We start from the raw sequence: 70,665 nt of genomic DNA, 5'->3' as shown, positions 1-70,665 counted from the left end.
GGGACTCTGTTTCTGTTATCAGTGAAGAAGAGTCCTGGCTCTCCTTCTGCCCGGGTTCCTGTCACTCTCCCCTGTCACACCCACCGGGCTGTTGGCCACCCTTCTGGAAGGCTCCCCCCCTCCTTTTCTAACCTGAGACCATCGAGCACTCTCACCCAGCTCTAAAACAAATTCTCTTTCTCTACCAAAAGTAGCAATTTGTTAGTGGTCCCTTTGTGTTTAGGCCCCGGAAGTGTCACTCTTAGGCGACAGTGAATTAACACATTCCCAAGGAACCAGAGTGACTCAACATCACACAGGGGTAACCCCAAGCAGTAATGTGACTCTCACAGGCCCCTCCATTCCAGGAGATGATTGGTCTGTAATCTGGGGACAGGATCACCGGAGGCCTTGGCGGGTGTTGTGTTACTCCGGGTGAGCTTGACCGGCATCGGCATCCAGGCCTCGTTTAATGAATGGGCCTTAGTACATCAGAGAGGCGTTGATTCATAAATGCAGAGCATGACAGGCCTTAAAAAGTCTCTTCTAATTTTTAAAAATTCTGATGAAAGAAGGAAAAAAGAAAGAAAAGAAAGAAAGAAAAAGAAAAAGAAAGAAAGAAAGAAGAAAGAAAGAAAGAAAGAAAGAAAGAAGAAAGAAAGAAAGAAAGAAAAAGAAAAGAAAGCCAATCCTGTTAAAAAGGAAAGCTTCCAGTTTGCTAGATAAGGCTTGGTTTTCATCCTTTTTGGCGAGCTCTGCCACTGGAAGGCATTCTTAACATTCTTCAGTGTTCTCCCCGTTGGAAGGGGGCTAGGGCTCTTTTGGGGCGTCTGCCCAAGTCCTCTGTTCTGCATCAAAGGCCATCGTTCATTCTGGGCCTTTGAAGTAAGGCAGTATTTTGGTGTTGGTGGGATTTAGCATTCACTCATAAAAAGCACTGAAAACCTCATCCCCGTGCGGATGTGACTCACCAAAATCAAACTCTCCGATGTCAGGGTCAGACTCAGTGTTCTTTTTGTTTAGCAAAAGAAAACAAAGCTTTTCTTGGCTTTAGATTTAAACTGTTGTATTCGGATTCCAGTGAACGGGTGAAGGGCATTCTAAACATTGCTTAGTCACCACTTAAATTTTCCCTCCTCTGTTAGTTCCTTGTGGGTTCAGATACGAGGCGGGGCAGGATTCTGTGAGCATCTGGAACCCGGTTTCTGCTTCACACCTTTTATTATCTTGAGTGTTCCCATCATCACTGATTAAAGAACAGTGCCAAGGTTTATCAGCACGGGAGCTGACAGAGCTGACGGTATCTTGAGATCTTGAAGCTTTCCTCACGGCTGCTTCTCTGTTTGGTGTAGAAAGGCATGGGAATTCACACGTTATAGAAAAAGGCAGAATTTATATTTGGAAATTATTTTCTTTCGTGTTTTACATTTGGGGCTCAAGCATCAGTGATTCCAGGATATGGAAATGCCATGGCCACCGTTGCCCTAGTGTCTACCACTCACGTCTTCCTGGAAGGCTTCAGTGGGGGGCTTTCAAATTGGTTTGATTACAACGCAGAGCAAGGAAAACATTTTACATTTTGGCCCAGCATGACACACACACAACTGAAAAGATTTTTTTTTAATTATAAAATAATGTTAATCCTTTTTTGCGTGATGCGCTTTAATGCTTTCTAGACTCTTCTTTGTTTTTTGAAATTGCAGGTCACAAATGACTAAACTGATTTCATGAATAGAGTAGAATAGGCCTCAAATCACAGTCTGAAAAAGTTTAGCTCGAGATGTATGAGGGATCTGGGTGGGAGTGGCCTGCACCTTCAATCCAAAAATAGTGAGTCAGAGAAGTGAAAGTGGGGGTTGGGGAGTGGTTGTGGGGATGGTCATAGGCGATGGTCATGGGAGGTGGTCATGGGGGCTGGTCATAGTAAGAGTGGTCATGGGAGGGGTGATCATGGGGAATGGTCATGGGGAGTGGTCATGGGCAGTGGTCATGGGGATGATCATAGGGAATGGTCATGGGGGATGGTCATAGGAGGGGTGGTCATGGGAGGGGTAATCTTGGGGAGTGGTTATTGGGGAAGGGCTAATTTTCCTTCTTGACACATTCTTCCTCCCCATCCCAGGCAGTCCATGATAGCCTGAATAGCTCCTGTAATTTAGCTCCTGTTGGCTTTTTTGGCTGAAAAATGTTCCCATTTGCTCTGCAGTTGCCATTTCAAAGTAGAAAAACCCTGTACAGGTGTGATAAGTGATTTTTTTTTTCCTCTATAAAATGCTGGGGAGGTGGGGAGAAGAGAACTACACATGCAAATAAATGACCATAGTCTCCTTTGTTTTGCTTTGCTTTGCTTTTGCAAAGTTTAAGATAAGTGGCAGCCTGAGATAAGTGGCAGAAAAAGATGTTTGTAACACATAATAGATGAAAGTTAGCATCCAGAATATATGAATCACTGCTACAGTGTCTAAAAATCCAAAACACAACATGCCAAGGATATGAAGAGGAGGTTCCCAAGAGGGCTGTTTTGAGGATTAAATTCATTGATACATTTAAAGATCTTAGAACAGGGCTTAATCCAGAGGACAAGCTCAATAAATATTAGCTTTTATTATTTTTGAAATATCTTTATTGAAATGTAATTTACATGTCATAAATTTCACCCATTGTCAGTGTGCCATTCACTGATGTTCAGTAGATGTGCTGAGTCATGCCACCATCACCACCGTCCAGCTATAGAACATTTCCATCTTCTCAAAAATGTCCTGTGTCCATTTCTTGTCATTTCCCTTTGTTCCCAAACCTCAGCCCCAACGGAACGGCTCACCTACATTCTGTCTGTATGGGTTTGCCTCTCCTGCAGATCCCAACAAAACAGAATCATATGGTATGTGGTTCTTTGTGTCTGGAGTGTTAATGATTATTACTTTTAAAAATCAAATCATTACGAAACATCTTTATTAATTGAATGCTTTTCCAGTACGTTCTTTAAAAAAAAAAATCAACTATATTTTCATCAGCAGTGCATTTACAACGTCAATGCTGTGTGACGTTGCAAAGGGAAATGTTACTATAGTAGGCGGATTAAACAGACACACAAACCTTCCCCTAAATTCTTTGGGAACAAACCGTGACGTGGTGCGTGTTGTCGTAAGGTAGCACACCCCAGCAGCCGAGCGTCAGATGTTCCCGAATCACCAGACTGGGGGCAGGCTCTTCCTACTTCTCTAATGAGGGATTCTTCACAAGACATATGCCCTGTTTTCTCCCTTTCCTAGCCAGGGAAATAACTTACTTTTACCGCATCTCTCTTTTTAAATATGTAAATGGGGACGCTAGAACGTTAGGAAGTCTGGTGGTGAGGTTTAACCCGGCTCTCTCCAGAAGTTTAATAGGCAGTCAGGTAATTCCTGGTCTTGACCTATGTGGGTCCAAGCCAACGTTTGAGGCAAGGCTCCCTTGAATTAAGGAATGTGTGACCTCAAGTGGAGAGAGAGAGAAACATCCGTTATGGCCAGGCCCATGCCCAGACCCAGCCCAGGGAGCCCCGTCTTCAGACATACCTGGTCCCTGTCTCCTCCGCCTGCCCTCTCTCATTCNACTCTCATTCCCACGTCTTCCTGCAAAGGGCTTCTTTTTTTTTTATTATTATATTATGTTAATCACCATACAATACATCCCCAGATTCCGATGTAAAGTTTGATGCTTCATTAGTTGCGTATAACACCCAGTGCACCATGCAATACGTGCCCTCCTTACTACCCATCACCAGTCTATCCCATTCCCCCACCCCCTCCCCTCTGAAGTCTTCAGTTTGTTTCTCATAGTCCATAGTCTCTCATGTTTCATTCCCCCTTCTGATTACCCCCCTTTTCTTTATCCCTTTCTTCCCCTACCGATCATCCTAGTTCTTATGTTCCATAGATGAGAGAAATCATATGATAATTGTCTTTCTCTGCTTGACTTATTTCACTTAGCATTATCTCCTCCAGTGCCGTCCATGTTGCAGCAAATGTTGAGAATTCGTTCTTTCTGATAGCTGAGTAATATTCCATTGTATATATGGACCACAGCTTCTTAATCCAGTCATCTGTTGAAGGGCATCTCGGCTCCTTCCATGATTTGGCTATTGTGGACAATGCAGCTATGAACATTGGGGTGCATATGGCCCTTCTCTTTACTACGTCTGTATCTTTGGGGTAAACACCCAGTAGTGCAATGGCTGGGTCATAGGGTAGTTCAATTTTTAACTTTTTAAGGGACCTCCACACTGTTTTCCAGAGTGGCTGTACCAACTTGCATTCCCACCAACAATGTAGGAGGGATCCCCTTTCTCCACATCCTCTCCAACAATTGTTGTTTCTTGCCTTGTCTATCTTTGCCATTCTAACTGGCGTAAGGTGGTATCTCAGTGTGGTTTTGATTTGAATTTCCCTGATGGCTAATGATTTTGAACATTTTTTCATGTGTCTGTTAGCCATTTGTATGTCTTCATTGGAAAAGTGTCTGTTCATATCTTCTGCCCATTTTATGATTTGTTTATTTGTTTCTCGTGTATTGAGTTTGAGAAGTTCTTTGTAGATCTTGGATACCAGTCCTTTATCTGTGGTGTCCTTTGCAAATATATTCTCCCATTCCGTGGGCTGTCTCTTAGTTTTTTTGACTGTTTCCTTGGCTGTGCAGAAGCTCTTTATCCTGATAAAGTCCCATAAGTTCATTTTATCTTTTATTTCTCTTGCCTTTGGAGATGTGTCGTGAAAAAGGTTGCTCTGGCCGATGTCATAGAAGTTGTTGCCTATGTTCTCCTCTAGAATTTTGATGGATTCCTGTCTCACATTGAGGTCTTTCATCCATTTGGAGTTTATTTTTGTGTATGGTGTGAGAGAGTGGTCAAGTTTCATTCTTTTGCATGTAGCTGTCCAATTTTCCCAGCACCATTTATTGAAGAGACTGTCTTTTTTCCACCGGATGTTTTTTCCTGCTTTATCAAAGATTAGTTGCCCAAAGAGCCGAGGGTCCATTTCTGGGTTCTCTATTCTGTTCCATTGGTCGATGTGTCTGTTTTTGTGCCAGTACCATGCTGTCTTTGTGATCACAGCTTTGTAGTACAGCTCGAAATCCGGCATTNCCTCCCAGCAATGCACAAGATGTAGTGAGAGAACAAACGAGGAGCTCAGGCATTGAATTTCAGGTGCACACTCGTGCCAAGGGGAAAAGCACAGCACGGGAGGGAGACAGGGGAGGCTGGGGTGTGCTGCAGAGAGCCACGGCCTTATGGGGTCACGGGCATGCCGAGCAGAGACTTGAAGGAGGAGACCTGTGGATACCTGGGGATGGTGTCCAGGTAGAGAGAAGAGTCTGGACCATAACCAGTTGTTTAGGGTCGCGGGGAGCTCCCGGAGTCATTCTTCTTAGGGGTCTGTGGTTGGATCTGAAAGACGCATCATGGCCAGGGTATGGGGCTGAAAGCTCCGCCCATCGAAGTCGCCCAATGTTATGATTAGTCAGGGCTCTCCAGAGAAACAGGACCCATAGGAGATACGTACATATCTTTGGAGAGATTGGTGTTAAGGAACTGGCTAACACAGTGGTGGTGCCTGTCTGATCTGTGGTCTGGGAACTCAGGTAAGAGTTGGTGTTCAATCTTGGGTCCAAATTCTGTGGAATAGCAGGCTGGAAACAGGCAGATTTTCTATGCTACAGCCTGGAGGAAAATTCCTTTTTCAGGAAACATGTCTTTGTCCTTCAGGCCTTCAACTGATTGGTTGAGGCCCACCCCCTTCCGGCAGGGTAATCTGCTTTACTCAGAGTCTGCTTTAAATGTTCAGTGTTAGTCCTATCTTTAAAATATCTTCACGGGTGCCCGGGTGACTCAGTTGGTTAAGCGACTGCCTTCGGCTCAGGTCATGATCCTGGAGTTCCAGGATCAAGTCCTGCATTGGGCTCCCCGCTCAGCGGGGAGTCTGCTTCTCCCTTTGACTCTCCCCCGTCTTGTGCTCTCTCTCTCTCATTCTCTGTCTCTCAAATAAATAAATAAAATCTTTACAAAAAATAAAATTTCTTCACAACCCCCTCCTAGATGGGTGTTTGACCCAACAATGGCGCACCATATCCTAGCCGAGACGAAACATAAAAATGACCATCATCCACCCCGGTCTGGAGTGGGGCAGTGGCCTGATCTCTGTCCTCCATGTTACCAGAGAGAACAGGCCCCACGGGGAGACAGCCCAGAGAGTTGCACTTGATTCATCAGAATCTGAAATGAGCTCCAAGGCGGGCACATGATGTGATGAGCACTGGGTGTTATACGCAACTAATGAACCATTGAACAGTGCACCAAAAGCTAACGATGTACGGTATGTTGGCTAACTGAATTTAAATTAAAAAATAATTATAATGAATAAAAATAAAAGGAGCTCCACAATGTATTAAGTTGCTACAATCACGTGTGAAATTAAACATTAATTTAAAAAAGAAATGCGTACAAAACCAATATCTTGGATCTAAAAAAAGAACGAAAAATGACGACTGCCCAGGCAAGCTCTCAGACGATACTAGAGAGAGAACAAAAAGCAGTTCATGAGGAACTCGGGCCCCCAAGGCCCCCAGCTGGGTGTTCTGGGAAGGAAGGCCCTTTGGTGGCCAATGGCAGAGGGTCATTTAAGGTCAAAGACAGGCTGAAATGGGCTTCTAGCTGTCCCCGATTAGCTCTGGGCCAGAAGACTCCCATTTAATGGGCTTGGCTGCCAAATGGGGCAGCGAGGTCCTTGTGGGCGTGGCTTCCCATCGTATGTGTTGCCACCACCCCCTGCCCCACGCCCCCGTGAGTGACCTGGGAGTTCCTGACACTCCAGTCTCCCTCTCACGTAACCTCTGCATCTGTTCAGAGCATCTCCACTCCCTCCTGCCTTGGTCCCGCCACTGCATCAGCTCCAAGGACCGTGGCCTGGTCATTGGAGTCTCCCTACTCCCTGACTTGCCTTTCTCCTGGGGCAGCCGGTGGCATCCTGCTAAAAGGCCAGTGTGATCCCTGTTCTTCCGAACATCCTGCAGGGACTCCCCATACGATCTGATCTCCTTGGCTGGATAAGAGGCCCTTGCTGATCTGACCTATTTCTGCAAAAAGGGACTCTCCTTCTTGATATTGGGGTGGGACACCCCATTTCTCAGGCTTGCTAAATCTGACTTAGCCATGTGTGTTTGGGGAGGCAGCACTAAGTCACATCTGTTTCAGCCGTTGTTTTGAGCAGGAGAAGTCGGTCAGCCAAGCAGGCCGCGTGGTTTACGTGCCCTGGGTCGCACTGCCTTAGGTTCCTGGGAAGCTGGATGGGAGTTGGGTTGAAAGGGAAATGTAATCAGCCAAAGCAAATGTTAGTAGACGTCATGGCTAAAGGACAGGTTTCCATAGAGACTTCGAGGAATCCTTCGGTCAGCCAGCTGTGCTCTTGCCATGAATGACCCTTGTGGACGCGGGAAAGGTCTCTGAACGGAAGACCGTGCCCCTTGCTTAATGGTTCAGTTTGAAAAGTTTGAGTCCCGGCACAGTCACAGCGCAGAAACAACCTGCTCGTCCTGCCCCCGTCCCCTGGCACCCCCACGGTCAAGGGCTTCTGTCCCTTGCCCGTCGACTAGACACGTAAGGTTGAAGAGCATTCAGGAACCGCCACCAGATGCCGTAGATCACCCAGTCTGTGCTCTGCAGGGGCGAGAGGCTCGCAGGGAAGAGAGGCCCTTGGGAGGGCTCCTCATCCTCAGCAGCCCCAGCCTCATGTGGAGGCCTGGACTGTGCCCCCTTCCAGGCCAGCATCAAGGGCAGACCCTGGCACGTGTGCGTACAGACCGCTGGCCACCCGTGCGGACACACTTTCCCCATCTCGCCGAATCCTCGGAAACTGTTCCCTCTTCAGCCCTGGGAAATTACGCGTGAGATTTTAAACTGCATTGGGCATGTTCTCCCCAGCAAACCATCCGTTTATCCCTTTTGTACAAACACACTTTAATATTACCCTCTTTAGAAGGCATACCTTTTGACCACCGGCCTCCCCCTGACTCGGTCTGAGTATCTCTATCTCTCATCGGCAGCTCTGCTCCCCGCTTCTGGGCATCTCTCATCTGGACCTTCCGGACCACCTCCTAACTGGACTCTCAGCCTCCCTTCTCCCTGATTCCCTCCCTTAGTCCCTTCTTCTCTCAGCAGCCGGAGAGATATTATTAAAATAAATCAGATCACAATACCCACCCTCCACCCCTTAAAGCCCTGCCCTGTGTTGCTGTAATTAGAATCAATCCGTTCTCCCAGCCGTGGGTCTGCCCTCCCTTCCCTTACAAACTGTGGGGCACTGCGCACTCATTCATAGCCTGGGGCCTTCCCACAAGCTCTTCCTTTGGCCTGGAATGTTCTCACCCCATCATTCAGGAATCAAGTCAGATGTCCTTCTTGGACAAGTTTCCTGGGGCTCCCTGCCAGCATGGGACCTGGTCTCTGTGGTCTCAAGTGGCCCCCCTGTTTGAGTGTCTTCATATCATGGAAACCATCACTTACCCGTCTAGGGTCTGTTTCCCCAGGGGAAGGTAAGCACTGTCGAGACGGTGTCTGTCTGCTTCCTGCAGAATTCCCAGCAAACTCGAGGAATGCTGGACACAGAGGTGGTGTCCACGTGAATCTTGACGTGTGTGAATGAATCAGAGCCCCTCCTAAGTGAGGTGCCCACACAGGGCTCCTGCAGGTGGACGGCTGCCAGCCCTGAATGCGGGCCTGGTGTCATCATGGCTTCTAACCCCTCATGAGATGCTGGAAATCCGGATTTTTTTTTTTTTAAATGTGAAATGTTCCAACTTTTAAAACAATGTGAGAGCCAAACAAAACATGCCTACAGGCCACATCCGGTCCCCAGGCTGCCAGTGCGCTCTCTGCTCTAAGTTACTACAGCTCAGCGACACGGCTTTGACGAAGGGAGAGAGGCCATTTATCTCAACCCTGGGATCTGACATGAGCTTGGCAGGATGACTGTCTAGGGCCGGGGGGTCAGGCCTCACTGCGGCCTCTGGAAGGTGATGTGCATATCTTTCCTCTTGGGGATAAGCTGCCGTCTGTTGGAACCGCCTATGCTCCAGCCTCGGCGCCTCCCTGGGAACACGGGTGCTGAGGGCCAGCTGGGCCTCAGTGAGGTCAGGAAGCACCACTGAGCGTGGCGTTAGCGCTCAAATCCTGACGGAGGGCAATTTCCAGTTCTTTCCCAAAGATCACTAGAAGGATCTCTGTTAGTGTCCTGCACCAGCAGCCCAGGTACCTTTAAGGGAAATAAGAAAACAGTTCAGTCATAAATGTTACCCATCAAATAAGAAACTTCTTCCTTTTCAGGGTCTCTTCCAAGTCCTGGGGTCTGAGCATAGAACAGTTTTTACGTAATGCTAATTCTAACACAGATACATTTGATTTTGCTTTGAAATGTAACTTTACATCCTGGGTGTTCTTCCACGTGGCCAACAAAATCCTAACAATGCCAGTCGTTTCTTCATAACGTGTTGAAGGGCTACAGTATATCATTTAATTAGCCATGCCCTAGTGGCGGGGGCATTTTACCACTTCTGATTTTCACATATTCTAAGGGATGTATGATGAGCTTGGGCCTGTCTTTCCTTTGGTTGTTTCCTTGGGATAAAGTCCCAGAAGTTTTATACTGAAAGAGGGCGTGGGCGTGTTTACGATTCTTTATATGTATTCCCAGAGTTCTTTCCAAAAACTTCTTGTACCAATTTATATGCGTAAACAGCGACGTGCGCCTCTGGGTTTCCTCGCAACTCTGGCAGAGGTCTGTGTGATTTTTCTTCATGATTCCAATTTAATAGGTATAAAATGATCCTCTTATTTGCCTTTCTGTGAATATTCATGACTTTGAACATTTCCCATGTTTTTGTGGTCCTTGTATTTACATTCGCACCCACTGTCTCTCTAGCCTTTGTCCTTTTTTTTTCCCCCTGGTGGGACCCTTATTTTTTTTTCGTAAATTTTTACATGACAGAGTAGAGATGTTAATCCTTGACATGCCTTTTCTGCCCCCAGTCTCCCACCCCACGGTGTATGTTTGTCTGGACTTAACAGTTTGGGTTTGTTACAGGCAGCTGGCTGCTTTTTTGATTCTGTGTACTTTATATGTCGGTAGGATCAAGAGGAAGGGACTTAGTGGCAGTGGGGAGGAGGAAACCCCTGGGGTCAGGGCATCTGCACGTAACCTCCCGCCCCCTGTCATATGTGACGTCATCACGCTCTCGTGAGCATCCTCAGAGCTGCCCACGACCTGGCTGATGGTACCTACCCCAGTGGGACCTGAGCTCATACTGGGTATTCCCAAAGACATAAGGGTGCTCATGCCTGTCCTCAGCAAAGCCTCTGAGCTCCCGCCTGAAGGAGGGCGAGCAAAGCCTCCATTCTGTGCACAGTGCCCTAAGCTGGTCCCATCTGGAATGTACCAGGCAGGCGAGGCCATGGTGAGGCATTGGTCACACAGCACACGCTGGCCTTGAACTGTGCTTCCCAGCCTTTTCTCCAGAAAATTCTATGTGTATGGCATGGTGGGGTGAAAGGAGGCACTGCCCAATGCCAAAACTAATAACTGGGGGCCTGAAAGAAATATCCAGCATCCCTGTGCCCATTCACTTTTGAAGTTGCAAAGTTCTACTCTGAGATGCACTTGGCCTCCGGGTGCAAAGGTTACTGATGCTGGCTTCTCTTCAAGGCCTTAGATTTTCTTTCACTAACACTTTTCTCAAGGTCCTCCCAACTTATGCCCAAAGTTCAGTTCCAAAGCCACACCCACATTTGAGGAATTCTTTGTATCCCAGAAACTCACTCTTAAGTTTCGATATATGCATTTGTTTTCTGTTGCTATGTAGCAAAATACCCAGAAATTTAATAGCTTAAAACAAAACAAATGTTTATTACTGTGCAGTTTCTGTGAGGCAGGAATTCTGGGGTAGTTTGGGTGGTGGTCATTGCTTAAGGTCTCATGCGTTCTGGTGAGGTCGCAGACGGGACGCTGGCAGGGCGGCAGTCACCTGACGGCCGAGCTTCCCAGGTGGGCCGCTTGTGCAGTTGTTGGCGGACATAGGGGTCGCATGGACCAGCTCTGATTCAGTGTGGAAGGAGGGTACACAAGAGGTGTGAATTCTAGAAGCTGAAGACAATTAGGGGCCGTCTCGAAGGCTGTTACGGGCTGAACTGTGTGCCCTAAAATTTGTAGGCTGAAGTCCTAACCCTAGTACCCCAGAATGCGACTGTATTTGAAGACACGGTCTTTAACGAGGTGCTTAAGTTACATTGAGGTCATATGGGTCCTAATCCACTATAACTTGTGTCCTTATAAGAAGAGGAAGTTAGGACCCAGACACACACACAGGAAGACCATGTGAGGACACAGGGGGAGGACGGCCTCCACAGGCCAAGGAGAGAGGCCTCAGAAGGAACAACTCTGCCGACACCTTGGACTCCCAGCCTCCAGGACGGAGTGGACATACATTTCTGCTGTTTAAGCTCCCAGCAGGTGGTGCTTGTTGCAGCAGCCCTAGCAAACTAATACTCTGAAACTTAACCTTCAACTATGATAAAATGGAATTCGCACCAGACCCATGACTAAGCCAGCTGTGAGACCGTCTTCAAAAATGATGTCTTTCTGTTGCACAAGTTCAAACAAAGCTGCATCTGGTGCCTTATCTTGAGGTCACTGACCCTTCAAAGACATGCCTGAAAGATCTTGCAGCAAGTCGGATCTGTCAGAACCTATGTCTGGTTGAGCGGAAGAGAAGGGAAAGCGTGAAAGTGATTGATCACGGTTGGCCCCACGTGAACACCAGTGAAACTGCATCTTAACACGGAAGGGAGTGAGCCTTCCCGCAGACCTGGGCATGAACTTCGGGAAGGTCTGCTGGCTGGGCGTCCACTGTAACGTGTCATTTCCTGCTGCAGTTACATTTTCTGGGTGGGCTCCAGGGATCCTGCTGTTGCCTTAATAAGAGAACGAGAAAACCACCCAGTGGGCCTCAAGGTCTGGGCTAAGGCCATCCCAAGGCCAAGTGTGGGTGGGCCTTGACTTCCCAGCCAAGGATTAGGGTGCCAGGGGCCCCCACTGCCAAGAGTGGCCTAATTATTAAAATAAACACACGTTGTGAGGATTAATTACCTTCAGTTTCAGTGTTAAACAATAGCTAAAAAAAATTAAAATTAAATGGTTGACTATCGTGTTATCAGATGGATTGGGGGTGGAGGATGGTCTGCCAGGAACAAAATCAGCCTGAGAGGGAGATAATCACTTGAAAAAAAAATCCTGCAAACAGTTCAGAGCTCAGTGTCAACAAGGATATGGTCAGACCTGAGTCAGACCTGAATTACCTTGGGCCTCTTCCTGAAAACACACTGTGGGTTTCACTTGGACCGAGATAAACTCTTTTGCTCCCAGGTTCATTTCAGAGCGCAGAAGCTTGCCTCTCTAAATCTCGCTCCTCACAAGACCTCCTGGGTCCAAGAGGGTTGTGGTCTTATAAATGAGAGAGGTTTCTTTTTCCTTCCTCTGTTAGCCTTAAAGAATATGGTCAGGCCCACAGCCTAAGAAAATATAAGGTTTCTAGGGCACTCATACAATTCTGCCTGGAGTGTGAATCAGAACTTTTCTGGATAACCATTTGGCGGTGTGAATCAAAAGCCTTAATGTTTTGAGTAGCCTTTGACAAAGCCATCTACTTCCAAGAATTCCTGTGGAAACTATTAAGCTTGTGTGCAAAAATTTAGCTCTAAGGATGTTCCACATAGAATTGCTTCTATTTATTCATTTGAGAGAAAGAGGGTGTGAGCATGGGGGGTCAGGGGGAGAGGGAGAGAGAGAATCTCCAGTAGACCCCCTGCTGAGCATGGGGTTCGATCCCAGGACAGGAGCCGAAATCAAGAGTCGGACGCCTAACTGATTGAGCCACCCAGGCGTCCCCACATAGAACTGCTTTTAATGTTCAAAACCAAAATCATCTGAAGGATGACTGCGTTGGGTATAGTAAATAAGGCTGGCGCATCCACACAATGAAAACCTATGCAATTCTTTAAAATGATGTTTGCGTTAAAATTTGCGCATCTATATTAAATGGGAAGAAGTATACAAAGTGATATGCGTATGACGCCGCTGAGGGAGGACAGTCATACACAGAAAAGTGGCTAGAAGGAGGTTCCTTAAAGGTTAATAGTTTTGTTGTAGTTTTGTTTTTTTTTTTTCCGGATTTACCAGGAATTTTTATTTTCCTAGTTCTGGCTTATCTTATCTGTATTTTTTTAGTTTTCAACTACAAACACGTATTTCCTTTGTAACAGAATAACCAAGAATTGCATCAGACTTCTAAGAATAATTTTATAATTCAGATGGCTACTTCTTCCCAGTGCAGAAATCGTACATCCCACTCTCAGATCTCTTGACTGTGAATTCTCAAGGGTTTAGAGAAAGGCTAAGTGAGCCTATAGATTCTTGGAAATGAAAGTGCTGAGGATGTGAAATGTGCCAATCTAAAAGATGCCGGTCTATGCTCTAGAGTAGGTTTACCCTCCCACCAGCCATGCTCAACGGTTGCCGTTCTTCAACAGTTGGGATTGTCAGTCTTCTTCAGTTTGGCTGATCTAGAAGGTGCAAAATATTATTTTCATCATGGTCTTACTTTGTCCCTGATTTATATATTATATAAACAAACTATTCTCTATAACTTATTATAACATATATGTTACATATATGACGGACAACCTATGTCACAGAGCACTGGAAGCACGTGAGTTGAGGAGCAAGTGCTGAGAACAGCCTGTCATGTTAGCGGTTGTTATAAGTGAACTGAACTTTGTAAGGTCTCTAAAATTCTCTCTTCTGTTCTCTGCTCTCCAAGCGCTTAATTCCTCCCAGTGTGTAGTATTTTTTTGAAGATTTTATTTACTTATTTAGAAAGAGGGTGAGGGAAGGGCAGAGGGAAAGGGAGAGAGAATCTCCAGCAGACTCCCCACTGAGCAAGGAGCCCCATGCCGGGCTCACCTGTATGACCCTGAGATCATGACCTGAGCCAAAAACCAAGAGTCGGACACTCCACCAACTGAGCCCCCAGGCGCCCCGCCCCATGTGTATTATTAAAATTGTTTCCAAGCCGAGTGTGGTTCCCTTTCTCTCCCAGAGCCTCCTGCACACTGTCCCTAAAGGACAATAGCATCAGTCCATTTCTTTAGGCTCCACGTTGCTTGCAGAATAAATTCCGTCTTTGGCTAAGCATTCACAGGCAAGCTCAGCCTCTCTCCAGGTTCATTCTCTGTGGCTTCCCTGTCCACACCCGCTGTTCCAGCTCACGGTCAGCCCCCTGGACTCCCCGTAAGCGACACTAGCCCCCTTACTTTGGTGTTCATGCCTTTCTGCCTTGCTTGCTTCTACCCAATTCATGCACTTTCTCCCATGACCAAGTCCCTCTGCCCCAGAAAGCCTGCTGTGACCACGCTGGCCCACACGGATCTCTCCCGACTCTGACCGCAGCACCTCTTGCCCTGGCCACACACTGCTGATGCTCACCCCGTTTCACATTGTAGGACACCAGGTCCCACGTGTGGGTTTTGTCTCCAGCTCCAGTGCATCCTGTGAATGCAAGATAGACTCCTTCTGACTTGTTTTTCCTTACAGCACAGAGCATCGCTGCACCTCACCTCTGCACACGTGAAATTCACATTTACTAATTGGGATGGCATTGTGCCAGGGGCTGAAAAACACATCCTCGTGTGTATTAGTTCATTTCATTTCATGCATTCAGCAGTCACTTACTGGGGTTCTACGCTGGGCCAGGATGTGGGTGTGGATGACAAACAAGGCAGAAAGGGTCCCTGTCCTTTTGGAGCTTATGTTCACGCAGGGCAGATGGATTCTCAAAGTAGACAAATAGGGGTGCCTGGGTGGCTCTGTCGGTTAAGCATCCGACTCTTGATTTCAGGTCATGATCTCAGGGTCATGAGATCAAGCCCCACATCCAGCTGCACGCTCAGCTTAAGATTCTCTCTCTTCCTTGGGCGCCTGGGTGGCTCAGTTGGTTAAGCATCTGCCTTCGACTCAGGTCATAATCCCAGGGTTCTGGGATTGAGCCTGGCGTCAGGCTTTCGGCTCAGCGGGAAACCTGTTTCTCCCTCTGCTCCTCCTCTTTGCTCATGCTCTGTCTTGCTCTCTCTCAAATAAATAAGTAAAATCTTAGAAAAAAATAAAAAGATTCTCTCTCCTTCTCCCTCTGTACCTCCCCCCACCCGCTCGCACACACTCTCTCTCCAAAAAAAAAAAAAAAAAGACAAAATATTTTAAGGAGTGGCAAGGGGCATAAAAGAAATAAAGAAATAATCTTGATTCAGCTTTCTACATATTTTGCCTGTTCCATGTACAAGGCCAGTTACATAATTTGCAGGGCTTGATGCAAAATGAAAATGTAGGACCCCTTGCTCAAAAATATGGAAGAATTTCAAGATGGGGATAGCAGAACATCATGGTAAGCTCAGGGCCCTTCCAGCACATGTCATGAAGCCCGCTCTGCCTATAAGGTCTTAGCCCATATGATTTACCTGGTAAAGCATCTTGGGTACTTTAACGAGACAGAAAATTATCTGAGAAACTATCTCCATGAGACTGGAAATCCAGCTCCATGTATTTGCTTACAGAAAATAGCATCAGCTCTGTGGTTAGCCGGCTGCGGATGTAACCTAAAATCCTTGTTGACGTTCCCTGCCTTTCAGACTGCCTGTCTTACTCGGCTTTGCAAGTATTATCCAGGAGGTGCTATGGGAAGCAGAGATGCAAAATCACGGTCAACAATCACCATTTCGGGAGCCCCTGTCTGCCAGGAGTGAAAAAATACCTCACTGTCAGCTATGCCTGTGGTAAGAATATACCCTCCACGAACTGCTCCAAGACCCTGCCTCTTTGGGAGCTGGTGAGCCTGGGAACAAAAGGCATTTTCGTGCAATAAACCAAATGATGTTACTCTGGAAACCGTGCTGTCATCCCAGATATTCCAGAGTACCTTTTTTTAATCCTTCGTTCCTGTCTATGACGTTCACATTAGATAAACAATACAAGTTCTTTGGTCAAAATTAGTTTTGAAAGCACTTTCAGCGATCAGATGGGCAGGAAAAGAACAAGCAAATGGGAGAGGAGTGATTTTAATCTGGGTGCTTGGAGGCTCTGAAATTTATGGGAATATTACGCAAGCTCTCAGAGGTATTGTTTGGCTCCTGCTTAACCTTGCAGTCTTGGTTTTAGGCTCTAAGTGACTAACTCTGTATGCCAATAGCCATTTTATCTGCATACCCACAGCGGTGAGTCAATAGATCAAATGCTTACCCGAAAACAATTAAAAATGTTACACGACAGCATGACTTGGTTTTCCCAGCGTCTTCAAACAAGAAAACGAAATGCCTGGTTCGTTAGAGTCCAATTTTATAGAGCTGCCTAAAAGTGAATGGGCACTAATGACTCTCAGAGCATACGTTTGTAATCCTGACACGGGGACTGTTCATTTTGAAATGATCATAGGAGCCAAGGGAGAACAAAGAGAACCGTATCTGAAAAACTCAATTATCTGTGCTCATGGAAACCCCTTGTGCTGCCAGATAGCCCCACCTTTTTCTTTTTGTAACAGCTTTATTGAGATATAGCTCACAGATGATCCAGTTCACCTGCTGAAGAATGCAAATGAATGGTTTTAGAATTTTATTTTATTCTCAGAATTTAATTTTGCTCACAGCATTGGGCAGCTGTCACCCCAATTAAGTTAAGAACATTGTCATCATCCCCCAAAGAAACTCTGCACCCTTAAGCTGTCACCCCCAGTCCATCCCCACCGCCCCACCCCAGGCAACCACCAATCAACTTTCTGCGTTTAAGGGTTTGCCTCTTGTACATTTCATATAAATGGGATCATGCCGGATGTGGGGTTGTGTGTGTGTGTGTGTGTGTGTGTGTGTGTGTGTGACTGGCGCTTCTTTACCATGCCATAGCATGGATCAGTACTTCCTTCCTTTTTAAGGTCTAATAATATTCCGACGCACCCCAGCCTTTTGTATCCTGAGCTAAAAATGTGGTCTGTGGAATCAAAGCTGTAATCGGTGCGATAAGGTGACTGCGTGAGCGCGTTTCCAAAAGAACAGCAGCCGCATGTGCCCTGCGGGAGGTGCGGTTTGACTTCCGCTCTCAGGCTTTATTCCCGCGCTCATGCCTGAGCAGCTCTGGGGTCCCCCAAGAAGCCACGCAGATCACTCTGAAGTTCTGGTAGCTTCCGGCCTCTCCAGCTGAGAGTCGAAGAGGTGTAGCCTGCAAATGAGGTGAACTTCCTGCGGTGCCTTCAAGAATGAGGTGACAGCTCCTAGGGCGGGGGGGTGGGGGCTCTTCTAAGGGAGAGAAGGTGGCCTCTCAGGGCCTGGAGGCTCTGCTTCCGTTCAAGCTGCTTCTCCGTCGTCCATTCATTCAGCGCACTGTGGGCATGGGCTCTGTGGCAAAGTGGTGTCTGGTGTCAAGAACTGGGTGATTAAAAAAGGGGGGGGCATGGTCCTTGTCCTTGGAATTATCAGTTGAGGGTGACAGATGGCCATTGAACGAACAAGCAGGTAAATCCACCAAGTAAATCTGGGAAGCCCACGGGAGGCACAGAGCTGGTAAGGTCAAGGTGGCGTGAAATAGCCCTGGGGCAGCCACGACCCGGTCTTGCAGGGTCCTGGGTGGAGGTGCCAGGGGAGGGCTTGTGGTGGGGGAGTCAGACCATCGTGATGACTGAACTATTAAGAGACCAGTCTGTGGACTGTAGGGTGGGGAATGGGTTGGAGTGGGCTGGGGATAGGTAGGAAACAGGAGCGACTTCGACTGAACAGGGCTGGTCACCTTGGTAAAAACTGGGTGGATTTGAGAAGTGGGAAGATGCAAGAGATGCCGAGGACATCTGCCTGGTGGAAAGATCAGGGGCGCAGAGGAGGCAGAGGGCCGGGGTCGACCTCAGATGGGTGCGAAGGATGTTTCCCTTGTCTCAGCGGGGCAGGAGGCTCTGGGAGTGGACGGGGGCTTGCTGTTCTCTCTTGGGGCCTCTGTCTTCTCTGAGTATGAGACGAAGTCATCAGCTGTGGGAACCGGGGAGGGAAGAGGGTTTGAGAAGACGAGAGAAGGTGTAAAGTGCTGTGGGGAGTGGGAGGCCAGTGCCAGTGTTCTTGGGTATGCTGGTCTGCCCGCTGGTGTGGTTCCTTCCAGCGTGGCCAGCTATTCGAGACCAGACGGGAGAAGAGGGGTCCTCCAGGCTCACTGGTCAATGACAAAGAAGGAAGAGAGCTGGGGTGCCCCCAAGCGAGTGATCAGAGTGGTGGGTAGACAGGAGGGGCTTGAGGAAGAAGGGAGAGGCGGAGGGTCAGTGGAGGGGTCTGGGTGAGGTTGAGAATGGCAGAGGGAGGCACTCGAGGGAGTCCAGTTGAGGACAGAAGGCTGAGGTCAGAGAGGGGGCTTGCAACTTGGTTCTGGATGTGCGGCTGTGGAAGAAGTGGGGGCATTGACAGTGTCCTGCCATCTCCCTAGGACGGTGCCCCCTTGTCCAGCAGTGTGGTCCCCAGGACTTATTCCAAAGGGAGGGGGTGCCTGGTACTGTGAGGCAAGTTAGTGCCTGTCCCCCCAGCCCCAAGCAGATGCTTTCTCATCACCTTCTAAGTGGTTGGCATTTTAAAAATACGCTCTCCCCCGCCCTGGCCAGACGGCTCTTCACTGTGCAACCTGAGTCATTAAAAATGATTTGCAATGTCTCTGAATATTTTATAGGTCACCAAATGGGAATGCAAGGTTTTACATTTTTAAAAAATTTCTCCCAACCCATGTGGAAGTGGATACGAAGACTGAGGATGTCAATAATTAATTTCTAAGCGAATCTGTCTTGGTTAACACTCTTTGGATGTGAGCAAAGGAACCAGTTTGAGATGGTTTAAGCCAAAAGGGCGGTGGAGGCGGCAGGTATCAGGCCGTGGAAGCCAGAGCAGGGAAGCAAGGTCTCAGGGTAGGGCTAGCTTCCAAGGTCATGGCAACCCTCTGGCATCTCGTTTCTCATGGCACTTCCGCTCTCTTGTTCTCTCTCTCGCTCTCGATCTCTGTCTCCTTCTGCACCCAGGCTCCCTGTGAGCCTGAGCTGGACGGCATACGGCCACCCCCACAGCCTCAGTGATTTTTATGTCCCGTTTCTAACAATTATGGTGACCATCCTAATTACAAATTTCTAACAGAAGGAGATTGAATTGGCCAGGCTGGGGTCAGAGCCCCCCTCCCTTGATCAGCCCTGGCCAGAGACCATGTGACGTGATTATAAACATGGCTTCCTAGAGAAGGGCCCGGCCAACCCCCCACCCAAGTTGCTCTTACATAAGAGGGTCAGGGAAGACCCAGCCCATAGATGTCTATGCCAATACCCTGCTTCTAACTGCAGCGTCTGACCCAGATTTGCTGTTCCACCCAGCAATCTTGCTGTGCCTACACAGGGGACAGGACACACCCCACTCCATGGTGGGGAGGGGAGAGGTGCGTTAGGGACAAGTACTGAACATCAAGCTCTGGGCCCTCATGTCTATAGAAATACAGGCCACCCATCTCTAATATGACCCAGGCGATGGGTCAGGGATGCCTCACCCATAGGGACCCTGATCACACCCCTTGGTATGGGGTAGGGAAATTACAGTGAGCAGTATGATCTCTGCTCTGCACACTTGGGAAATCAAGAGGGCTTCCTGGGGGAGGTGGCATTAGAGGCAAGTGAGAGTAGGTGTGTAGGAGTCAGCTAAGTGAAGGTGGGAAGAGGGAAGGGCAGGCGGAAGGAACAGCACAGGCAAGGGTGGGGGGAAGGTGAACACCGGAGTAAGACTGGAGGGACCTGGTGGATGGGAGGTTAGGCTAGGCTTTTACTCAAGGGCGGGGAGCCCTTGATAAGTCCTCTCAGGGGACATAATCAATTTACATTTTAAAAAGAACACTCCTCCCTATTTTATAGAGCTTCATTTAATCCTGGCTCTCTCTTCCTCCGCAGTGCTTAGGCTGGGCAGAGAACTTCCACTCTCTGTGTAGCCCTGGGGCATGATTCAGGCTGCGGGCCTTTCGCTCTTCTAACTGTAGGCAGCACGTCTGTCTAACGTCAGACCACTCAGCACAGAGCACTCTGAGGGGGCTGGGATGCGTTCCTCCTGTTTTCTTCTTTAACTCATTGCGAAATGAGGTCCTCTCTCTGTGTGTTCCCTCTGAGTTTAAGCATTAGCCTCACTTCTTGGATGTGCTGGATTTCAGACTTTCGTTCTCATAGGATAAGCCAGACCTGGAAAACTCAGCCCGCTCCGCGCCTCACGTCTGCAGGGAGGACTCCTCTCTGTCCCCACAGCCGCTAATATTCGAGGGTCCCCAAGACAGAGGCACAGCCAGCATCCCCTCCCTGATAATGCCTGAGAGGCATGAGAAACGTGTGGACCTCAGCCTAGGGCCCCGCACAGCTCCTCCCAGGAGCTGGGGCAGGCAGGTGGGGGCCAGGATTTGGGGACAGGTGGGTTGGTGGCACCAAGATTTAGGGGCAAGGAGAGTAGGTTCCAGGATTTTGGGGTGTGGGGAAGGGGGGGTACTAGGATTGGGGGCAGGAGGGGAGGGGTTGCCAGGATTTGGGGACGGACGGCATAGGTGATGCTAGAATTGGGGACAGAAGGAACAGGTAGTGCAGGGTTTGGGGACAGGCAGGAGAGGGCTGTGCAGGGATCTGTAGGGGCTCCTGCAGTCCAGGCTCCTGCTGAGAAGGAGAAGTTAAGCAGAGATACCGTGTTCGCCTCTGGCGTGAAGAATCTTTTTGGGCTGTAAGTGCAAACTGTGCAGACTTTCTTTCTTTCTCTTTCTTTCTTTTTCTTTCTTTCTTTCTTTCTTTCTTTCTTTCTTTCTTTCTTTCTTTCTCTTTCTTTCTCTCTTTTTATGATTTCTTTTTTTTTTTTAAGATTTTATTTATTTATTTGACAGAGAGAGACAACACAAGCAAGGGGAGTGGGAGAGGGAGAAGCAGGCTTCCCGTGGAGCAGGGAGACCGATGCAGGGCTCGATTCCAGGACGCTGGGATCATGACCTGAGCTGAAGGCAGACGCTTAATGGCTGAGCCACCCAGACGCCCATGGAGACTTCTTTCTTAAAGTCTACACTGACCCAAGCTTGACACAGAATATTTGTTCAGGGAAGAAAAAAAAAAAAGAGGAAGAAGTCGAGGTGGGTGCCCTGCCCAAATTAAGCAAATCATCTTCTCTGGTTTTACCTAAACAGACTCACAGGGACTGTCCACGTGGAAATCACTTTGCCATCTTTACAATCCTTCATCCAGCTCCCAAAGGCTGGGCGTCCCATGGACAGCCCAGCATCGCGGAGAGATTGAGGGCATGTGCACACAAGACCAGGCGTTCGGGCACCACCTCTTCCTAGGTGAGCGGCACCTGGGAGCCTCAGTTGTCCCATCTGTAGGAATGGGGATGATACTCATCTTCATGGGGCACCATGAACACTGCACAAGGCGCACCGTTTAAACGTGAGCCCAGGGTCTGACGTATTAAGAACTCCACGAATAACGGTTTGCTGGTGGTTTTACAAATGTATCCAAAACGGAGAGAGGCAGGTGTGAGGGGTGGTTGTAAATCACAGCCCAGCGCCATCTTCATTCTTGAAACGAGGAGTTGCAAGAATCTGCCAGGTGCATTGACACCTGTTCAAGCTCCTGAAGATTGTCCCCCTGGCAGGGCCATTTTCACGCAAGCAATGGGCAAGTTGGCTGACATGAGCCATGTCGCACATGGCAATGTAATGTCTTATAAGGGCCTGGTTATTCGCAAATCTCATCTAGATGGTCCTTCCTCTCTGAGCTCTTCCTCTTTCCCAAACCGTAAAACCTCTGGCATTTGCAGCCCCCTCCCCCGGTTCAGGCTGTATCTTGAGAACAAGCCAACAAGTCCTGGCAGGGATGACTTACTCCTGCCAAGGAATCAGGGGTGCCCTTCTCAGGGTGCAGCATGACCACGAGGCTGTTTCATCAGAAAGCATTTTGTGGCAACATGGTTCAGCCCTCTGGGGCTCTGCTCTGCTCCCAGAATCAGCGGTGTGCCTGCCATCTGCCAAGGGGCTTTCCTTGGGGTCCCCGCACAGCTTGTACCACCTCCTGTCATTGTCACCTTACAGCCCTGGATGTGACTCTCACGGCCGATGGGCACAAAGGCACCAGGGTGTCCTGTGCACAGAAGATGCACGCAGTTGAGGAATGCTCTCTGGTTGTCAATCCTGGGACATCCCCTAGAATAATTCAGTGAAGCGCTTTGAGAAAGGCGATGAGGCTTTCTTGCTGCTGAAGATGTCTTAGCCGCTCTTTAAAAAAAAAAAAAAATCAGTGCAGTTGAACTTGCGCGGTTTATGTTGGCTCACTTCTGTCTCCTGTTGGCACTTCTCCCGGATACCAGCTGAGCTAAAGAACAAACAGAAATAAGCAATATTATGCAGCAAAAATATCTGGTTTCCTCTCCCTTCTCCTGGCCAGCTGGGGCGCACTTGGCCTTCAGAGCCCTTGCTTTGCCCTCCGCATGCCACGGTCTTGCTCGCTTTGTCCAGGGCGTCTTGAGATGGGGTGGCTTCTTCTTAGGGTCAGTTCGGAGGACCTCTACCCACCTTCCAACACAGCTCTCCTCTCGTTCTTCTCTTACCCTAAAATACGTAGAGCATCCTTCTTTCATTCTTGCATGCAGTCTTAGAAGTGTCTTCAGGCTCATTAAGGAAGTGAGGACTCAGAGCTGTGGGTGAAAAGCTGAGTTGGAGGCAGGAGAGGAGCTCTGTGGTGGATTCTAAATTGACTACAGTCATTTTGTTTCACTACATCTCAGGGAGTTCATGTTCAGAGTTACAGTGTTGGGTTTTTTTTGGGGGGGGTTGTTTTTTGTTTTTTGTTTTGTTTTTTAAGAGAGAGAGAGAAAGAGAGCACGAGTGGGGGTAGGAACAGAGAGGGAAAGAATCTCAAGCAGACTCCACGCTGAGCTCGGAGCCCAAGACGGGGCTCGATCTCATGACCCCGAGATCATGACCTGAGCCAAAACCAAGAGGCAGACGCTCAACCGACTGCGCCTCCCAGGCGCCCCCAGGGTTAACAGTGTTATTGAGGTGAGATTGACATGCTCTAAGATGCACCCATTTTAAGAAAAACGATTCAATGAATTCTAGTACGTTTACAGAGCTAGCTGCACGACGATCACCGTACTCCAATTTTAAAACATGTCCATGATCCCCAAAGTTCCCTGACACCCATGTGCAGTCAGTCCCCATTTCCACCCCTGATTCTTGGTAAGCACTGTAGAGCTTACCTTCTGTCTCTGTACATTCACCTGTTCTGCGAATTTCCTGTTAACGGAATCATACCATATGTGGTCTTTTGTGTCTGGCTCCCATCATTGAGCACCATGTTTTGGGGCTCACCCATGTTATAGCAGGTGCTCGTACTTTGTTTTTTGTTATTGTTAAATAGTCTGTTGGGTAAATATACCATATATTGTTTACTTCTTCTCCAAAATGTGACCTTTCTGGGACATTTGATGGTCACATAATTACCATTCGCATATGTGTGTGTGAGTGTGTCTGACAAGCAGAGTGAGTAATTTATGTACTGCTTTAAAAATGGATTTTTTGAATCTTATCCACATTGCAGTTAAAAAATTATATTAAACGTACAAAGTTTTTAAAATATTTCTTTTCTGGTTTTTAGTTCCCAAGAACATACTCTCAGCGATTGATCCAGCCGTTGCTAATCTAAAACCTTCTTTGAAGCAGAAAGATGATGAATATGGTAATTTTTATGGCTTACTACCAGCATTTCTCTTTAAGTAAAGGTAAACAGCCCCACGTGACCATAGTCGGGTGCACACTGGTTGGAATGAAAGGGGATGTCTGGAGGTGAGCTGGAGTTACCAGCTCTGATAATGGCAGTGTTGTCACGATCGGTGGCAAATGGTGGCCAACATTTTTTGTTTTAGAAATTATAAGTGGACTAAATCCTCCTTCCATTCCCCTCTTATTTCTTAAATGAAGTATCACTTGGAAAAAGAGATCTGCTCGGAAACAAATTTGGGGTTCCTGGCTTCTATGATGAGCTCGTTGGAAAGAGGACCCCACCAGGAACCTGGGTGGACCAGACCCAGATGGGACCTGAGGGTCTCCAAACACAGGCCACCTTTGCCCTTGGGTTTTCACTGGGCTCTTGTGAGTAGGAGGGGGATGAACATTTTGGTTTTCTTATCACATCTAGGATGGAATTCAGACCCTTGGGGCTCCTGATGGAAACTGCAAAGTTTCTGAAGAGCATCTAAGATATTACACTTCGTGTGTTGAAAGTTTGTTTTGTATTATTTTTATTACATTTGTGAGGTCTTTTGCCCCGAATTAAGTAAAGCATGCTTGACATGGAAAACAGGAAAGCAGCAGGAAATAGAACTCACCCTTAGTCTCAAAGCTCAGAGATAACTGTCGTTAATGTTCTGTTCTTCTGTTTTCCCCATACCTGCTCTCTGCTGGGCTCTGCATCTCCCAGCCCCACTGCTGTTTCTAACAGGGCTCCCCCCGGACGCCATGCATATCCTGGTCCCCCAGCAGTGGAGGCCCGAGAGCTCTGTGCCACCCTTCTTTGGACTTGTCTGACATCCCCTGGGGTCCCCAGAGCTCTCAGGCTGCCCATCAAGAGCTCCCTAAGCTCTCTCACAGCAGTGTAACCAAGCATCGGAAACCAGACCTGCCTTGCATTTTGCTGTCATTTCCAAAAAATCGCCCCACACAATCTCCCTGCATAATCTCCCTCCCTTCTTATCTATGGTCAACAGTGCAGACAGCAGCTCTGTGGTTAGGTAAGCCGATATTAAGCCTCCCAGTGACATGATATATGCCACTGCCTTTCAGATGGGAAAATCCATTTGTTCCCTTGTGTAGTGGGGTGGACGAGTACTACCTGAAGTTGGAGCCAGCACATGTTAGAATTTCTAAATCCCTCTTACCACTTAGTATTTTCAGACACTATTTGCTAAATGTTCTTCCTGGCTTAGTCTTCTGTAATTCAGTCAGAAGCCCACTTTTTTGATTTCTGTGACTTTTTATTTATTATGGCAGTCCTGGGCTGGGAGCAGAAGGCATACTGTGAACAGCTGTGATTAATCGATTTTGCCTTTTTTTATGAAACAGGTATAAACTTTGACCCAAGGGAACCGAGGGTTCTGAGGAAAGATGGAGTTATTGTTAGCAACTCTCTGGCAGCATTTGCTTACATTAGAGGTAGGTCAATGAATCGAAGCTTCCTAGAATGCTAACGGCTTTGCTGAGGTCTCACTAACGGGTTCCATGTTTAATTACAACACCGAGCTGCAGAGAAATGACTTTAAGTTTGCCTCAGCACCTGCAGTTTTGCTAAGATCTGAAAACACAGAGCCTTGGACTCAGGCACAGTTCCAGCCGGGCTACCCACAAGAGAACCACACGGGGAGGAGGCAAACAGACAAAGTCACGCGGTTCAGGAGTTGGGCTTCATGAGTATTTTCTGCTTTGAAAAGTAGGAACCCAAGGAATGCATGTTCCGCAGCTCTAAAATTTGGGAAGGGCAGAGGATTATTGAATCCCACCCTTGGCTGAAAGAAAATTGAACTAAAGGATCACCTAGTAAACAGAACGGGTCATGCCCTGTGAAGGTGGAGCCCCTTCCTGAGTCATCCATGTTACTTCTCACAGTTGCCAAGTTCTCCCTGATAATCTTTCCCTCAAGAATCTGTCAGACTCAGCCCTCCCCACCTGGCAGAGCCGAAACTCTCATCTGTGAGGGGTGGTGCCTGCCGTCTTTCCTCACCTTCTGTCTGCTCACCTTAGCATCGACTGTATTTTGAAATGTCGACTCTGTGAGATTTGGCCATGCCCGCCTGACTCTGTTCAGGGAGGCCACAGCCTCTAAGGCCTTCGGTAAAATTCATGTTAATATACTGCATTACGGTGTTACTGTTCGAGGCCTGCCGAGGATGGGGCTCTTTCCAGTAAGCCTTCCTCAGAGGAAATAAAGGAGGAAGGGAACAGCCCAAAGCAGGAGACAGAAGGACATTCTTGGGATGCCTCTTCTGTTCCATCGTCTTCCCACATCCATAGTCCTGAGTGTTTGTTGTATAGTCATTGGTTTCCTCTGAGAATCTTCTCTCTTCAAACCACCCTCCCACTTCCACTTTTTGCTCTTCCTAATAACATTTACGAGGTCTTTCCATCCCTTAGGCATAAAAGTAGAATGAGCTTGAAGTGGGGAACACAGGAAAGCACCAAGAAATAGAACCTGCCCCTAGTCTCAAAGCTTAAACACGACTATTGTTAATGTTCTGTTCTTCCGTTTCCCTGCTCTCTGCCAGGCTCTGCATCTCCCAGCACCACTGCTCTTTCTAACAGGGCCCCCCTCGGACCCCATGCATATCCTGGTCCCCCAGCAATGGAGGCCCGAGAGCTCTGTGCCACCCTTGTCAGAATTAAGAGATGTAAGGATTTTTATTGTCAAAAATATCCCCGTATTTTCAAAGTTCCTGGAGGAAAAGCATCATGACAATCCTTCAGGGAATAATGATTAACCGGAAGTAATGATGACTTTGCTCACTGATCTGTGGCCATGCTGGGCCCCGCCAGTTCCTCTCCACAACTGGGTTGGTCAGCTCCAGCCGCCATGACAAGACACTGTAGGCTGGCAGCTTCAACAGCAGAAATTCATTTTCTCACAGTTCTGGAGGCTGAAAGTCCAAGGTCAAGGTATTGGCAGAGTCAGTTTCTGGTGAGAGTTCTCTTCTTGGCTTGTAGATGGCTGCCTTCTTGCATGAGATGCAATGCAGGGGGAGGGAGAGAGAGAGAGAGAAAGAGAGAAATTGAAGGAGGAAGGGAGAGAGAGAAAGAGGGAGGGAGGAAAGGAGGGAGGGAGGAAAAGAGAGTAAGGGGGAGAGAGAAAGAGAATGCTCTCTGGCATCCCTTCTTATAAAGGCACTGATCCTGTTGGATCAGGGCCCCACACTTAATGACCTCATTTAACCTTAATTACCTCCTTATAGGACCTATCACCAAATATGTTGGGGGTTAAGCCTTCAACACATGAATTTGGGGAGAAAAAATTTACCATAGCAAAGACCCTGAGCGAGAGTTCTCTGATCCCCCATTCTGCATGCAGGGAAGCTAAGGTTCAGAGGAGTTGAGCCATTTGCCTGAGGCCACAGCATGGATGTCAGCTGGGCCATGATCAGACTCAACAGATATAAGACCTCTGCTCTGGTTTCTCCGAGCGAGAAGGATGCCCTCCAGGATCTTGAGGGATGGGTGTCATCTGAATGCCTCCCTTCCATCCCTGTCTATCCTTTTGCACACGCATCACTCCCAGAAATCATACGAGGGATTTACCCATTAGCACCCATCTCTCTGCTAGACATTAAGCGTCTTAAGGACCGATGTCTGTTCTCTTATTGTCATGCCCAAGGGCCCAGGATGGGCTGGCACAGGATACATACCCAGTTAGTACTTAGAAAATGAGCAGACGATGAGTCTCTGCGTGGTGTTGTGAGCTTTCCTTCACCTAATTATCGCCACGTATTTGCTATTTACAGGTAGTTTTAATGAAATGTAAGGATGTTGTGGCTTTTATTTGGTTTTATTGAGGGTTGTTTAGGCACATCCATTCCCAAAAGGCACAGGGAGGAGGAGGCCTGTCTGAGGGAGAGGCCAGTGGCAGGAGCAGCTGGAGCTGAGAGTGAGCGGGGCAGCTTCTGGAAAAATCTGCTCCATACTCAGTAGATGGGGTGAATCCAAAAGGACTTTTCCCCAGGTCAGGCTGCAAGTGGCTTTGACACAGTGGCACAGTCACATACACACAGGGGACAAGTCGACTTGTCCAACCAAGGGGCTTGTCCGGGGATGTTGGAACACAGGGTTGGCAGAACGGGCGTGAGAATGTCCAGAGGTCCCTGAAGAACGGTTTCTCTTTTGTCCATGTAAGTGGTCTATGAACCTGTTCCCAACATGAGGCATCGTTTTAGGCGTGTTTGAACGTGACTCTTATCCTAACTGTGTAGCTCTTCCTCATTCTAGAATCTAGGTCATGGGTTTGAAGAAGCCATAGAAAAATTCTGAAATTAGAGAAACAGAAAGGGGTGTGTGTGTGTGTGTGTGTGTGTGTGTGTGTGTGTGTTGGAGGTTTTAGGAAGGCAGTTTACTAGCCAGCTTAGTCGTCGGACCCCAGCGGACTTTGCCTAAGGAGCCCTTTGGACAATCTTGCTCAGAACCTGACTCTCGCTCTGCCTCGTTAGTGTTTTACTGACCTCTGCCTGCAGGCAGGCCTTTGCTGTCCTAATATTTCTGTCACTTGCCCCTCCTTCTGTCTTCAGCCCCCTGGGGGAGCTTGCTGGGGACTGTCTGGGGGCACAGGGTACCTGGGGTAACTGGGGTCGCTGGGGTCACGGGTCAGAAAGCAGAGCTTCACCTGAGACGCAGAGGCCTCGTTGTTTGCTCTGAAAGGAATTCTGGGCGACCAGACAAACCCACATGGAAACAGAAGTATAATAACACATTCCGAAGTCAGGGTTACACGATCCCGTCAGCGAGGAGGATTGCAAATCAGCACCGCCTTGTCACATAGGTGTGGATTCCGATGTGTTCCCACGGTCTCTAATCTTTGGGTCCGGGACAGAAAGTGCTTATCGTAGCCGTTAGTGCTGTCAGGCAGGGCCCAGTCTCCTTTGTGCTTTCAACCCACAGTAGCAGGGCCCCAGGAGGTGGAACCCTGGCCCCTGGCCTCTCTGTGTCTTATTTGGACACAGTATGCTGGACCTGGAACTTGTGTTGGCTCCAGACCAGAGATCTAAGGGTCAAGGGGCCTTAAAAGCCACAGGCCACCATTGTGAGATTCCTGCAGGCTTACGACGGCTGATGAAATGAAAGTCGTTCACGTGAGCCGGTGACGGGCCAGCAGAGGCTGGACTGAGAACAATCGCATAGTGTGCAGTTTTTTTTTTTAAGTTTTATTTATTTATTTGTCTGAGAGAGAGAGCACAAGCAGGAGGAGCGGCAGGCAGAGGGAGAAGCAGGCTCTCCGCTGAGCAGCGAGCCCCATGCAGGACTCGATCTCAGGACCGGGGATCATGACCTGAGCCGAAGGCAGACACTTAACTGACTGAGCCACCCAGGCACCCCATGTGCAGATATTGTTTAACTGCACGGAGACGATGCCTCTATCTTTCCGGAATACATAATAGGAAAGGGGTTAGAAAAGCCTAAAGTGGTCCAATTGATTCTGGAAGACACATGATGTGCCCTCAGAATCAAGTGGGGGGGTGCTTCGGAGACACCCCTGGCCCAAGCTCGGGGTCCCAGCCACACGGTGGCTTTGCACAAGTGACGTGGCTGCCTCAGGAGGGGTCGGGTGCCTCACCTCCAGGTTCCATCTAACTAACACCTGGTGATTCTGTGACCTCAAACTAGTCAGTTAGATGACTAGGCAGCCTTGCTCCAATGGGCTTCGCCAAGAGTTGCCATGTGCTCCCCGCCCACAGGGGCCCAAGCCTCCGGCTTTAGATCCACAGCCCCTCCTCCCCTGCCTTGAGCAGGTGTTTGTGTAATCCCTGCTCTGCTCTGGGCGCTGGGGGTGCGGTGAAGAACCAGCCCGCAGGGCCCCTGCTTTCGTGGAACTCTCATTCTATGGGATAAGAAAGGACAAAACATGCTCAGTGATTGAGTGACATTCAAGAAGACCTAATGACAGGGGGAACCTGGCCCAACCTGGGGGTGGGGGCACAGGGGTCTAGATGAAGGAGGAAGAAAGAACATTCCAGGCAGAAAGAACAGCATGTGCAAAAGTGCCAGGGTGTGAGGCCCCATGAGGAATGGAGAGAGGCTGGTGTGGTCGGAAAACAGAAATTGAGGGATGAATGAATGAGTGTTGAGAGTTGAACTTAAGGAGGGTAGCAGGGGCTTGGTCCTAGCAAGCTTCATAGGCTGGGGTCAGGTTCTAGTTCTGGCTTGGCTGAAAGAGGCCTGCTGTCCTCAGGCAGTGGCTTCCCTTCCTGGCTCAGCCTGAGCCCCTGTATGAGGGGTCAGCCCACTGTGGCCCTCGGGCCAGTTTTGTCCATCACGTTTTATTAGAACGCAGCACACCTGCATGGCTGGGGCTGCTTTTGTGCTAAAGGGCAGAGTCGAGTCATTGCAACACACACCGTGTGGCCCACAAAGTCTAAGAAACTCACTATCTGGCCCCTTACAGAGAAAGCCCACCAACTCCTGTTCTGTATTTCGAGGGAGTTCTCTGGATCATTATTTCCCAAAGAGGCAGTGCTAACCCCTCAAGGGGTACATAGCTAAAAAATGGAGAGAGTAATAGTCCTTTCTGGGCAGGGTTAACGTAAGGATTAAGCCTGTTAAAGATTTAGACCAGAATATGTAGTACAAATTAGCTTCGTTTCTATTTATATTATTATTATACAACTATTTGGATGTCGGAAAAACTACCAGAACTTTTATTTGTATTTATTTTTTAATCTAAAGAAATTAAGCTTTGCTAACATCTACTGTATTAGTACTTGCATTCATGTATGTGTGTGTATATATACTTTATATATAAATATATATATAAAGTATATATAAATTAATTTTTCATAATTTACTCCTCATAGGTTAACAGTTTATTGAGCATTTACTGTGTGTCAGCGAATGTTCCAAGAGTGTCACGGGAATTAACTGTATACCAGGAAGGTGCTATCAGCCCCATTTTACAGGTGGGGAAACTGAAGCACAGAGTGGATATGTAACTTGCCAAAAATCACACAGTGAATGAGTAGCAGATCAGAGTTTGCACTCAGGGAGTCCAGCTTCTGAGTCTCCCTGCTATGTGTCCTCTCATGTACGTACCTGTATGGGCTATATATGCTCAAAACCCTTTTTTGTCCCTAACCAACGAGCGTACAGGATCAGTTAGGTGAGGACGGTCTCAAAGACACTAACGCATTCTGCGTTAGCTGCCGGTTTCGGCAGACAGCTGCTTCTGTGGGACTTTGGATTGGTGAAGGCTGACAGCTCTTCCCAGCTCCTGACTTGTCCTTTCCCCCACAGCTCACCCAGAGAGAGCAGCGCTGCTGTTCGTGTCCAGTGTCTGCATCGGTCTGGCACTCACATTGTGCACCTTGGTCATCAGAGTGTCCTGTACCAAGGACTTCAGGGAGCTGCAGCTGGCAAGGGAGCACCTGGTGCCAGAAAGTGACAAGGCTGAGGAAAACAGCGAGGATGAAGAGGGGGAGGAGGACTCCTCTGACTCCGATTTTCCAGGAGAACTATCTGGGTTTTGTAGGACTTCATATCCTGTCTACAGTTCCATAGAGGCTGCAGAGCTGGCAGAAAGGATTGAGCGCAGGGAGCAAATCATCCAGGAAATATGGATGAACAGTGGTTTGGACACTTCACTCCCCAGAAATATGGGCCAGTTCTACTGAAAAAGAGCTGTATCTTCACATGATCACACTTGCTGAAGAAGGAAGGATCCACAATGCCCCTCTGGTTCTGTTTCACTCGTACCTTCTGTGAAGGAGTATTCGTCATGTCATCCAATACTGGTGAAGCCAGAAGCTATTAAAGGGACATTTCAAACTGTTTACGACACATTTCAAAATAAATTAGGAGGGAAGTCTTTGTTTTCTGTATTTATTTAAATTCATTTTTATACATTAACACAGAGTGCACATTTACTGAGGGCTTATAATGGCGGCACTGTTCTATAGCTGCTTTTCATGTATTAAGCTGTTTAATCCCCACAACAGCTTCATGAGATAGTGCTATCCACCCCATTTTACAGATGAGTAAACAGGAGGTCCCCTACATCCATAAAAAAATTGTACTGATATAGAGACAGCAAGCTTGAATCCAGCCACTATGTGTTCCCTGGCGGTGGATTTTAATCACTAACATTATTTGTTTAGAATGCGGTCAGCAAAGTTTTTCTTTAAGGGCAAGATAATATTTTAGGCGTTGTGGTTCATGCTGTGACTGCTCCCCAGTGACCCGTTGTGGCTCACAGGTAGCCATCCATAGCTAATCCAGCATGAATGAACGTAGCTGTGTTTCAATAAAGCTTTATTTATAGACACTGGAATATTGAATTTGATTTCATTTTCACATGTCACATAGTATTCTTTGTTTTTTTAATCAATCACTTTGAAATATAAAACCCTTCCTTAGCTCACAAAAACAGGGAGCAGGCATTTGCCTGATTTTGTAGATAAGTTATGGTCCATAAGGCCTAAAACATTTACTCTCTTGCCCTTTAGAGAAAAAGTTTGCCAAATCCTGATTTAGAATTTAAAGCTTCAGAGCTTCTAGTGGTAAAAGTGATTAACCAGATCACTCAGCAATCCTTTGATCCAGTGGGGTTACCTATCAAACCATTGCAGGGGAGCGGGAAAAAAAAGGTAAGGAAACAGATTCCTAATGACAGAACTGGTGAGGGGTTCCTTTGGACAGCTCCCCCTGGTGGACAGGAGGCTTATACATGTGGAGTAGAATAAGCTATTTTTTTCTTTTTTGTCCCGGTGGGACTCAGAGTATAAAAATGATGGTGTTATATCCATCTCATACGTTCGCTATGAACAAGCTCTCTGCCTTATCTTCTCCCAAAGGCCCCACCTCTAAATACCATCCCATTAGACATTAGGATTTGACATACGAGTTTTGGGAGGATACAAACATTTAGTCTACAGCAAAGTTGAAATTCCCATCAAGTAAAATTAACCATTTTAAAGTGCACCATCCAGTGGCATTTGGCACCTTCATGATGCTTTGAAACCACCAACTCTCGTTTCAAAACAGTTTCAGCACCTGAAAATAAAACCCCCTACCCTAAGCAGTCACTCCTCATCCTTCCCTCCCTCCAGACCCCCAGCAATCTGCCTTTTGTCTGAATTTGCCTATTCTGGCCTTTTGTGACTAGCTTCTTTTGCTCGGCATCATGTCTTCAAGGTTTGTCCATGTCGTGGCATGTGTCAGGGCTCCATGCCTTTAATGGCCGAATAATATTCCATTGCACGAAGGGACCACGTTCTGTTCATTCATTCCTCTGGTGGTGGACATCTGGGTCGTTTCCACTCTTGGCTGCTGTGGCTATGCTGATATACACATCTGTGTGCCATGTTTTAACAGCAGTAAGACAGCACACAAATTGATGACTGCAGACTTGTTGAGAAATCCTATGGTTTCCGCTCAACAGAGGATTTCAAAAAGAGCTTCCCTTACACGGACCCCCAAGAAGGTGGGAGGGTAGGGATTTTGGTCAAGAGAGGTATCCTATGGACAGGCTGGGATGGTTTGGGCAGAGGCTGAAATTCCTTGGGATTTCCAGATAACTGAGTCCCCTGTAATGTAGGGTCCTGGGAGAGGTTGATGGGGCTGGGAATGTCATATCTTAAATCTGTTGTTAGAGAGAAATCTGTTCTAGGTCATGGCAGAGAATGAAATGAACACATGGCCTCATTGTCTAACTTTTTCATGAGGATTTTGTTCTGATCAAAGAGAACCCTGTCCTTTCATCTCCCTGAGCCCAGCAAGGAGCACTTTGGTATTGTCCCAGCTCTTGGAGCAGCCTGTCCCCATTGTCTCCGTATCCAGCTTTCAAGCAGCACATCTTCTCTCACTCCCTGAACATACATACTGTCCATCTGACGACTGTCTTCTTGGGGCTGTAGAGAATATGCAGCTGATGGGTTTCACTTTACCAGTTGGAGAAAGAGTTTTGCCCACGTGGACCTCAGTCATAAAGCTTGTGTTGAGTGTCACAGTGGGTTTTCCCTTATCTGAGTCTTCCCCAACTCCCAGCCCTCACACACGTGCACACTCCTCCCAGGACCCCTGAGGAGAGGCACCGGAGGACAGGCCTGCCGAAGCGAGGCCCAGTCTTCGTCCTGTGCAAATGTAGTGAGCTGTTTATTTGCATTTTCTGGGCCTCACAGAAGAATGCCACGTTCTTCTCAGGGACAGAGCCTGAAGGATCCTGCTGAGAATGTGTTTGGATGGGCACCGAGCCCAGGAGGAAGAGGACCAAACCAGACTTGGATGAAGGGTGGCTGATGGAGCGTGGTGACTGGAGGAAGCTCCAGATTGGAAGTCCACCCAGGGAGTGTGAGGCACACACGGCTGCCGCGCCTTGGCTTTGCACATCTCTGGGCAACAGATATCCCTCTGTTTCCAAGCTGTGGGGTCCCGGAAGTCCCGTGACAAGAAGCCAGCACTCTGCGGAAGGTTTGCACATGTCACTACCTCCCTACAAACATTGACTCTCCAGCCATGAGCTGCCTGCTGGAAAATTCAGCCCTTCTGGATTCAGGAAGCTTGTTAGTGGGGCTGCTGGTACTTTGTGGATGCTGAGTATTTGGGGCCCCTTCAGGGAGAAACAGCACACACCCTGGCCCCAAGCAAGCACTGGGAAGCCCGGAAATCTGTCCCACTCCTGAGCCCACAAATGTGCAGTGCACAACGCTGTACCCTGCCCAGATCCCTGCACCAGGCAGCACCTGCCCTGGCGGCTTGAGGGCGGCTGCAGATGGCCCATGGCTGCCCTTTCCTGCAGAGAATTGGCCCTCATCATTTTTGTCTTAGTCCACTCAGGCTGCTGTAACAAAATGCCAGAGATGGGCAGCTTAGAAACCACAGAAACGTCTTTCTCACAGTGCGGGAGGCTGGAGGTCCAGGCTCTGGGTGCCAGCGTGGTGGGGTGAGGGCCCCCTTCCTGGCTCACGGCCAGCACCTTTTCACACGATGGATGGCACAGGGGAGCTCTCTGGAGGCTCTTTCCTAGGGCAGGAATCCCATTTATAAGAGCTCTATCCTCATGGCCTGATCACCACCCAGAGGCCTCACCTCCTAATTCCACCATACCTGGGGGTAGGCTTTCCGCATATGAATAGGAGGGGCACGATCATTCTAGACGGAGTGATTTCTTACAAGAATTTCTCCTGAGAGCACGCCTTCAACAAACCACTCCTGCAAGAACCTCCATCTCAGGAAACTGACCCACCGCCCGGGGGAGGCTCTGTGGACCTGGGGGCACACGTGGCCCCTGTTGGCCCCCACCACGGGCACGAGGTCCCCCGCAGCCTTGGCGGGAGCCTGACCCAAAGGATCATCAGGGACCCTTCCCGCTATCAGGTGGTACCCGGAAAAGAGCCAGCCTCGTATCTGGTACGTCTTGGAAAGGGGTGCCATGGGATCTCCCTCTCACTCTGCCCCGGCCTTCTCTGTGGGTCCCCAGAGACCGGCTTCTGCTCCAGGTTACCTGGGGAACCTAGGTCTGAGGCTGAGTCTTCCCTGGCAGGCAGGGGAGCCAAGTGAGTGCTCTCAGCCACTCTCTCCCCAGGGCCGCAGCCCGTCCCCCCTCCCAGCAGCCCATGCTGCCTAGTGGGGACCTCCTGGAAAACACCAAGCTTTCGCCCTGCTCCCCACCCCCACCCGGATACTGAAACACGGAGGCCGATCGTAGCGGCCATGGCTCTGTCCCAGGCTCAGAGGTCCCCTCTTGCCCTCTTGCCTCCCAGCTTCTACTCGGACTTGATCTTAGTTTGATCTCGGGGTGACCTGTCTGTGCCTCAGTTTCTTCATCCATGAAATGGGCGTAATAACAACACCTCCTACCTAGTGGTGTTGAGGGTGATCATGCTTCTCATCCAGTAAGAGCAACAGTAAAGGGAAGTTTCTATCACCAAGTACTCTTCCTCCTGAGCGCAGCGTCCAGCATGGCCAAGGCCGTGTCGCTTAGCACTGAGGGGGTCTGACAGAATTCAAGGGCAAAGTAAGAACACGCTGCTGAGGGAGCAGCTGCCCTCAGCCCTGCCACTGAGAAGCCTATGTAGAGGATACAGTCATTCTATCTGCAGGGCTCGGAGGGAAGTGTCCAGGCCGGACCTTCCTTGGATTCTTTGGCCAAGTGCACAGTGAAGGCTCCCACGCATGGACTTAAAAGGCCGTGCCCAGTTCTGGCAGGGTAGTTACGCACCCGGAACTATGGTCATTTGGTTTTAAGAAGCCCATTGTAAGCCTGACCACCAGTGCAGAGTTGGCCAAACTCCATCCCAAGACTGGATGGTAGCCCAGGAGATTAAATCCTAAATAAATACTCCAACTAAATGCCTCGTCGACTGGAAGCCATGCTGGTCTATAGTTGGAAATAAGGCAAGAAAGAGCCACGATAACATCAACCACATAAGGCAGAATTCAGGAAGCCAGCTAATAACCCGAGGACACTGCATCCTTTTTAGGAATTTCAAATCACCAGGCACCTCCTCTGGGGGGTGCTGTGCTGGCTCCCCGGGGAATGAATGAGCTGGTATCAAATCGCAGATGTGGACCATCCAAGGCAGCGTTGTCCAGTGTGGAGCCACTGGCCACACGTGGTTATCTAAACTTAGATTTGAATCAGTTGATGAAATATAAAAGTCAGCTTTTCAGTCACACCAGTCACATTGTCAAGTGCCTGGGAGCCACGTGGCCTGTGGCTACTGTCTTGGACAGGGTGGATGGTTCTGTCTGGCAATGCTGAGCTAGTGGGTCATTTAGACACATAGACACAAGCCCAAATCACTTCAATGAATGGAGTGGGTATTTCCCTGGGCCTCACTGACCAGGGATGTCATCAGATCAAAATCCCAAGTGCAGATATGTGGGACCCGGGGACCACCTACCCCACCTCTGCTCACCTTCTGGGAGATCCCCCCACATGTCGCTGGTCTCCAGTCTTGAGACCTCTGTTGCTCTGGTGTGCCTTGATGCACAAGTCCACAGCTGGAGCTCCAGCCCACCCTTTGTGAGCTCCCACCCACCACAGAGCCATGGCCTTGGGAGCCCTGGCTACCTCCCCTGCCCTGGCCACTTATCCTGTGACAGCTGCTGCCACCAGCACTTCCTTTGGGCACCATGGATGCTATTAATTCCCCTTCCTTTGTTCCTTGAAAAGAATGGGTCTTACCTAGCAGAACTGCCCCCCCCCCAAATCCAGGGCCTATCAGCACCACCAGGAACAGTCCAGAGAAATGTTAGGCCAGGCCTTTCACACCTGGGAGCCCTGTCCCCACTCCCCAGACATCCCTGCTGGGTCACCACTACTGAGCTCCCTTCCCTGCCTCCTCTTCCTCTTGCTTCAGTATCTCACACCTCCACTGAACCCAGGAGCAGAGCTGGCTCTTTCCTTTATCCTTTGGATGTCCTGACTTTTCAAGACAGGGTGTAAGAATGACAGTAAATGGTCAAAGCAGGTGGCCCAGGAGCAAAGAGAGGATGGTGGAGGTGCTCAGCCTGGTCCTCAAGGAATGAGCAGAATTTTGAAAGGTGAGTCGGGGTGGGAGGTGTAGAGATGAGCAGCGGTGATAGGCCAGGAGGTAGGAGGTGGAAAGCCATGTTTGGGAACAGGGAACAGCCAGAGTGGGGAGGTGCCATGGGAAAACAGGCTAATGTGCAGGACACCAGGGGGTGAGTCTGTGCTCCAGACCACAGGACCCGTTTGACACCTGGCAGTTAGGATGGCATCACCTTCTTTGGGCAGCATCCTTCCACCTCCCGGAGCAGATACGGGACTCTCCTACTCAGCCCACTCTCAGCCAGGAGGGCCTTGGCCTTCTGACTCTTGGAATTGTATTTGTTCCAGATTTTACTGATGACTATCCGGTTACTCGTAGTATCTTGGAAAATACCAAATGACAGCTTAATTCTGCTGGAGAAATGAAAATCAACACATTTACAAAGCTAGTCTAGTGACTGACTCACGTGGGTACTTTAAGATGTAATTAATAGCATCAAAGGCCCGACAAATTATTCTAGAGAGCCCCTCTTCAAAGGTCCCCAATCTTTGCTTGAAGACCGCTCACAGCCTAATTGCATTTCAGAGTGGTCCAGCAGAAAATCCAATTGGGAATGTATCTTGAGGTGAACACGCCGCCTCCCTGCTTTTTAGGCAAACTCTCTGGGATATCGTGAGCTCAGCCCACAGGACTCTGCAGAACAAAGAGAGGAAAGTTGGTCACTTCCTATTGGGGGTACATATTCATTCCCCATACTTTCTCCGTTCCAACTCATGACTCCATGGATTGAATCCTTTCAAGAAAAGAAAAATAGACCTTGTCATTTCCTATTGTTTCAAAGACAGAATCCAGCCTGGGAAAGATTAAGGCAAGAGGAAGGGGGACTCGTGTCCAGATGACTAAACACCAATCTGACCTGGAAAATGCTCGATTAGTTTCTGAGGAAGGGAGGGAGCAGCAATTAGAGGCATGTGTAAAATCGTGACATTACCTCACTAAAAGAGAAAAAGGAAAGCGCTCCCAACTCGCTCACAATGAACTCGCCAGAGAATGTGTTACTAATCCATGAAAAATGTGCAGACCCAGTGAGTTGCCTCCCAGCTCTGAGCTCCCGAACTTCCTTCCTTAGAACTTGACCTCTGGCTGGAAAGCCTCCGGACCCTGGGAGAATGAGGTGTGTACAGTCATCGGAGAGGGAGTCTCGGGAACAAGCCAGGCTTGTCCCCACGGAGGTTCCTGTTACATCAGTCTTGCCTGCATCACTCAGTTCACACACGAGCAAATTTTCTTTTCTTATTGAAGATGTCTTGGGAAGAATTCCAGCTGTTCTGGGAGAAAAAGTAACGAAGACGCATTGTATCCTGTGTTCCATTGAAGTAGATAGATTTCTACGCAAGGACATGAAAAATTCTTGAAGTCCTATTATTAAGCGAAAAGGGAAAATAATAAACAAAAAATACCTATAGCGTGATTCCGTTCATGTTAAAAGGAAAAGACTCAAAATAAAACTGTTTTTCTATGTATGTATAGTAATCGATAGGTCTGTCCCTAACATTTGCAGGGTCTGAGAGAAGAAATCACATTCCATACAGCCAAGTATTAAAGTCAAGCCAAAGCAGAAAAGTTACATAAAATATGTAACTTCTTTTACCTTGACAAAATATACCTTTATAAGGACCTTGAAGACTAGATTGACCCTTACAACACTCAGACCCTTCAGCATTCCGTGCAGTCATGTGGCTGCACAGTGTGGGGCGGGGTGGTGGGAGCTCAGCCGCTGGCCCCTGGCCCAGCTTTCTCTTCACACCCCACCCCTGTTCCTTTCTGTGAGGGGCCTCACACACTTACGTGTGCATCCACCCATCCCCCCAAACAGCCACCAGCCCCTTGACGTGGCATGGGACCAGCGACGTGCACACCAGCCTCAAGGACAGACTCTGAGAGATAGCTGTGTGGGCCCTGGAAGCCACATTGTGTCCTGGACAGGTGGGTAATTGCCTTTCCTGTACAGCATCAAAACAATGTTTAATAACCTTAAATTGTTGGGGTGCCTGGGTGGCTCAGTTAAGCGTCTGCCTTCGGCTCAGGTCATGATCCCAGGGTCCTGGGACTGAGTCCCATTTCAGGCTCCTTGCTCAGTGGGGAGCCTGCTTCTCCCCCTGCCTGCTGCTCCCCCTGCTTGTGCCCTCTCTCTCTGACAAATAAATAAAATATTTTAAAAATTTTTTTTTAATATTCTTAAATTGTTGGGGCGCCTGGGTGGCTCAGTCGGTGAAGCGTCTGCCATCAGCTTAGGTCATGGTCTCGGGGTCCTGGGATGGAGCCCTGCGTCGGGCTCCCTGCTTGGCAGGGTGTCTGCTTCTCCCTCTCCCTCTGCCCTTCTGCCCTGCTCATGCTTTCTCGCTCTTGCTCTCTTTCAAATAAATAAAATCTTTAAAAAAAATAATAATAATCTTAAGTTGTCTTACACGTGGCTTACACTTTCACCAAAGAGGGAGAATACATAGAACCAGAAGCAAAATCCAGTGCAGGTGTCAGTTGTGTTACAGCTGAAACTCCTCAAAGCCCGTCAGGAAGCCGAACCCTGAGCTCGGATTCCACCACGACCTCTCATTGGCTGTGGACCTTAGGCAATTTAATAACCTCCCTGCCCCTCAGTTTCCCCATCTGTAAAATGGAGTCAACGCGTACGGCTACCTCCTGGGGTTATTGGGAAGCAGCTGCCAGTGAGGAGCTGCCGACATCCCGCAGAAGTCAGGGAGGAGAATGGGTCTGCAAAGAAGCCAAGGGCAGGGCCAAAGACAAAAGGAACAGAAGATAACTTGGATTTTCTTAAACAGGGAGTTTTCTCACCCATAATAAGATCGCAAAGGGATCTCTAGGCTGAGACGTCTTGAACATTCTTCTTTCTTGAAGCATTCCTGGATGCCCCGTCCATGTTAGCCCTTCTTTAGTTTTGTCTGGGCATCCCCCAGCCTTCACGGACCAGCCTTCGAGGCCCATCTCAGACAGTACTCCTCCATGAATCTGCCAGATTCCCCCAACTGGAATAAGCACGTCTCCTTCAAATTCTGACATTATTTTCTCTCTACCTCTCTTGGGGCATTAGCCAGGCACCAAGCAGGGCACTTGGAATATAAAGAATAAGACAGATTCCTTGCCCTCAGGAAGTTCACAGTCCAGCAAGAGATGGTAGGCAAGTGCAACGCGGCATTTGAACAACGTGTGAGAGAAAAATCGGAGCAATACAGGGCGATCTTTACTGGGTACTTACGCTGCCCCAGGCACTGAGATCAGCATTATACAATGTTACTCACCATTGATGCCATCTGGGCTTGGGATTTTTGTGGAATTTTTAAATTACTAACTCCATGTCTTTGCCCATTGTAGGTCTATTCAGATTTTCTGTTTCTTTTTGAGTCACTTTCAGTATTTTGTATCTTTGTTCATTTCATCTAAGTTCCCTAATTTGTTATGGTTTCGGTTTGCATGATGTATCTTTTTTCATCTTTTACATTTAACCTATTTGTATCTTTGAATAAAAAGTATCTCCCGGAGACAGCATATAATTAGGTCACAGATATTTTTTTTCTAGTCTGTCAATCTCTGCCTTTTGGTTAAACTGTTTAATCCTTTCCCGTTTAATGTTATTAGTATGGTTGGATGTCTGCCATTTTGCTTTCCTTTCCATTTTCTCTGTAGCTTATAACTACTTTGTCTCTCTATTCCTCCTTCAGACCTCTTCTTGTATCAAGTGGATATTTTGTACTGTACAATTTTCATTTCCTTAATGAATTTAACTTTTGTTTTTGGCTTTTAAGCATGGAGCCCAACGTGGGGCTTGAACTCATGACCTGAGATCAAAATCTGAGCTGAGATCAAGAGTCAGATGCTTAACTGACTGAGCCACCCAGCCACACATGATTTCTCTAGCTCTCACAATACACATCTTAACTTACAAGAACCCACTTCAGATTTACACTGACTTAATTCCAGTAAGTTATGGAAACTTAACTCCATCCCCTACTCTCTTTCTGTGTTATTATTGTTACCCATATCATGTCTATATACACCCAGCTATATATTATAAGTGTAAGGTTACAAACCCAGCTATACAGTATTATAATCATTGCTTTATATACTATGATGTCTTTTTAAAAAGCTAGCAGAGTAAAGAACACAAATGCATTTACCAAGTTTTTTAAAATATTAACCTTCTTATTTACCATTTTTGGTTGCTTTTACTTCTTCCTGTGGATTCAAGTACAATCTGATGTCACTTCCTTATTCCAAATAAAGCTTCATTCCCATCTCCCTCTTTTATGTTTCTGTTTACTTCTTTGCCCAACACTTGGGCATCAAGGGGCTGAATATTTGCAGGACCCTAACCCCACTCATGAGCTCAACGACTTCGTAGTTCTTCACCAGCTCTCTACTGGTCAAAGTCAACACTCAAGGAGACTCAGAGACTCACCATGTCCGGTCAGCGTAATGGTTGCTACCAGAGGAAAAGAAGAAAGAAAATGAAAATGTCTCTACTCTCTTTTGCAAAGAAATTAAGAAATCACCAGTCCATCAGATTTTTTTCAGTCCATCATATGCAACATTTGCAAGTATGAACTCCACTTCTCTCTCTCTCCCCCTCTGCTCACCCCACAGCCCTAGATTCCAGAAGCATGTGTCTGTATTTACATTCTATGTTTCTCACATAGTGAGTCCTGAAGAGCCTAGCATGGAGAGAGACAGAAAAGACCAAGAACATTGCTGCTTTTTTGTCCATGGATGACCTGGAGTTATTTCCAGACAGTCAAATGGAAATCATACATGGACCACCATCTGGCTACGATGGTTAATGAAAATCTCAAGTTACTTTGCTTTGGGCTAGAATTATCTCAACCTAATGAGCTCATGCTGTAAGAAAGGCGATCAGAGAGTTGCAGATGGCTCTAGTTAATAAAAAACATGCAAATAAATAGATTATTCCTAACATTGTTTGACAAACTAACACTTTCAAAACATGAGGTCCTTGGGCAAGAGGGGAAATTAATCAAAAGGGTCTTGGTGGTGAAGAAGTTGGGCACCCCGACTGGTTTGGAAAAATCGTGCCCCTGCACCCCACCCCTATAATCCCTCCATGACTACCTTTCACCTCCAGGCTCTGGGACCAAAGCTTACCTCTGTGTCAATTTAAAATGACACAAGATTTTGTCATGACCAATTTCGGATCAGAAAGCACCTGCCATTCCCAGACTGTGTGACAACCTCCTAGCTCCACCACAGCCACCGACCCCCTGCTGTCCCAGACCCAGGACAGCGGTGGCTTCTTTCTCTTTCCTTCTTCCTTTGTCTGAGGCTGTGTCCACCCATCCTTCTGTCAGTTCCTTCATTGTTCATTCATTCTACAAATCTCCAATGAGCTGCACTTTGTGCGGGGCGCTGTGGAAAGCCCTGGAAACACAGTGGTGGACAAAGTGGGGTGCCTGCCTTCAGGGAGTCCATGTTCTGGTCGGGGAGACAGACATGACACAGATAGATGCCGTAAAAAATGCAATGACCAGCTGTGAAGAGAAGACACAGGGCAAGCAAGCAGAGGGTAGTAGGGAGATGGTGCCCCCAGGGAAAACACCTTGAAGAGAGCATTTGAACGGGTCTCAATTCCAACCCCTACCCATCCACACGCATCGGTTAAGGGAGCCTGGCCCACCACCAGCACAGAGAGGAAAGGCATCGCTCCGCTCTGAACCTCAGCTCTCCCACAGGAGGGAAGGCACGGCTCATGCGGAGGTCGGACCCAGAGTCCTGGGGCTCTGGTCTGAGAGGCAGATTCCCTCCTGAAGAAGGCAGGCGTCATGTTGCAGTCTACACTCCCGCTGAAGGTGCCCCTGGGGACAGCCCGCCCTTCTACCAGCCCAGCACGACAGCACTAATTAATCCCTCCAGATCCTGTGAGACCAGACACGCGGCAGGGCGGGGATGGGGCCAGCAGTAGGATTAGAGCTGGATGTTCTCCAGCAACCAGGGAAGGTGGCCTGGGGATTGAGGTTCAGATCCTCTCTCTACCAGCAGCCAAGAAGACTGAGTAGCCTGGACATCTTTGGTGCTGGGGCCTCAGGATGTCATGGGAGTGGGTGGGGGTGGGGGGAGCTGTTCCCCTCTCTTGCAGCACTTGGATCTTCTGTTTCACATCAGGTTAACTTAGGAAGGGTTGGGAGTCTGTCATCTGCCCCTGGTGCATGCTCAGCTCCCAAGAGTTCAAGGGCAGCCTGGCACTTTTGTGTCCAGCCCTGAGTTCGACTCTGGTGCAGGTTCAAGCCAGGAGCAGCTGAGACCTCAAACCCATTGCTCTCCTTCCAGAGGACAGCTGGCCCAGGGTCCAGGGAGGCTGGTCTGGACCGTCTTGGCCCATCTGAGGGGTCACTCTCTGTAAGTCGCCCTGCAGAGACATATTCAGAAGTAAAGGAGTGGCTTCTGGTCCCTCACGGGCTGGGGAGGCCATCAGAGCCAGGGGATGGGACTGTGGAAGGCTGTTGTGGGCCCGCCTGGCCAGCCCTGGCCAGTGGAGCAGAGGCCAGCCTGGGAGCAGAGACAGGCACGGTCCTCGTGGCCCCCAAACACTCCTGCTCACAGCTGCGAGGAAGTGACTCCTTGGTTTGTCCCTCCCTATCCACAGCTCACCCCAGCTTCTCACCAGTCCTGTGTGTGGTCCCCAAGGCCACCCACTCTGGGTCAGCTCTCATGTGCAACCCCTAGAGAGTGACAGAGAGGAATGGAAAGGAGATAGAGTGGGAAGTTTAGGACAGGCTTGTGGGAGAGTCTGGGGTTTCAGGTGGTGGAAGACTTAGCTCTCTTTATCTGCTTGGCTTCTAGCCCCCCTGCCTTTTCCCAGCCAAGGACCCCTAGCACCCAGGGACCAGGCCTGGCTGTTGGCGGAGACCATCTGCAACCCCTGCCCAGGGCTCCACAACACTGGTTCAAGAGGTCTGGAAGGATAGATTCCAACACCCCCCCAAGAGTCACTGAGCCTAAATCAGGGTGCAGGGCCCAGGAATCTGCATTCTTAACACAAGTTCCCTTGGGGGTTCTGATGGGCAGGTGGCTGAGGGCCTAGGGCTGGCCCTGCCTGGGCTTCCTGGGCCCCTTCATCCACCCGCTCATCTCTCAGAACCCAACTCCTGCAAGTGGTTCACGTTTGCCCTGTATGGAATTCCTTCCCTTTGCCCCCACCCACAGCTCCCTGTTCTCCTCCAGGCTTGGTCAGTCATTTCCCTTGCTCTTCAACTTTCCATTGGGTTCAGGCAGTGGGGGGCCCCAGCGGGAGATGAAGGAGAGGAAGGAGAGGGGTCAGGTGTTAATTCTCCCTGCATCTTCTCCACCAGGTCACCTTGACTGGCCATGGCCCACAAACTCAGGTCCCTGCCCCTCTCAAGGCAGCCTACTTCTGAGCCTCACTGTCCTCCTGGGCCCATCAGTCATGTTCATTTGTCAGGTCTGGTACCAGCTGGGTTCCTGCTTTAAGGCGAGGATGGGGGTTCCTCTGAGAGGGAGCGAACACTTCCTTAAGTTCTGCACCCTGGGTGCCTCTTTTGTCTTACCCTAGCCTTAGCCTTGTTTTCCCTCTCTGTCCCACCTGCCTGGGGCCCTGCCCCAGGTTCCAGCTGATGAACAGGCTCACCTGTGTGATGCCCGGATCTCCCGGCCTCGACTCTTGTTGCCCCATCCTGAGCATCTGTGCCTCCAGCCGTCATGGCTGTATTCGTGCTGCCGGCCTAATGAAATGTGTTCCTTTCCTAGACTTCTTATCCTGGGGTTTGTGAACTCTTAGGAGACCCATGATGCTCTTCCAGAGGTCCACAGACCCCCTGAAAGTCCAAGCAAAAGTTTGTGAATATGAGAGCATGCCTCTTTCTGGCTTTCTCCAGGACTGAAATAGGGATCAAAGGAGATCATAGAAATGGTGCCTTTGAGCACTCACGATGACCGTACCACCTGCTAAGTGCTCCACAAAAACGAGATATCATCATCACAACAGGTTGGGAGAAGTTCATGTGCATCTCTCTGTGTCAACAGTGTTTGCGAAACTCCCCTCGGGGCGGGCCATGCGATTGCTCCAGCACGTGTGTGGGCTCTGGGCCAGGGCTGCAGTCGATAGAGTAAGGTTGAACTCTGGCTTCCAGGAGGTCACATGGATCAGGCCATACCTAGAGTTGCAAGTCTGAATAAACAATGGTGTAGTTTCAGGCGCCTAGGTGGCTCAGTCGGTTGGGCAGCTGCCTTCAGCTCGGGTCATGATTCCAGGGTCCTGGGATCAAGCCCCACACTGGGCTCCCTGCTTCTCCCTCTCTGTCTTCCTCTGCCGTTCCCCACCCCCATGTGTTCTCTGGCTCTCGCTCTCTTTCTCTCCTGTGTCAAATAAATAAAAACAAAATCTTAAAAAAAAACAACAGTGTCCCTTCCTCCCACTCATGTCCACCTGGAACCTCAGAAAGTGATCTTATTTGGAAACAAGGTCTTTGTGGATACAATTAGTTAAGATGAGGTTATACAGGATTAGTGTGGGTTCTAGGGTGGGACACCAATGACAGGGGTCCTAAGAAGAGGAAAAGATGTAGAGAAGTACGCAGGAGGAGAAACGTGAATGCAGAGGCAGACATTGGAGTGCTGCACTTATAAGCCAAGAAATGCCAAGGGTTGCTGGGAGACAAGAAGCAAGGAAGGATTCTCTCTGTCAGCTTTTGGAGGGATCTGGCCTCACCAGCACCTCGATTTCAGACTTCTGGCTCCTAGAACAGTGAGAGAATGAATTTCTGTTGTTTTAAGCCATCCAGTTTGTGTTAATTTGTTACAGCGGCCGCAGGAGGCTAATACGGATTGATTCCACAGCGGCTCAAGGGGAACCGATGTAGACAGGGCATCGACTAGTCACCGGCGTCTCAGCAGGAAGCAGGTGGCACGTGCAAGCTGGGATAGCTCCAGGAAGTTTACGTACAAAGGGTGAGCAGCTGAGCCCTGTTCTGTGCCAGACATCATGCTGGGCTGGGGTGTACAATCGGGAGAGAAAAAGTCCTGATTTGTAGATTTCCATGGTGTAAACACTCCATCTATGGCCAACGCAAGCTGCCAATGTGACGTCAGTGATGCAGAGTTGGGAAGAGGTGTCCCATAGCACCCCACGATCGTGCTTTCCCCTCCCAAGCACAGCAGGTGTAAATAGATGTAGGTGTAGATGACTGTAAAATAAGGTGAAATGATTAGGAAGTGATACGTTTTGAGAAGTTACCACCTTCATATCTAACCTAATCTATTTAATAGTTAGCTGATACAATTTAATCTTTAACAGTGGCTGTGTTTAACAACCAGCTGGCAACATGGGTGAATGTTTAACGGTTAGCTCTCCCAAGCTGGTGTCGGCACACAGCTGGCTGGAGGGAGTCCAACAGTGGAAAAGACAGGCTCAGTGAACAAAACCGCCACCTCGTGGGGCTTGTCATGTGGCGATCTGGCTCCAGAGGGCTCTTGGGGAGATGCTCCTGGAGCTTCTCCAGCTCTGGAGGCTGCAAAGCTGCCCGGAGGAAGTGAGATCCACAGAGTGGCCTCGGACTTCAACTCTGACCTAGACCAGGGCAGCGGGGTCAGTTCAGCGATGCCCAGCCACACCAGCTTGTGTCTGTGAGCTCTCGGGACACCTGCTGATCCACAGGTCCCTGGGGCCAGCGTAGGTGACAGGGGAAGTGGGGGTTGGACCATCTCCAAGGTAATTACCCAGGAGACACCAGCCTGGACTTACACATGAAAAAAGGATTGGGAGAATGGGAGATGAGGGCATGCTTTGGTGTGACCGCTGGTGGCAGTCAGCATTTCCCTGCTCCAAGCTCTGCACTGGGGAAGATGTGGGGACTGTGGAGGTTGGTTATGGTGAGCCCCAGCCTTGCCTTCTGACATCTCTCTCTCTTTCTCCCCCATGCGGGCACATACGCACACTCTTCTTCACGCCTTTGCCATGACAGTTCTGTCCAGTACAAGAGCCACCGATTAGGCGTTCATCATGTGAGGAAGCAGGCCAGCACTAGGAATACTAACATGACAAAGGCAGAGTCCCTGCCTTCCAGCAGCCTGCAGTTGTCCACAGCTGCCTCTGTCTAATTCTGGAGCTCATCTAAGCCTTCATTGTCACAGAGCTCTGCCCTGGTCCCCACTTTCTGCTCTATCCGTCCTGAAGGTGACAGGTGATTCTCAGTTAGCTAGAACCAGGCTGGGACATAAGGCATTGTTTCTCGAGCTTTCTAAAATCCCTGTGCTTGGTGTTGCATACAGTTCTTGATGTAGATGTTGCCTCTTGAGGCAGGTACATGATGACATCGAACTGACAGGGACATTGGGTCACCTGGGCTGGGTTGAGTGGGGCTGTATGAGCCCTTCTCATATCCGTAGCAATCTCAACTAGGGTAACCAACCACCCTGGTTCCTTGCTGGGGACAGAGGAGTTTTCTACAATGCAGGACTCTTGGTGCTAAAACCGGGGTGCAGGCTGGCAACTGGGATTGGTGGTCATCTGCATTTGCCCCCCCCCCGCTTCTGACTGTGCAGGGTTGAATACTGAAGCCAGCAAGGATAGAAATCTCACATCACAATAAATACCCACTGGGTTCTAAATCTCGCCTTTCCTAAATCCGTGTCTCTGAGAAATATTATATCATTTGCTCCTTTTCATTTTGTAAGACATGTTGAAAAATAGCCATTCATTTCTAAATCCCTCTTTTCAGTCACTTTTAATATTCTTTTAAAAGAAAGAAAGAAAGAGAAAAGGCTCTGGGGGACTAAAACTTCACATAGTTGGATGAAACCCAAAGGTGAATATTTATTTCAGCAAAATTCATTCAGGGTCTTGAAAGTCAAGCGTGTGAATATAAAATACACCTTTTGAGTCTCAAATAATGCCCTTTTCTGCTCTTGGATGGCTCAACTACCAAATGTCAGGTTGACATATTCAGTGCTCCCAGGAATGTGACTCTAGGGGGAAAAAAGAGCATGGTGGTTATAGAGCTAGAGGGCTCCTTGGAGTCTGGTCAGCCAAACTGGGGCTCCAAGAGGGTCCAGTCTGTTGGCCTCACCCTGGTGATGCTCCCATCTTATTCCACGGGGCTCTTCCTCCTCACGGGGGTCTGCTGAAACTCTCCTGCACAGACAGGGTTGCCCTTTGAGCATGCCCTGATCCTGACAGGTGTATCTCACAAGATGCATTTGTGGGGTGGGGGTGGAGGTGGGGAGGATCTATCATCACCTTCAAATTCCAGCCCTGTCAATGCCCAGCCAGAGCACCGTGTCCTGCCTTGCACAGAGGTTACCCTGGCCGGAGCTGCAGAAACCGTGCTGGGGAGTGAGTGCAGGGGAAGGGGAGAGCTGGCGCACCAGCCCTGAGCTTCCCAACATTTCTGAGTGGGATAGCCGAGCCCAGAGAGGCAGGAGAGCTTGTGCAGGTGACTGAACCCAACATGGGGCTTCTCTCCTACACTGTGGACAGGAGCCCCACCTAAGCAGGTTCAAGAGAAAACGGGAGGGACGGCAGATATGGACAACTCTTTCAGGGGGTTTTGCTCTAAAGGATGGCACAGAAGGGAGACAATAGCTAGAGAAGGATGGGAAGTCAAGAAAGGACTTCTTAATACACCGTTCATTTGTTTATTATGCAAATGAGGTCATATTTACATATTTTTGGTAAGCTACTTTCTTTGGACAACTAACTGTTACAACTATCATACTTCTACAACTGATTTTTAAACTTTTCCCCTTTTTATCGTGGTAAAATGACACAAAATTTGCCATTTAAACCATTTTCAAGTGTGCAGTTCGGTGGTGTGAAGTATATTCCCATGGTTGCGCAGACATCACCATCGTCCATCTCCAGGACTCTTTTCATCTTGCAAAACAAACCCCGTCTCCATTAAACAGTCTCCCTTCCTCAGTCCCTGACGACCACTGTTCTACTTTCTGTCTCTGATTTCGGCGATTCTAAATACCTCCTATGAGTGGAATCGTACAGTGTTTGTCCTTCTGTGCCTGGCTTATTTCCCTGAGCATGACGTCCTCGGGTCCGTCTGGGTTGTAGCAAGTGTCTGAATTTCCCCCCTACTTCTAAGGCTGAGCAAACATTCCATCATCTGCATAGACCACATTTTGTTTACTCAGTCATCTGTCCATGGGCGTTTCTGTTGCCTGCCACCTTCTGGCTACATTGTGACTCATGCTCTGAACGTGGGCTACTACAGCTGACTACGATATTTATCAGAAGAGGTGACTTTATTTATCAGAAAAGGTACAAGAGAGCCTGCAGGGAAAGCATGACTCCATCCCACCCGTGCCTCCCTATAGTTTGAACCACGAGGCCACTCTTACCAGTTTCTCACGATCTTTCCACAAACGCTCTTTCAGTATATAAGCATATGTGTATTTCTTTCTTTGGAGATAAGCAGCAGTTTTGTACCTGAATTTCCTCTCCATCAGTACATAGATTGTAGCCTTGCTCCTCTTAATGGTTGCAGCTGTTCTACCGGATGGATGGATAGTAGTTTATTCGTCCAGGCTTTTTTGAGGGACATCCAGGAGGTCACCAATGTCTCACCATCACAGTGTTGTCTGGCATCGCAGACTGAGTGGTGGCCACCCAAAGATGTCAAAGATATCCTGCTTTCTGGAACCCGAGAAAGTTACTTGATAGGGGGGAAGTAGATTAGGCCTTACAGGTGTGGTTAGATTAGGCCTCTTGAGATGGGGAGAGGGTCCTAGGTCTTCTATGTCCATAGAAGGGCAGAGGGAGGTCAGATGCATACCGAAGAGAAGGCACACACATGGAGAAGGGGATGTGGAGGTGGAGGCAAGGGCTGGAATGCCAGCAGCCCCCAGAGGCTGTAAGAGGCACAGAAGTATTCTCTCCAGAGTCTTCAGAGGGAGCATGGCCCTTCTGACCCTTTGATGCGGGCCCAGCAATGCTAATTTTGGACTTCTGGCCTCCAGAACTCTGAGACAATAAATTTCTGTTGTCAAAGTCAGCAGGTGTGTGGTCATTTGAATCCGCAGCCACGGGAAGTCAATCTATGAGCTACGTCCTTAAAATGCAAATCTACACACGTCTGTGAATATAACCATAGTAAAAATTGCTAGAGATGAGGTTATGAAGTCAAAGGATATGCAATCTTGTTAAATGTGACAGATCGTTAGCAGGATGTCCTCCACCCCGGTGGTCCTACTTCGCACTCCTGCCACTACCAACAAGATTGCCCACCCCCCTCCCTGGGGCTGCTGCCCACTCCCCTCCTGGTCTCACACACATCCTGCAGACAAGTGAAGTCTGATGTCTAGCTCAGGCCTACAGAATGTGAACAGAAGTGAGGCGTGCCACATTCAGAGTAATTGAGTAAAGGGTGTGTACCCCCACTCTCACTTTCCCTCTCCGCCAGCTGGAAGCCAATGTCAAGGTCCTGGGGAGCTCTGCGCCCACATGATGGAAGGAAGCTGAGTCCCTGAATGACCACGGAACGATACTGTCCACCAACCAGAAACATCCATATAAGACTGTTAGGGTAATGGAACAAACACCAACATTTCAGGGGCTAATCACAGTAAGAAGCCATTTCTGCCTCATCTAACTCACACACCACGATACCATTTTTTATATAAAACACCAGATCTGTTTTTCTGAGGACGCACTTGGCAAGTGCTGCTCACAGATCTCAGTGTTAAGTATGACATTAGCTGCTCTTTATTCTTTGTCATGCTGAGAAAGTACCCTTCATTTCATAGATTACGGAGAGCTGTTTCTGTTTCTTTTATCAAGAATGCGTATCGATTTATCAAATTCCCTTGTAGTATTTGTGGAAATAATAAGCTTTTCCCCTTTGACCTATTTTTTTTTTAAGATTTTATTTTTTTATTTATGTGACAGAGAGACAGCCAGCGAGAGAGGGAACACAAGCAGGGGGAGTGGGAGAGGAAAAGCAGGCTCCCAGTGGAGGAGGCCGATGTGGGACTCGATCCCGGAATGCCGGGATCACGCCCTGAGCCGAAGGCAGATGCCCAACGACTGCACTACCCAGGCGCCCCATCCCCTTTGACCTATTAAGGAGCTATGTCCCGTTAATATTTCCTAAGGTTGAAAGAGCCACGCGTCCCTAAAAGCCATGGGTATCCTTGGATACGGTAGTTTTTATAGGCTGTTGAATGCAGAGGAAAAACAGAATAAAATAATAGATTGGTGAATTCTATAAACATGATTTATAAATTTGTAAATTTAAATTTTCAGTTGAGGAAGCAAAAAAACAGAAGAGGCCTTCTGATAGTCAAATTTGTTACGTGGGGCAAGAGGATTTGTTTGAAGATGGGGACCATTACCACAAGTTTATTTATGAATGGGACGATGCTGTGGGAGAGGAAGCTGGGAGTGCCAGGGCTGTGTCCTTGCAGGGGACAGAACTACTCAAACAAGGCCTTGGCTGGAGCCTGGGATGCTTGTCCCTGAAACGGGGGACTGATGCCTGGTGGGGGGGTGGAAGGGGCGGGGCGGGGGAGCACATGCAGCATCTCTGAGATGGGCGGTCTCCTGTTTGCTTGGTGAGTTAGGAAGCAGGGGAGCGTGGGGGGAGGGCTGGGGGGGGCTTTCGATGGGACAGAGGGCAGGGGACATTTAAGGGGACGCTGAGCATACAAGGGATTTTTCGGGTGCATTAGAGGTTCCCGAGGGCCAGATTGAAGGCTGCAGGCAGGCAGGGGTGGAGGCTGGGAAGTGGGTCAGGATGAGCGAGGCCCCAGGAAACTTGGGCTTCTTGGGACCATCACAAATGGGGATAAAGGACTTGATGGGATGGCCCAGGATGGTCCCCAAGTGGATCACAGACTCAGGGAGCCCTGAGACCCTTTCCCTTCTTGTGAAATTCCCCATATGAGGACTTTCTATTGAAATTTGACCTTGTGGCAGGCATGCTGAGACCCCAGCCAGTTTCAGGTTTTGAGATCAAGGCCACGATATGCCTAGTCCATCACTTCCCTACATTCAGGAAAACTCTGCTGTCACTTGGCTTCTGGAGGGTTTCACTATTCTCAAATGAGGTCTCCGGAAACTGAACAGTAGCTGGAATTTTGGGAACTTTTCTCTGTGCCATGCTAAATGCTTTTACAAGGAGTATTTCATTTCGTCTACATAACAACCTTGTAAAAGCAAGTACTATCATCATTCCCATTTTACAGATGAGGAAACTGAGGCAGACAAAGGTAAAGTAACTTGCTCGGATCTCACAGCAGTCAGCTGGTTGCGTCTATTTGAACACGAGTCCATAGCCCACAGTCTTCACCCAACGTACCGAAAATGCCTAAACTGACTCAAGTCTGTTGCGTAAGGGCCCCAGCTCCAAAGTTTAAAAGACTTTTTCTTTGATTCAGAAATTCCTTCCCAACCCCCCAGAGTGACTGTTCAGTGACCAGCTCCTCATTGTTTGCTCCTCTCTCAGGGCTAAAGGGTTGAACGATGCTTGCAGTGACAACTGACCATGTCAAGACTGCCAGCAGGAAATCCTCAGAGGGAAAAGAGAAGGTTGCCAGATAAGATGTTGATTCGGGAACAATAAATGATTCCCACATTCGTCAATTTGACAATCCGGCACCACAGCTTCTGGCTCATTTCTTAAGAGTGGAACTCAGAAAGAGGCTTGGAAGTGTTCCCCGGTTTTCCTCTGGCCAGCGGGGGCTCTTCAAGCTGTCGACATCCCAGCACAAGGCACTGGCTCCGTCCATCTGGATTGTCCACAGCCCAGGGCCACTTTATCAACTCTGATTCTGCTGTTAGGCACTGCAGAAATGGGGCATAAGGGCCGTGAGAGAATGCGAGATGGGCTGTATCGCTACACCAGTTAGATTGGGTTCATCTGCAAGTAACCCAGTCCCGAAACAGTGACTTAACCAGTATAGAAGAACACACACACAGGCAGTCCCGAGTGGTATGGTGGCCCATAATCTCACAGACCCAGTTTCCTTCTTTTTTTTAGACTTATTTATTTATTTTAGGGGGAGGGGCAGAGGAAGAGTGTCTCAAGCACTTTCACTGAGTGTTGTGTCCAAGGCGGGACTCAATCTCACAAACCTGAGATCATGACCTGAACCAAAACCAGGATTAGGACACTTCACCAACTGCGCCACCCAGGTGCCCTGACTCAGGCTCCTTCTATCTTGTTGCTCTGCCACTTGTGGCTTTCTTTTCCAAGGTCATCTCATAGTCCAATATGACTGCTGGAGTCCAGCCATTACATCTGCCTTCCAGGTGTCAGAAAGGAGGAAAGAGAAGAGGAAGAAGTCACTTTAAAAGAGATGTCCCAGCGGCGCCTGGGTGACTCAGTTAGCTAAGTGTCCAACTCTCGATTTCGGCACAGGTCATGATCTCAGGGTTGTAAGATTGAGCCCTGCATCAGGCTCCAGGCTGGGTGTGGCACCTGCTTAAGATTCTCTTTCTTCCTCTGCTCCTCCGCACCCCCCCCCCGTAGATGATAGATGATAGATAGATAGATGATAGATAGATAGATAGATAGATAGATAGATAGATAGATAGATGATAGATAGATAAAAGAGATGTCCTGGTGTTACTCCCATCCTTTCACTTTAATTTCTTTGTCTAGGGCTTGACCATGTGGCCACCCCTACCTGTAATAAATGCTAGGGAATGTGGTGTTTCAGTTAGTAGCCCTGTGTCCAGCTTTGAAATTCAATTAGTGCTTTTTTACTAGGGGAAAAGAAGGAATCACTATCGGAGGCTGGCTTTGTTATGGAAAGAAAGAAGATGAAGGACCCTCAGCTGTGACAGCCACAGGAAGGATGGGCACTTCCATGGGGTACAGGAAGGGAATGATGGACTTCCTTATGTCATCAAGGCACTGTGGAATGGCTACCTGGCCCACCAGTCAGTGGATGGGTTTTGAGCACCTGCTGTGAGCCAGGCCTGGCCTTTCCCACCAGATGAGGAGTTTGAACTGAGCTCTGAAGTCAAAGGGGAACCCTAGAGGTGCCTCCAACTCATGGGGCTCCTGGTGGGATGCAGGTAGAACTGAAGCAGACCGAAATGAAGGCAGCTGTTCAACTTGGAGACCACAAAATACAGTAAGACCCAAATCGCCTTCTTGATCACCCAAAACAAATGGTATTTAGTACAGTTTTCAGTGATCGATGTGCTTTATTTATGATTCTTTAAACATTGGCATTTTAATGACAGTAGATCCACAGTGAGCATAATATTTGATTAAAGGAGCCCTTTGAGGGGCGCCTGGGTTTCCCAGTTGGTTGAGCATCTGACTCATAATTTCAGCTCAGATCATGATCTCAGGGTTGTGGGATCAAGCCCCACGTCGGGCTCTGTGATGGGTGTGGAGCCTGCTTAAGAGTCTCTCTCTCGATCTCCCCCTGACCTCAGGCATCTGTTTAGGGAATGTCTTTCGTTGGGATCCCTAGAAGCAGGATCTGAGAACCCCCCTTACCCCCCGCCCTCTTCCTCTCTTAAAAATAAAAAAGGAGCCCCTTGAGGCCGAAGTGGGGAAACAGAGACTGGATTTACCCTCCCCATAGGAAACAATGAAAAAACCAAAAATATTTACGAACAACATCTTTAAGATGTTGGACACGAGGCAAAGAGGAACGATGTCTGCCCCACCCCCTGCCTTGATGCAGCCCAGGGAGGGACAGCCCAGGGGAGCCCAGCGGATAACCTGGTTTGTGATGGAGCCCCCACCTCTGACCCCAGTTCGGTCACTTCTGGGGCAGCTGCTCCTCTGGAGTCTGTGGTTCTCCAAGCCCAAGGACCCCGGGGCCCAGCCAGTACAGGCTTCTGCCCCTCTGATGTCACTCAGTCCCCCACATGTTCTTCTTGAGAGTCGGCGTGGCCTGCGCAGTGACAAAATCCTGAGCTGATGTGTAACCGGGCTGTGTTTGTGTCCAAGGAAGTGATACATTGCCCACAGCTTTATACAAACTTCCTCTCATTGGAACAGCCCAGAACGCATCTGTGCGTTCACAGGCTGTGAGTGCTGCTTTGAGGTTCCCAACTTTGCAGCGCCTTTTCCCCTCAGTTCCCCAAACATGGGTTCAGACAGAGGCTGTGCTCTGGGAGGCAGAATGTCTAGCCACTGCACCCCAGGCCCCTGGACCAGTGTGACCAGGATGGGGTGGGGTGTGGGCTCAGGTGCCAATGTGGGGAGCGGCATGCAAGAATTCCCCCCCTGGCGGGGGGAGTGACAGGTGTGCACCCTGTCCTGAGGGAGAGGCCGAGCCCTTCAACACTGGGCAGAGGCAGGAAGTGGATCCGAGGCCCATGATCTCGGCAGGACACCCAGAGCACTGCTGTTCTCGAACTGCCTGTGCCCACATATACTTTTGTTTCATCCACCTGCCTTAGAACATAGGCTTTCCGATTATTCAAGGGCAGTGAGGCCATCGGATCAGGAGAGCTTGTGACTCAGTTCCCTGGAGGAGGGGACACCTGGCGCCACACAGGGCCCCTCGGGAAGCACAGGGGCCAGTCAGGAGGAGAGGGAGTGAGGGGAAAGGCAGGCAAGAGCCTTTACCAGGGTTTAGCAGGAAATTACGGGGGCGAGGCAGGGCAGGCGGGCTGGGGGCTGGTTTGGGGGAACTTGAGCGGGTTCAGCGTGTAGGGCTGTCCCTAGTCGTCGGGCATTTGGCCCCAGGGCACGGTTAGGACAGGGGACAAGTGGCCTGGAGCATCAGAGCACAGTAAAGGAGGCAGTTGGGGTGCGGGCTCTGGACTGGTTGGTTTGCTGAGAAAAGGTGGGCAACCAGGTGAGTTGTTTGCAATCTCTGGGAATCAGCTCATGCTGGCAGGGCCCCTCCCTCCGCGGTGGGCAAGGCCCTGATGTCAAAGCAACAGAAACGCAGGGAGGTGCCAAATCTCGATTTTGACCAGGACAGATCTGCACGCAGCACTCCTTCCTTCCGCTGGCCTTGCAGACACGCAGTCCTGCATTTCGCACACCTGCTGTTTGCGGACCTCGGGTGTTGGATAAATGGCTGCGTTTTAGGCCATCACCGCCCCTACTTGTTTGTCTTGCTCCAAGCAAGTTATCCCAGCACCCTCAGCAGCCCGGAGGTTGGGTAGGGCAGGAGCGAGGATGTCCGATGTCTATGCTCCCTCTCCTCCTCACCAGCAGAACTGCAATTTCGTTCAAGGTCGTGATACTCCCGGCTGAAATACTGACCCCTCCACACTCCTTCACGGCTGGTGTGGATGAAGCAATCAGTCCCCGCCAATGGGATGAAAAGGAAAGTCGCTGAGGGAGGTGGTAGGAGGGTCACACATAAGGCGCGCCCACACTGTGGCCTCTTGCCTTTTGCCCCTCCTCCATCCTTCTGCCTGATGCACAACTGCGGTCCTTAGAGGCACAACAGCCGTCTGGCAACACGAAGAAGACAGCTGCAGGCGGATGATGGCGGCGATGGCGCAGGAAAGCCAGGAGGAGCCTGGGTGCGCGGTGGCTTGCGCTCTCCCAGCGGACGAGGTTGGCCATGCTGTTACTCCCATTGCCTGGAACGGCTAACTGAGGCTTGTCAGGTTCATAAATTACCCAAGATCTTACAGCTTTTAAATGACAGAGCCTGCTGTGGACTGAACTGTGCCCTCCCCAAATTCACACATTGAAGCCCTCACCCTTCCAGTCCCTTGGATTTGACAGCATTTGGAAATGAGGTCGAACGCGGTCGCTGTTGTGTGCTGGTCTCCTCGGCCCATCAATAACCTGTGCTGTGGTTGGACAAGCCCTCATGGTTCGTATTATGATCGCAAGATGTCCTTTGGCAACAATCATCAGGAAACTTGGAAATAAAGGTTTATTGCTTCCAGGACCTGGAAGTTACACAGCACACCTGGGGCTACGCAGCAAGGTCTCGGGAGACAGCGAGTGAGTGAGCGAGAGCACAGGCCTGGGGGTCTGCTTTTAGTGGGGCTGAGGGGAGAGGCTAGTGTTTTGAGGGTTCATTCTCTACTGGCGAATTTAAAATATGAGAGGGAATTTAAAGGGTAGGAAGAGGAAAAAAAAAAAAAAAAAACAAGAGGCCCAAACGGTCAGTCACTGAAACCAACCAAGAGTTCTAAAACAAGGAGGCTGGCAGGTGGGCAGCTGGCTCTTGGTCTAGACCCGCGGCCCCACCGTGTGTGAGGAGAGCCTCTTGGAAGTAGATGCTTCCATGATCACAACGGAAATCCGGCGTTTGTGCTGCAAACAAGACAACCCCCAGCTGCCGGGGCATCCTGTCGCCTGACCGTGGGGCTCTACCCCAATAGGACCGGTGTCCTTGTAAGAAAAGGAAGAGACAGCAGGATGCAAGAACACAGAGGGGAGGTGGCCAGGGGGCGAGCCCACGAGAGAGGCCTCAGGGGGAGCCAATCTGCCGACACCTGCATCTCGGACTCCCAGCCTCCAGACCCAGGAGAACCTAACTGTTGAAGCCCCTGCGTCTGCGCGATTTCCTTGTGGCCGCTGGAGCCGGTGACTGAGGCGTCCGAATCCGCACTCTGATCTGAAGCCACGCTTAGGCGGTTCCCCCACCACCTGGCTTCTTGCGTTTCCTGCCTTCTGTGTCTGTTCTCTGCACCCCCTGACTCCAGACTGGGGAAGCTGGGGGTGGGGTGCTTGGTGGTGGGAGGGGAGCTGCCCCCTCCCTAGCCCCCCGTGGCCCTTGGCTGGGGTGGAAACCACCTTGGGCTTCCCTCAGGGGATCTGTGGGGTTTTGTCTCTTCTTGAACTGCTCATGTGAGGTCGACCCTGCTTCCTTGTCTGAACTTAGCTTCTCCACGTCATCCTCCGTACCTGACCTTGCCAAGGAGAGGACCACCCCAGCGGGGTCTCTGGAAGCATATCTAAGAGCCAGAGAAACGTGGCAGGATGCAATCATCTGGATTGCGGGGTTTGTGGTTTACAGCGAGCATCAACGGGGAGTTGAATTTTGTCAAATGCCTTGTTGGTGTTTGTGGCCATAATCATGTGATTTCTCTCCCAGCTCTGTCAATAGGATATATTGCCTAATATTAAACCACCCTGCATGTCTGGAAATAAATCCCACTTGGTCGTGATATATTATCTTTGACGTGCTTTGCTTCTAGTTTTATTAAAGATGTTTGCATCAGTGCTTATGAGTGATAGAGGACTGTCTTCGTCAGTTCCACTAGTCATATTAGCTTCACAGAAGTAACTCAGAAACGCTCCTTCTTTTTCTATGCTCTGCGATGATTCCTGCAGCTTTGTGATTCATTGGTCTTTCAAGTTTTCATAGAGTCCCTTGGTGATTTATTGCGTGTGGGTTTTGAGTTTTCTCTCTTCTGTGGAAGTTCTCTGCATACACATTCTGTCTCTGCTTGGGTTGATTTTGGTACATGCTACTTTCCTAGAAGTGTATCCATCCCATCCAAGTTTTTAGATTTATTTGCCTACACTAGTGCAAAATATTATCTTTTTTTTTTTTTTGGTACATTCAAAGCAACCTCAATCAGTCCCCTGACTCCATGTGCCACTCACAGTGTCATATGGACACAAGCTAAGCACGTGCCCCACGGAGAAGTGTCCCTTCGCACGCCCGATGACTCCCGGCCTCGGGCTCTGGCTCAATGGCTCACAAGGCTTCGGTCTACAGTTCAAAGGCTGAGTCTTCACCATTGCGACAAGGGGGGATGCCCAGGACCCAGGGGCGGGAAATGCAAGGAGAAAAGGAGATTTCGTCAGGTCAATGTCCAACAGAACAAATAACCACAGTCAGGCACTGAACTAAAAGCAAGACAGCCGCTGGGGACACGGGAGTGAGCAGAAGTGACCTGTCGTCTCATTTTTTAAAATTCTTCTCCTTATTTTTCTCTTGCCATTTCTTCCTTTGTGTATTTGTGTATTTTTTTTAGTTATGTCAGATAATAGTTTTCTAGTTTTTTTTTGATTTTTCAAACTCTCAGTTTTGACGTATCAAACACTCTTTTTCAACTCATTACATTTCTGCTTTGACCTCCATTAATTCCTGCCTTCTGCTTTCTTCTGTTTACGACGTCAGTCCTCTGCTAGCTCTTTATTTAGACATTTAATTGATTGGCTTTCACTTTTATGGTTTCTGATATTTAATCCTACACTTTCTCCTAGGCCCTGTTGTAGCACAATCACTTAGATTCTGTTCTGTTCTTCTTTCATATCATTACTTTCTAGAAACCGTACAACTTTGGAATATCTCCTGTCTCCCAAGGGAGTAGCTTAATGTATGTGTTAGATTTCCAGGAGGAAGGGCCTTTTGGTGGGTGGGATGTTAGTGCGAATTTCTGGTTTGTTTGCACTATGATCAGAGAACGCTGTTTGTAGTATTTATATTTTGGGGATTTTTTTTTTTAAGATTTTTTTTTATTTATTTATTTGACAGAGATAGAGACAGCCAGCGAGAGAGAGAACACAAGCAGGGGGAGTGGGAGGAAGAAGCAGGCTCACAGTGGAGGAGCCTGACGTGGGGCTCGATCCCATAACGCTGGGATCACGCCCTGAGCCGAAGGCAGATGCTTAACCGCTGTGCCACCCAGGCGCCCCTGGGGATTTTTTTTTTTTATGTTTTCTTTGTGATTCTTCTATGTGCAAATCTGTTAACTTTTTAAAAAAAGATTTTATTCACCGATTTGAGAGAGAGAGAGAGCACGCAAACAGGGGGAGGAACAGAGGGAAAGGGACAAACAGACTCTCCACTGATGTGGGGTTTGATCCCACAACCTCAAGATCATGACCTGAGCAGAAATCAAGAGTTGGAGGCTTAACCAACTGAGCCACCCAGGCAACCCTGTTAAAACTTTTTTTGACAAGGGGCGCCTGGGTGGCTCAGTCAATGAGCGTCTGCCTTTGGCTCGGGGCGTGATCCCGGCGTTCTGGGATTGAGCCCCGCGTCGGGCTCCTCCGCTGTGAGCCTGCTTCTTCCTCTTCCCACTCCCCCTGCTTGTGTTCCCTCTCTCGCTGGCTGTCTCTCTCTCTATCAAATAAATAAATAAAAAATCTTAAAAAAAAAAAAACTTTTTTGACAAAAAAAGTTACAGATGAAGTGATGTCTGGGAATTTCTTTAGAAGGTTTCAGTAGGGGCCACTAGGAGGACAGATTGCAAAGCACTGTTTAGCAAAGCACTGATAATTTTCAGAGTGGGGTGGTGAGAACTTGGGAGTTCACCATGCAGTTTTTTCTTATCTTTTTTTTTTTGTGCTTTCCCAATAAATTCCAATTTTCATGATAAAAAAAATTAACACCCTCTCTCTGGAGGATGGTATTTTTTTTTTAAGATTTTTTTTTTAAGTAATCTCTACACCCAACATGGGGCTTGAACTCATGACACTGAGATCAAAGTTGCACGCTCTACTGACTGAGCCAGCCAGGCGCCCCTGGAGGATGGTATTTGAATTATTTTTTATTTCCTTAATCACTCCCCCCATTTTCTAATTTGAGCCCATAATATTTTTATTGTTGAAAGCCCCCTTCTAAATGGCCATTTTAAAAAGGAATGAAGAGCAAACCTGATCATTGGGTTCTGATCAAAAACTAGGCTAGGCTGGGGTGCCTGGGTGGCTCAGTTGTTAAGCGCCTGCCTTCGGCTCAGGTCATGATCCCAGGGTCCTGGGATCGAGACCCCCATTGGGGTCCCTGCTCAGCAGGGAGCCTGCTTCTTCCTCTCCCACTCCCCCTGCTGGTGTTCCCTCTCTTGTGTCTTTCTCTGTCTAATAAATAAATAAAATCTTTAAAACAAACAAACAAAAAACCCAGCGTGGGCTCCCTGGGTGCTGTCTGGTGGAGCTTACCGCTCATCAGGAGGCAGGGCTGGGGTGTCTAACAGGTGACTGGAAGTGGCCTCGGGGAGGGACGGTGCAGAGATGCATGGTCCATGAGGTGGCCTTAGGAAGACAGGACCAGAATTCAGCCGGAGTGAGGAAAGGTCTAAAGGAACAATTATCATGCAGCACTTTGGGAGTTTGGGGGTCAAAAGGCAGCTCCAGGACCCCAAACTCTCTCAGGGAGAGGGTGCCCCATCCCCCAGTTGGGAGATACATTCCTGGGGTGGGGGTAGTGTGGGGGGTGACACAGCCAGTTTCACAAGCCCCACCAGAAGCTTCCCAAAGACACTTCTCTTTTCCTTTTTCCTTTACCTGCCATGTTTGTACAAAGGTTTGGTAGCTTTTCTACTTGGTAGAATTTCTGTGGCCCTTTTGAGACACCCAGAACCAGATAGAAGCCTCCAAGAGCAGGAAGAACGTGCATGCCCCATTTGGAGCTGAGCTGGGTGGCACGGATTCATGATGATGTCGCTTGTTCTTTTAAAAAGTTAGACGATCGCTTAGGGTGTGCTCTGTGCAGGAACAGAACTTCCCGGACTCTGCCAGCAGTTCCTCTCCTGACATGAACTTCTGATCGTGTGACTGCTTCCTCAGTCAAGAGGCTTCGAGAGTGACCTTCCCCGAGGAAGTCTGCAGGCCCCACATCGGGTTGGGACAACGGCACACACAGTGGGCCATAAACCAGAGCTCCGTGAGGCCCACAGCGTGACCCCAAATTCCATCCTGCACCAGGAAATCCCACGTTCAGCCAGAGTGTGTGGAAGCAGGAGCGTCCCTCACTCGAAACCAGCCCCCAGCAGGCGCAGACTGTGGAACCTTGACGCTGACCGTGAGGCATGAAGTGGGAAGAATCAGCATCCCCGTGGCCCGACTCCAGCCCCAGTGCTCCCTTCGTCCATAAGGGTAAAGGCAAAGCAGCGCTCGGATGGAGAGAGGGCACCGTCCCTCCACAGGTCCTCATTGACATCGGCCTTGTCTTCTTCGGGAAGTGTCACAAGACTTGCTTCTGGGGGAGAAGGATTAAAACCGGACTAAAACAGTGCCCTCCCTCCAGAGCTCCGGTCCATTCAGGGCGACAGACATATGAGCGGACTGCGCTGACGAGCAGCCCCAAGGGGGATGGGAAAGTGTGGCCAAGGGCAGGGACATCCCGGAGTGGAGACCAAAGCCACTTCTCAGCCTCACTTGGGCCGGGGAGGTTAGGGGACAATCCGAAAGCTGTGTTAACGTAGCTGCTGTTTCAACTGAGAAAAATACAATAAATTATAAATATTTATAAATATTTAAATTTATCATTTAAAAAAATATATTTCTATCCTGCCTTTGTAACTCTGGTATGTGAGGCACATTGAATTTTGGCTCCTGAGGGAAAACTGGCAGGCTGGCTGTCAGCCTCACGGACTAGTATGACCTTCTCAGGAGCTGGGGGGCACCAAGGGCCTGGCCTAAATGTGAGGCTCCCAGGAAGGGGTTTTGGTGACAATAACTTTCCTCTTTCTGTGGAATCAAGGCAGCCCCTCCTTCAAAGAAATGCTCCCTACTTGAAGATTTTTGAAGTAGGCTCCACACCCAGTGTGGGACTCGAACTCACAACCCCGAGATCAAGCATCACATGCTGTACTGACTGAGCCAGCCAGGAGCTCCCCTTACTTGAAGATTTTACTTTAAAAAATATATATAAAAGGTACAGTTTTACAAATTATGTACATGTTATCGTTCTAATACAATTTATGATTTTTAAATTATATGAAATTAATATACTTTATTTAGTAGTTAAAATTATATCTTAACGATGGCAGTAAGTTCTGAGGCATTTTCGGAAATGTAGTTCACTTTGAAAGAAAGAAAAATGCCCGGCGCCTTCTCAGTCAGACGGGGGATTCACACACTCTGAAATTCTCTGTTTTTTCCAAACAAGTTGCTTTAAGCCGGGTAGGTTTCCTATCCTTCTCCTCCATCTCAGCTCAGGGCCAATCTTCCGGCGTAGACAGCTTTGGTGAAACTTTCACAGGCCAAATCAGCTTTGCCAATCATCCATTCGTGACATTTCTTTTCTACCTACGTTCGCCAATTGGGCGGTTCCTATAGCATAAAGCTATAAAATCCTATACTCAACAACGTAAATCATATTTACGTCCCCAGGCAAAATCAAGAGCTATCCTGCTCAAAAACTCCTCAGTTCAATGTACATTGCGTCTAGAAATGCCCAGGGTTTTCCGGCCTGGACACAGTTGCCAGAAAAGGTGGACATCTGCTCCTGTGAGCGGAGTTCATTTTGTGAGGGTCTGGTAGTTAAACTCAAAGCAGCTCTCGGTGTTTTGGTTTTGCTTTGCATATCAATGCCCTTGATTGTTTTATCTTCCTCTCTTTTATTTTACAATGTAAGTGATTTAGTCATACCACAGCATTCTGATCGAAAGGAGTTGAGTGCATTCTGTATTTTGCGAATTTATCACTCAAACCCACAGCGGCTCTGAGCCTATGGGATCCATTCCAGCACAATGCAAATGGGATAACAAGAAACGGGAACCCACAAGAATAATGCTGCTATTGTGTCTGCCCACTGTGTTTGGGGGGAGTGCGGATGGGGGTGAGGTGGAAGGGGGGGCAGTAAGCAGGCAGGGAGGGGGAAGAGGAGGCCCATGGGCATTGGTGACACCATAGTCGTGTCTGCTGTGTCGCTCATACTTGGCTTGGTCTTATTTCCAAAGGATGTTATAGATGAAGGGACAGAACGACGGGCCCCGGTGTGTTCTCACATTCATCAGCCTCATGCTAGTGGTCCCTGGGACACCCGGATCATGGGGGACCTCTCCATGAGCCGAGGGAAAACAGTAGGATGTGTTAGGGACCGTGGGCTGCTGTGCTCAGGAGAGGTGTAAGGGGAAAATAGTGACACAGCTGTGGTTTTGTGGCCACCGAGCAGCATTGCCGCTCAATGCAGCCAACTGTGGGATCAGGGGTTTGGGTAACGGAAGTCGTCCGGGTTTTTTGCTGCTTTTACGTTGTGCATTTCAGGATGATCCTGCCTTGTGGCGGAAACAGGAAGACGGACGAGCCTGTTGTTTTCTTGGTCTGAATGTATAGAATTTCATCTATTCAAAGCAAGGATATAGGCCAGGACTTAGCCCGTGGGAATCTGTTTATCCCCCGGCTTCTGAATCCATCCATGCTGGTGTGACCCGGAATCCTGTGCATGGTCTGACTTTCAGCCAGGACACAACTCCAGACTCCTCCTCTCATCGGTTGGGGCAGTGGTTTTCAGAGGGAGTCAAGCTTCTGTTGTGCTGAAAGCATCTCAGGGGTGGGCTTGGGCACCTCTCCCCTTCAGTGGCAGGTGAACCAGAGAAATCTCAGGACCCACAGGCCCGCAGGTGTGGGCCTTAGGCATGAAACGATCACAGGCTGCCCTGTGCCGGCTCTGGAAGGGCACCTCGGCGAGGCTCAAGGCCGCTGCTCACCAGCCTGCGGCTGAGTATCTACGTCAGGTGTAAGTGGAGGCTTATCTTTAGAGCTAACGCAGACTCTGGGGCAAGCAGGTGGGGTTCTAGATGCTTCGCCTTCAGCAAATGAAACTTTCTGGGCCTTGATTTCCTTATCTGTGAAACAACAACAATCCTAGTTTTTTCCTAATGTGGCTGTTGGGAGGTATACATGAGAAAATATATGGAAAGCACTTAGCGTGGCCCTCTGGGAACTAGTAGGGGACCAAGGCCGGCTACCATTACTATGACATCTCGTACCAAACTTTCCCCAGGAGTCCCACCATCTCTCTCCTTGAACTCGGGCCAGTTGCCAAGGAACGAGGTAATCTGGTGGCAGAAATACTGCCCAGGGTTTCAGTCTGCTAGTCCAAAGGGTTTTAGATGGTGTCAAATTTTATTACTGGCATTCCTGTCTCCATGAAATAACCACGTGAGAACACAAGTTACGTGAAAGGACAAAACAACGGGCCGAGACTAGCACCGCACAGACAATAGGCACTTCGCTTCCTTTGGATAGTGATCCGAAGATGGGTTTGAAAAAACGAGAAAGTAACGGCAAGATCACGATCATAGGCTGGTCTGTAACCTCCCATCAGCCCAGGTGACTTGCAGGATAAACTGATTCCTGAGCAAGTCTGGGGTGGGGGTAGGGGTGGCCCCTTGACTCCTCCCTCACAAGCGATGTGACCAAGGATGGCTCAGGTGGCTGCGTCAGATCACATCCAGCCTCCGCAGTGGGTGATGCACAGGGAGTTAACCCACAGCCACGCGGTGGGCACAGAGAGGGCACCAGTGACTGTCAGCCCCCTTTTCTTTTGGGCGACTGCAAAGGGGCTGCTCTGAGCAGTGAGCCTGGGGGTGTTGAAGCAGAAAGGAGCAGAGAGGACTGTTTTTTACGTGAGTATCCAATACAGAAGTGGAGTGTGATGTAGAAATCCACTGATTTTTTTTTTAAGATTTTATTTGTCAGAGAGAGCGAGTACAAGCGGGGGTGGGGGGCAGGGGGAGAGGGAGAAACAGACTCCCCGTTGAGCAGGGAGCCCGATGTTGGCCTCGATCCCAGCACCCTGGGATCACGACCTGAGCCGAAGGCAGATGCTTCACCAACTGAGCCACCCAGGTGCCCCAAATCTAGTGATTTCTATACCCAAAAGTGAGTGACCCTCTAGCTAATAACTTTGGATTATATGAAGCCATAGGGTAACTATCGTGGCCACTGAAGCATTCTATCCCATTCAGCCAATAACAATTCCTAATGATACAGAAAGTTCTTAAAAACTGTGACTGCATGGCTTGGTAACATTTTTTTGCAAGTCCGGCACGGATGTGAGGCACATAAGCTATACCCTGTCAAAGGCAGGATTCTCCTCAAAATCATAGGGTCTTATTGCCAACTTCACCGAATCAAGTACAAACACTCTTCATGGAGACATTTAAAATTACAATCCAAGTCAAAAGGAAAATAGATGCAGATTTGATTTTACAGAATTTGTCAATCAACCAGAAGAGTATGGTGAAATCAAGACGTATGGTGGGCTGCAGCCCACTTTTGGGAACATTGCTTTGGGAATAGCAGGAACCCCAGAAGCCAGCTGGGGGGCAGCGACTCTAGGTAACTGGAGATGGTGGCAGGGGGTGGAGGGGAGGTAGGGAGGCTGAAGGTTTGGGGAGAAGAACCTTTGTGGAGTGCTCGAGGTCCTTTCTGGTCTTGAGAGGCCAGTCTCTGCCAAGGACCCGAGTCCTCCCCTCCAGGCAGGGGGCAGCGTCTTGGCGAATCTTGCTGCTGGAGATGGGCAGAGGGGGGCAGTGGCCGGCCCTGCGCCCCGGGAAGCCTGCCCCTCAGCAGGTACAGCACGCCCACTGGCCGCTTGCTGCCAGAGCTCCCTCCCTGTGGCTGCGGGGGGCACAGCAGGGCCGGGCAGGGCGAGTCCCCCTCCCTTCGCTCTCAGGGCCAGCACACTGCATGTGCTCCAACTAGGGGCACAGCATTCTACAGACCGAAAGCCACGCAGGCGGGATTTCGAGGCCACTCTGGCAGCCCAGGCAGTCTGGGAGAGGAACTGAGCCCGAAAGCCAGGGTCTGTGGGGATGATGGGAGGGGGTTTCAAACCAAAGCTGTCCTAGAAAACCAGTCTGGATGACGGGTGGCCACTGCGCCCGACGCCATCGTCAGCCTCGGGGGAAGCCTAGCACCCCGACAGCGGCAGGCCCAGCCCATGAGGGACAACCGTCTGTTACCAGGGCCTGCATTCGTTTGCAGGAAAAGCCCAGAAATTACAGAAGAACTGATTCGGTTTCCAGGTTAGACAAGCTTGCTAGCCGGCCGCCACCACGGGTGTAGCCTGTAGGCAGAGAAAGCAAGGCCAGTGAGGCAGCGGCCAGGAGGCAAACTTGACCTGGGAGGCTGGGCGATCACAGACGCGGCGGACGGAAGGAGGGCGGTGGGCAGCGGGCGGCCTCGAGCGGCCTCTAGCGGCCGAGCGTCGCGGTGCACACAGGACTCGCGGGGAGAAGAGGCCCTTCCATTTCCTCCACGCAGCCTCCACCGCAGCCTCCACCGCAGCCGCGACGGTGAGAACAGAAAACAAAGAAATCCGGAAGAAGACAATGTCACTCCATCTCTAGTACTCTGTCAGAGAAAAACCTCAGACACTAAACAGTTGTTCTGAAATAAAAATCACTGATTCTTTCGAGGATGTATTTATTAAGTTCTAAAACCTTGAATGATTTTTCTTTTAAACATTCAAACTGAAAGAAAACCCAGGAAAACTAGAACTTCAACATCTTTCACAGAGGGCCGCAGGCGCCCTTACTGTTACTACTACTGATCTTTTAAATTTGTACTATTTGCCTAAGGAAAGGCGAGCTGGTATTTCTGGCAGCATCGTCAGCCGGCGAACTTCATCTTGGCCTCCACTTGATGTCTTTTACTCCGTGGAAATGTCTCTTCAAAGCGGTGTTATCTGCCCACGGAGAATTTAAACAGGAGTCGTCGTCATTTTCTTCCAATCTCTGGAAATAAAAATGTTGCGCTGGAAGGCATTTCTGGGAAGTGTTTTGCCACATCAACAGACACAGAAAAAACCTGTGTCCAAACTCCCGCTCCCCGCCTCCCCGCGAGGATGCTTCCAGACTCAGATGCAGGTGGGACAGCGGGCAGGGTCCCTGTGGCCCAGGAGAGGCGGGAGCTGCAGCAAGGCCCCCTCCCTGCATCCAGCAGAGCTCGCCACCCCCCAAACTGCCCGGTGCGCTCGGGTGGGGCAAGGGGGCGAATGCGGAAAACCTTCTGTCGACCGGGTACCTTGAGCTCCTCTTGTCTTCTGTGATAATACAGCATCAGCTGTTTCTGCTCCTCGCTGCTGATCACTGGCTCCCGGGCTGGCGCTCCCTGTCCCCTCTGAAGAGACGCAGGCAGAGCAGAATGGATGACAGCCTTCTTCCACGGGCAGTCCAGGAGGTGACACTCAATGTCTCCAACTGCCTTTGCCCACAGCTACTCAGGTGACCCATTCTGATCATCACGGGAAGGCCTGGACTCCAGCAGCCCCTCCCCCGGGGCCCTCACGGGGGCCGGAGACCAGGGGCCGGACAGTGCCATCTGTCATGGCCGTTCCCCCGTCAGCCACTGCAGGGCCAGGGTGGAAGGGAGGGAGACCATCACGGAGGGCGCTGTTTCCCCGAGATCACAGAGAAAGGACTGTGACAGAGCCTGCGACCAGAGCGCCTGGCGGAGAAACAGCTCTTTGCTACCTCTGTCCGTAAAGGCTTCTGGTACATCCCCCTCGTTTAGAGTATCAGTACCTTGAAAACTTGAAATCAGGGCTCTGGGCTATAGTTTTCATTTCAAGAAACATTTTTAGTTACTTGTAGCCCATTCCTAAAGTTGAAATTAATACGGCATTTCTACCCCCCCCATTAAAACAAACTCCAGACAGTGTCAATCAAGCCATACATTCGTCCAGTGTTTTCAGTGCATAAAGAGGATGGTTTTATTTTAAGCCTGGACTACTGGGATTTAAGTATTTGCAATGAGAAGGGTATATCAGATTTATTCTCAATTTTTATCGGTTGGAAAATAATAACAAAAAATTGTGTCACGTTAAAGCAAAACTACTTACTTGCTGAATCTTGACGATAATTTTGGTTTTTTCATTTTTGCCCACATAGTCTGAAAGCTTCTTTGTCCTTCTCAGCTCCTTGGCTGCCCACCACAGTTGGGCCTCTGATTCTTCAATGACACTCAGTCCTGCCTGGGGCCGCAGTAGAACCAGCTCTAAGGTTTATCAGGACACTGCCCCCAGTGTGTGACCACCCCCCCNGGGAAGAACCAACCCCTCCACCGAGTTAAAGACCTTGTTCATTTTTTTTTTTTAAGAGAGAAAGAAAGAGAGAATGAGGGAGAGACAAGCCCAAGCAGGCTCCACACTGAGCGGAGCCTGACGCGGGGCTTGATCTCATGACCCTGAGGTTCATGACCTGAGCCAAAATCAAGAGTCAAACACTTAACCACCGGGGTCACCCAGGCGCTCCACCCTTGCTCGCTTCAGTGCCTTTCCTATTGTTTTCAACTCATGCCCCGACTCAGTTAACTTGTTCTGGGAAGTGGGGAGTATCTGATCTCATCTGGACCCTTCTCTATAAGGTCCTTCTCAGGTGGAATTTCAGGATCCTGCCAGGAAGGAACACTGGAGTCCTGCTGGGTTTTAAATACATGCATCGGGAGGCTCTTTGCTTCTGCATATCCCACCTATTTCACATGGCTCAGATCCACGGTACTGCCCAAGAGGATAAGGAATAAATGAGAAAAACAAGGGAAAATGGAACATAAAGGCAGGAAAATAACAGGAAGCAAAAGGTAAAGCTAGAACACAAAATTCCATGCAAAGTGACCAATACATTTTGGGTAGAAACAGGCACAAATGAGGTTCCTGGCCTCCCAGCGGCCAAAGAAAATGGGAATGTTTTCAGTTCCTCCTGATAGGCAGCCTCACAGCCTTCCTGCCTGCCCTTCTGTGGGCCCTCACCCAGGAGCGCTACCCCGGAGTCCTCCCCTAAGCTGAGTATGGGGCAAAGCGCTCCAGCCAGAGGCGGACCCACCTTACAGAATGCCTGAGAGCCGCATACCTGAGTTCCTGACAAATCTTCTTTATTTTCAAATTCCATCCGGATGGGGTCATAGGGCGGCAGCCCCATGGGATACACAATCATCACTGCACCTCGGAGCTGGTCCAAGGCATCTTTCACCATCTCCATGGTAACGCAGACTCCGGCTTCCGCTTGTTTCTGAAAGGACAAGGCCTGGCATCACTATTTAAGGTAGGGCTAATCCATTCTGTACATATTCATCAAGTTCTTGAACAAGCCGCTTGCCAGGTACTGCCAGCAAAACAAAAGGGACTCTGAGAGCGCTCGCTACCAAAGCCACTCCGTCTACACCACGGCCTAGACCACGAGGCAGACTATGAGCGGGGCTGGGAGGACACTGGGCAGCACAGACTGAGGGGATCAGGCCACATCTGGGAGGAAGGTGGCCCAGGGGGGTACGGGACAGGGTGGAGGCAGGGACAGGGTGCTCCAGGACCAGCAGAAGCAAAGAGCAGTGGGTAAGCACAGTGGGTTGCTCTGCTGGGGTAGGCGGGGGAGCTGGGCTCGCGCTGGAAGGGCCACAGAGGCCAGGGACAGCTCCCCTGGGGAGGAGGGGCAGTGCCAGGAGTCTAACCTTGTAGTAGGAGAGGAACACCCCCCCACCAGGGGGAAGAGCAGGAGGCAGGCTCAGAGGAGCACAGAGGGAGGAAGAAGTGAGACAGTGAGGAATACATCTGCTTTTTGTTCCTGGCACAGCGCTTTGAAATCCCCAGGAATTTCCTGAGTGGTAGGATTGTCTGTTGTTATTCATAATGAGCCCCTTTGGATCGCACCAGAGTTTATGCTAACGAGGTGACCCACATGGGAC

The 70,665-nt window shown here is 49.2% G+C and overlaps 2 protein-coding genes across 3 annotated transcripts in view; one reads left to right on the top strand and one right to left on the bottom strand.

The window, feature by feature from the left end:
* Positions 1–15,473: 15,473 nt before the first annotated feature.
* On the top strand, positions 15,474–31,942 carry LOC100484184 (protein eva-1 homolog C). The gene is made up of 5 exons (XM_034655136.1): positions 15,474–15,495; positions 15,740–15,883; positions 23,767–23,847; positions 25,230–25,319; positions 31,146–31,942. Exons 1-5 carry the CDS (start codon positions 15,474–15,476, stop codon positions 31,520–31,522), a joined length of 714 nt encoding a protein of 237 aa, XP_034511027.1. The 3' UTR covers positions 31,523–31,942.
* Positions 31,943–67,396: 35,454 nt separating this feature from the next.
* CFAP298 (cilia and flagella associated protein 298) overlaps positions 67,397–70,665 on the bottom strand; it is an 11,182-nt gene continuing 7,913 nt past the window's right edge. For both annotated transcript variants that reach the window (XM_019800048.2, XM_002919581.4), the window contains 4 exons: positions 69,837–69,995; positions 68,831–68,962; positions 68,014–68,109; positions 67,397–67,724 (listed from right to left, as the gene is read on the bottom strand). In XM_019800048.2, coding sequence (XP_019655607.1) covers positions 67,614–67,724; positions 68,014–68,109; positions 68,831–68,962; positions 69,837–69,995 — 498 coding nt within the window. In that variant the 3' untranslated portion in view covers positions 67,397–67,613. The remainder of the gene's footprint in view (positions 67,725–68,013; positions 68,110–68,830; positions 68,963–69,836; positions 69,996–70,665) is intronic.

The sequence above is a fragment of the Ailuropoda melanoleuca genome, chromosome 1, assembly GCF_002007445.2.
Source record: "Ailuropoda melanoleuca isolate Jingjing chromosome 1, ASM200744v2, whole genome shotgun sequence".
NCBI classification, from domain to species: Eukaryota; Metazoa; Chordata; class Mammalia; order Carnivora; family Ursidae; genus Ailuropoda; species Ailuropoda melanoleuca.
This window is presented reverse-complemented; position numbering and strand designations above follow the sequence as displayed.

Bases quoted from the DNA above. Each gene is read 5' to 3' on its own strand.
- LOC100484184 (XM_034655136.1), top strand. From the start codon at position 15,474: ATGGGGATAGCAGAACATCATG. The intron at 15,884-23,766 runs GTAAGAATATAC...TCTGGTTTTTAG, and splicing joins CACTGTCAGCTATGCCTGTG to TTCCCAAGAACATACTCTCA. The intron at 23,848-25,229 runs GTAATTTTTATG...TTTATGAAACAG, and splicing joins GCAGAAAGATGATGAATATG to GTATAAACTTTGACCCAAGG.